Source organism: Enhydra lutris, unplaced genomic scaffold (assembly GCF_002288905.1).
Source record: "Enhydra lutris kenyoni isolate GAN:26980312 unplaced genomic scaffold, ASM228890v2 scaffoldscaffold1, whole genome shotgun sequence".
NCBI lineage: Eukaryota > Metazoa > Chordata > Mammalia > Carnivora > Mustelidae > Enhydra > Enhydra lutris.
Genome location: NW_019154085.1, coordinates 171,240 through 243,328, shown reverse-complemented (window position 1 = coordinate 243,328; position 72,089 = coordinate 171,240). Strand labels below are relative to the sequence as shown.

At 39.8% G+C, this 72,089-nt stretch overlaps 1 protein-coding gene across 1 annotated transcript; it reads left to right on the top strand.

The window, feature by feature from the left end:
- The first annotated feature begins 14,718 nt into the window (after nucleotides 1–14,718).
- Nucleotides 14,719–47,246, top strand: LOC111144632 (zinc finger SWIM-type containing 2). The gene is made up of 9 exons (XM_022499031.1): nucleotides 14,719–14,883; nucleotides 16,630–16,706; nucleotides 18,865–18,905; nucleotides 24,291–24,501; nucleotides 31,569–31,820; nucleotides 34,497–34,581; nucleotides 35,263–35,375; nucleotides 45,012–45,165; nucleotides 46,114–47,246. The coding sequence occupies exons 1-9, from the start codon at nucleotides 14,719–14,721 to the stop codon at nucleotides 46,906–46,908; spliced, it is 1,893 nt and encodes a 630-aa protein (XP_022354739.1). The 3' UTR covers nucleotides 46,909–47,246.
- Nucleotides 47,247–72,089: the final 24,843 nt, after the last annotated feature.

Sequence of the window (72,089 nt, the reverse complement as noted above, 5' to 3'; positions counted from 1 at the left end):
TGTATTGCATTGTATATGTATTGTATTGCATTGCATTGCATTGTATTTAGATCTTTCATCTAGGGCTGGGCAGATTCCCTAGAGAAGATTCATTCTTTTTTCCTTCTTCAAAAGTAAATGCTTGACAACCAGTGATCTAGTTGTGGATAGAGTAAAGCACTGGGACTCAGTCTCTAATATGCATATGTTCACTTAATACCTGTTTTCAGTATGATGTAAACATCCTTGATTATCCACAAGTTTCCCCAGTGTAGAGCCCTCTGTGTCACCTCCTCTGGAGACTAAATTTCTGCTGGTTTACCTGGATGGAGGCAGTTATCTGAGTGTTCAAAAAGAGGAAGTGGAACTGGGGATATAACTCCCTTCTTGGCAGGTTCAATCAATTTTTTTTTTTTTAAATTTTTAGAGTAACATCCCATTGCACCTTCCAACTCCAGAAATAGTTGAGCCCATAAATCCCCAGTCTCTTTTGAAATTCTTCAAGGTAAACTGGACTAATTCTTACCTTTTACTACCCAAGCTCAGTATACAGCTTTTACCAGTTTGCTACAATGTCTGCCACTCATTGGTCATTTCATTTTCCAAAATTATGTTGTTGTCTCTAGTTTCATCTTTTGTATTTGTGAATTCATGCCTTTTAAAATGTTCCCTTACAATATAGCCCAGTGGAGTTTGGGAAGGTAATTCTATTTGTATCTTTAATTCACCAAGCAGCAAACTCGTATCTCTATACAGTTAAGACATTTTCTTTACCACTTAGGTCCCTAAGAAGAAAAGCCCAAATATAATACAGATATGGGTTTATAAGTGTTTTAATGCAACAGAACCAAAAATGATATCTAAAGTCCAACCATCCACCTCCATCACCAAATTATCATGGAGATGTTATAAGTTTATATTTGATTCCTCAAGTTTGTGCCTCATACTAAATTTTAAAAAATGCACAAAAGACTGCTGTGTAAAAAAACACCATACTTTATTAAAGTAAGAAACATACTATCAATTGAATGAAATATTCAAATTGTATGAATTGCAATTCTATGATCAAAGTGCAGAAGGCAAAAATAACAATAATGAAGTTATTTTAAAAGACTTAAACTAATTATTAATAGGATGATGCTATGTTAGTTTGATGTCTCTTAGTATGTCAGTTTGCCAATTAAACCATTATCAAAATTCTTAATTATAAATAATTCAATATAAAAGAAATTTCATAGCAACTAAGGCTATGAAAGGGCGGGGGGAGGACATTGCATTAGGACAAGTCCAGACTGATATATCCTGCTATTAAGTATGTATCTCTATTAAAAGTCCAACAGGCATCACAGTCTTAACACATTTAAACCTAGACTCAAAATATTCTTGCCCAACCTAGTCTTTCCTCTGTGTTACCTATCCCAGCAGGTTGAGACTTGTTTTTGGGTCTTCCCATTATCATCCAAATCCCGCTGATTTCTAAGACATTTTGATTCCATAAGTGAGACCCATCATTTTTTTTTTTTAATCTCCTCAAACATAAAGTTAATGCAGAACCTCCTTTTAGTTACTCATCTGGTCACAAAAAAAAAAAAAAAAGAAAAGAAAAGAAAAAGAAAAAAAAAAGGCAGAGACTCACTGAGGCTAATTCAAGCAAAAGGATTTATTGTAGTGAGTTTTATAAAGTAAAGTGAGGCACGTCAAAATTTTCAAGAGTTTAGAGTGCTCTGCCTATGGGAGCTAGGAGAAAAGATTTTATAGAGAAGACACAGCAAAGCAAGGAAATTATTTGATTGGCTATAGCTTAAATAATTACCTTATTTGGGAAAGCTTTGTTAGCAGTGGTTGGTTTGTCTAGAGTTTTCTTTTTTCTCAGATTTGAGTGCATTGACTCTGCCTTAGGTTTTGATTTGGTTAATGGCCTCCTTGTTCAACTACTTTGACATGGGTGAGTGGGGGATGACAATAATTTGGAAGGAGGGACTGTAATAGGGATGGTCTTCTGTGAGGTTAGGGCTGTAAAGTAGTTTAGATGTAGTAGCTCCCAAGACTGTGACATCAGGAGTCCACAGAGCTTTCCTCTAGCACTGTGCCATTAGTGTGACTCCGCAGCATCTTACAGATCTGCTTATTCCAATCATCTCCAGAAGCTTCCCTTTGAGTATTAGCTCAGTTTCAAGAGAGGAAAGCCTAGATCGTCTTCATGAGTCAGGCCACTAAGTCAGACTTGTCTATGCACCCTTGTTGAATGCACTGTCCACTTCTGTCCAGAGAGCTCTAACCAGGGTACAGTGATGCATGCTGCCCTCCATTCACTGGATACTCTAAACAGGAGAATCACTGGGGGCCAGACATGGATGTGCAGATGTGCAGTAAACCCTTCCCTTTTTTTTTTTTTTTTTTGCCTTACTTACTTATGCCAATATTGCCTAAAGATATCTAAAACTATACAGTGAAGTTCAGGAAACTACTCTTGGGGCATCAAAAGAGGGGACAGTATTCTCAGACTGTTTGCTGCAGGGTACCATCTCACACTGAGGTTTTCCACATGGGTTAGGTCAAAGTCCCTTTTTTTCTCCTGACTATGAAAACACACACACACACCACATTTTCATTCATTCTGCTTAGAAATGTAGTATTTTTATATTTATAATATTCTTATAGCTTTACTCTAAGAATGTTAAGTATTTTCATTTGTTACAAAGGCAATTTCCAATAATATATTCAAATTATACACCAGTTGAATTCAGTTCCTGTTACACCGTTAAGAATAGTGCCGAAATGACATCACAAAAAGTACCGTCTGGAGGGTAAAGAAAAGATACAGACTGAACGTATTTTCCAAGTCAAGAATGAAACAAGACAAAAAAGACACTCTTAAAATAGTAATTTGTTTTTTTTTTTACATAGACCCTAATGTCAAATATTTAATCTGGTAATATTACAGCCCATGAGGTTCCCAAAAATATTCTCCCATGAATTGTTTACTTATATTTATACATCAAATATTCAAAGTTATGTATATGTTTAGAGAGCTCTCAAAATGTTTTCATGTTGGTTTTCTTTTAGAATGACAACTAAGGTAATATTTCCATTCTCATATTTATAGGAAAGATTCATGAATGCCACTGAAAATTGTATAATAAATCTTAAGTTAGACATGGCTTCTACAAGCAAGTGAACAGTGAGAAGAAACTAGTTCAAATAAGCTTTAAGACAACATTCATCTGATAATTATAGACTCTAAGAAAGCAAAAATGTCCCTTAGAGATTCTTTAGGATAATCTTTCACTTCTGCAAGAAAACCTTCCGCAGTATTCCCAGAATATGCCAATTCAGTATGCCTTTAATTGTTTTCTGTGATGGGAATCTTCAAACATAATAAAAGACCCACTTCATTTTTGGACAGCTGGAATTGTCCAGTGTTCCTTCTTATAAGGAGCCAGTCTGCCTCTCTAATGCATCAAGCCCTCCAGACGGACACAGATCAAGGTGACACCTGTCCACATGTGTGCCTTTCAGAAGTACTCCTTCTTAGTGTTCTGAGAACCTGTCCTTAGATTCACTGCCAGACGCAGTTAGCAACTAAAACAAAGGCATCTGACACTTTTTGACTCCTTTATAACTAAAGATTAAATAAATGCAAAACAGTAAAAGAAAATCTGGAACACTGATCTGCACTCTTTGCAGAGAACTGTACCAGAGGAACCAAGGAGATACACCATGTAGACTTTGCAGAGAACTGTACCAGAGGAACCGAGGAGATACACCATGTAGACTTTGCAGAGAACTGTACCAGAGGAACCGAGGAGATACACCATGTAGACTTTGCAGAGAACTGTACCAGAGGAACCGAGGAGATACACCATGTAGACATACTGCTAACCAAAGAACTAGTCTATAAAAATCAATGTCTCTAACTCTAACTTTGTGAGCTATAGCAACAGTAGGGAGAACAAAATGATTTCAAGACCAGCTGTTTCAGGAGACCAGAAACAAAGACAGCTCACAAAATGAATTCCTAATGGCATTTAAATGGAGTTTCTTCCTTTAATATCAAGGTTCTTTGATGCCATGGGGAACAAACTTAGAAAGAAGCTTGGGCCATACTGCGTTAAGCTTCTACAAATTGTTTCAGGAAACACAAGGGGAAAAAAAAAAAAAACTCACAGAGAGAAGTGCCCAGTGGTACTGACCACAGTCTTAGCTGCTTCCTTAGCAATTCCCAGATCAATGCACAACAGGCCGTCCCACTGGCCCAAAATGTTAACAGGAGGACCCTAGCAAATCCAAGTAGATATTGAAGCAAAACAAGACTCCATCTGTGTCCTCTGCTCTAGGCCAATGCTAAGACTATAAGAAATTACCTCTATCAAGGATGAACAAAAAGAAGTCAACTTAGAAAAGATTCTGTAAGAACAATAAAAAAGGCACACCTTTCAAGAGGTAGGCAGAAAACATGCATTTAAAAAAGGTATAGGGGCATCTGGGAGGCTCAGTGGGTTAAAGCCTCTGCCTTCAGCTCAGTCATGATCTCAGGGTCCTGGGATCGAGCCCCGCATGGGGTTCTCTGCGCAGCGGGGAGCCTGCTTCCCATCCCACCACCCCCTGCCTCTCTGCCTACTTGTGATCTCTCTCTCTCTGTCAAATAAGTAAAATCTTTTAAAAAAATAAATAAAATAAAAAAAGAAAGTATAAATAGCAGTATCTGTTTTAATGCTTGGTAAAATTCACTAAAACATGCTCTCATGGTTTTATTAAAAAAAAGAAATAAAAAGAAAGGGTGATGTCTGCAATCAAAGGAGACGTGGCAGAGACAAAATTTTATGAAAAATTGGCAGAAATAACAAAATAACTAGAATTCTAAAGCATTGTGAAATAAACATCCAATGACATAATTTTTAAGTCCAGTAGGATGACGAGGGAAAATATGAAAAGCTCTCACAAACCAAGATGGTAACACAGGTTGTTCCTGACTTCACTCACCCTCATAAGAAATAAAGCTCACAACTCTTCAAAAACAAGACACCACTGAGAGAATCTGGAACACAGGGGTGAAGCTGAAGCTCCCCTGCACCGCGGAGACCAACATACATTACTTGAGAGGGATCAGAAAAGCAGCGACAGGTGGATCACTGCTCCTCCCTCTGGCCAGTACAGCACCACAGGAGCAGGCTCCACTTAAGCCTCCGTTCCCTTGCTGGGAAGAGTGAACCCAGGAACCCTAGCGTCCTGTACTGTATTGGGAGCTGCTTCTCTGATGTCACACCTGGGGATTACAGGCGATCTGCTCAACAATGGGAATCGGCCTGTGACAGAGGAGGGGGAGGGGCTTGCAACAACCAGTCTGCAACCTTGGCTCACTGAGTTCATATCTGCATTGCCCAAGTACTGATCCCAACCAGAGGCATCGCTCATCTACAGAACCAAGCTTGGGCACCCTAATCTGTCAGATTCAGAGGCAGTTTTGCAAACTCTAGAGCCCAGGCAAGAAGCAGAATCACAGCCCGACCCGAAGTGGAGAGTGTCTTCCAGCCCTACCCACCCAGAAAGGCTGGTGACAACTCCTGGAAGCAGTGCAGCCCAGCAGTGCTTGAGCCAAGATGCAGGTAGGCAGGCAGACGGGCAGACAGACTGACAGGCAGAGTTGATCACCCAGTACTGGGTGTGGAGCATTTCCATATTATGCGTAGGCAGGGGCTGATTAATGGCCAAGGCTGAGGGTGGTTCTTCCCTACCACCCCACCAGAAGAGGCTGTCTGAGAAATTAAGTAGCCTGGAGCAGCTCCTCCCCCTCCCATCCAAGCAAGGGAACTGAGACAGCGCTCCACCTGCCCTGGAAACTGTCTTTCGGCCCCATCTGACTGGAAAGGCCAGAGAAAACTCCTGGAGCTGAAAGGCATGTAGGCAGAGCCAGTAGTCTGCAAAACAAAGAGGATGGCTCTGTTCAATCACAGAATTTGTGGTGCAGGTTAGCTTGAGTTAAAATGACAAAGAGCCTTAGTAGCTATAGAACTGCTTCTCCCTTGGGGTGCCTGGATGGCTCAGTGGGTTAAAGCCTCTGCCTTCAGCTCAGGTCATGATCCCAGGGTCCCAGGATTGAGCCCCACATCGGGCTCTCCGCTCAGCGGGGAGCCTGCTTCCTCCTCTTTCTCTCTCTGCCTGCCTCTCTGCCTACTTGTGATCTCTCTGTCAAATAAATAAATAAAATCTTAAAAAAAAAAAAAGAACTGCTTCTCTCACTGTACCTGGGCATGAAATCTAATTAATAGCCCCACTCATTACTGAACACAGCCTTCAGCCTGTCTGACCACAGAACCCAGCACACAGGAAGCTTGAACAATGTACAGCTCCTGGGCTCCCCTATGTGCAGAGCAGAACTAGTGGCCTCACCTGACCAGGGAATTTAGTGCATACTCTGGCCTAATTCGGACCCACAAACAATGATCTATCTAGGCCTTGGGTCCTGTCCTACTGCCCTGCCAGGCAGAGAGGACAACTCATAGCCCGATCTACCACTGAATATAGTCCTCAGTCCGGGTCATCTAGTAACCCTGACCAGAGAATCCAGGCAGCCAGAGCCCATTCTTCAGCCGCACTTAGGAAGGCAAACAAGCCAGCAGTCCTTTCCAACTGTGGAACCAGTGGCGCGCCCAACCCATCCATGTTCTCCGAACTCAAACAGTTGTCTCGCCCCAAAACATCCATAATAGCAGGCCCTACCTCCTCAAGGAGGTTATCAATAAACATACCTGGAAACCCAGACTGAACCAACTGGTGAAGAACTATCTCTGTCAAAACCTATAAAGTTTGGGAGAAGAGCCTGATTACTCAAATACAGACACTAACATGATGAATCAAGGATCACAAATAAATCAAGTAAATGTGGCACCACCAAAGGAAACTAATAAAGCTCTAACAACTGACCTTAAAAAATGGAAATCTATGAATTGTCAGAAGAAAAATTTAGAATAAGGCTCCTAAAGAAGTTCAGTGTATATATAAAAATAAACAGACAACTGAATGAATTTAGGAAAACAGTGCATGAACAAAAAGAGAAATGCAAGGAAGTAAAAAGCAAACAAACAAAAAAAAACCCAAATCCTACAGTTGAAAAACAGTTAAAAAAAAATGGAACAGAAGAATTCAATAGAGAATTTAAAAAGTAGATTCGACATAAAGAAGAAAGAATCAACTATCTGGAGGACAGGACATTGGAAATTACATAGAGAAGCAAAAAAGGATTAAAAAGAGTGAAGAAACCCTGTGGAAATTATGGGACACAATGAAAGGAAATAATATTTGCATTATTGGAATTCCAGGATAAGTGGGAAAGGGACAGAAATGATATATTTAAATCATTAATGGCTGAAAACTTTTTGAACCTAGAGAGAGAAATGGACATCCACAGCCCTGAGGCCCAAAAGACCTCAAATAGGTTGAATCAGATAGGGCTCACTTTGGACACATTGTAATCACATTGCCAAAATTCAAAGAAAGAATTTTAAGAGCAGCAAGAGGAAAGAGAAAAGCTCTGTACAAGAAAAACCCTCATAAGACTAGTGGATTTCTCAACAGAAAATTTTCAGGGCAGGAGAGAATAGAACATATTCAAAATACTGGAAGAAAATAATTGTCAACCAAAAATTCTAACTCTAGGAAAGCTGTCCTTCAGAAATGAGAGATAAATACTTGCTTGAACAAATACTGAGAGAGTTCATTACCACCAGACTCTGCCTTATAAGAAATGTTGGAAGATAGTTCTTCGAGTGATAAGTAAAAGAATTCTATTTAACATCATAAAAACTCAAAAAGGTAGCATAAATCTATAATCTATTAGCAAATATATAAGCATAGTTAGATTCTGCAATATGGTAATTCTGATGCATAATTCATTACAATTCTAGTTTAACAATACTAAACAAAACCATAACTACAAAAATCTGTTATTAGTAATACAATAAAAACATATAAATTGTAACAGCAATAACCTAAAATGTGAGGGGGAGGAGAAGTAAAAATACAAAATTCATAAATTCTATTGAAGTTAAGTTACCAGTTTAAAAATAGGCAGCTGTAAGTTTAAGATATGCTCTGTAGGTCTTATTAAAGAAAAAAGAAAAAATCCTGTAGTTATTACACAAAAGAACACTATAAGGAAATCAAAGTATACTAATAACAAAAGAAACCAAAACACACACAAAAAGACAGGAGGATAAGAAACAGAGAAAAACAGATCTACAAAACAACCAGAAAAGGGCACCTGGGTGGCTCAGTGGGTTGGGCCACTGCCTTCAACTCGGGTCATGATCTCAGGGTCCTGGGATGGAGCCCCGCATCGTGCTCTCTGCTCAGCAGAGAGCCCACTTCCCTCTCTCTCTCTCTGCCTGCCTCTCTGCCTGCTTGTGATTTTTCTCTCTCTCAAATAAATAAAATCTTAAAAAAAAATACAACAACCAGAAAACAATTAACAAAATGGCAATAGTAAGTTCTTACCTATCAATAATTAAAGACAAATCAGATTTTCCAAATAAAAGATATAGAATTGCTGAATGGATAAAAAGAAAATCCAACAATATGCTGTCTTTATGAAACTCATTTTAGGGGCAGATGGCTCATTCAGTTTAGCATCTGATTCTTCTCAGCTCAGGTCTTGATGTCAGGGTCATGAGCTCAAGCCCTGTGTTTACTAAAAAAAATAAAAATAAAAATAAAAGAGAAACTCACATTAGCCTTATAAAGATGTATAAACTGAGAGTGAAAGATGGAAAAACGCACTTCAGGCAAATAGTAATTAAAGAAAAGTCAGGGGTAACTATGTTTATATCAGATAAAATGGACTTCAGTCAATTACAGAAAAGTCTTTATATAATGATAAGTGGGTGAATACATCAAAGAGGTGTAACTACTGTAAATATTCATGCCCAACATCAGAACACCTAAATGAATAAGTCAAAATTGACAGAGCTAAAAGGAGAAATAGCTAATAATACAATAATAGTTGGGAACTTTAATACCCCAGTCTCAACAACGGACAGCTCATCCAGAGAACCAGTTAGGAAACAGCAGATTTGAACAACACTGTAGACCAAAGGATCTAACCGATATATACAGAACACACCATCAACAACAGCGTAACACGTATTCTTCTCAAGCTCACATTCCTAGGATGTCAGGCCTGTTTTCTAGGGTATTAAGCCATGTTTCTAGAATATGTTAGGCCACAAAACAAGTCTCAGAAAATTCAAGAAGATTGAAATCATACCGAGTATCTTCTCTGAACACAAAAGCATGAAACTAAAAATCAGTGAGAAGAGGATAACTGGAAAGCTCATGAGCACATAGAAATGGAAAATTCATGAAATGATCCTGGTGGAAGTGTTAATTACAAAGATTTGTTTTAAATGTTACTAATACATAAAGAATTAAAAATTAGACTGGCCTCAGAGTTACATCTTCTATATCATGGATCACCTGTAAAATATATAGCAATATTTTTAGGGTTAGAGGAGAAAGATTTTTATCCAAGTATTTTATAGTGAGCCAAATTGTGATACACCTGTGAAAGCTGTTTTAGGACAATTTAGGTTATTCAAGATTACATAAGGTATATAACTCACGTTCTCTTCCTGCAAAAAGTATTCAAGAAATTATTCAAACCAATCAAGGAATGAATCAACTGAATAAAGAAAACAGAGAAGTTATATCATAAAAGGAGAGGTGTTGACCAATAGGAATAATTTAAACATAAAATTAAACAAGAAAGAATAATAAACATAAAATGACTCTGATTTTTCTGGTTCTAGTCCCAGATTCAGTAATCATGTATGGGAGGTAAGTTTTTTGAGTCCTACTTAGTGAAATATAAATGCAAATTTAAAAAGTTGATGCTTATCTAATTTTTGTCTCTTCGTACCTATTTTTTTTATTCTGTAAATGAGTTTTCTCATTCTCTTTAATGTTCTGAAATTTATTAACCACACAGCTAAGTATGGCAAGAATTATAATTCACTCATCATACTTAACATTTGATAAGCTCTCTCCACTTGAAGGTAAAGTCCATCAGTGGTGGGAATTTTTTTTTTATTTGACAATCATTTTCAAAACCAAAAATCTCTTTCTGATTCCCTGACTTTTCCTTTTGGCTGGCCAAACTATTTTAACCTCCCTCTCTTAGCCATTTTGTTACCGGTCCAGTTTTTTTAAAACCACCTTTCCATATTTCCCAAATTTGTTTTCTTTTGGCCTCTAGATTGTAACACATTGCTAGCATCTGCCCAGACCTGAAAGGCAGAAGTGGGGCTCTTGAGACCATGAAGCCCAACTAGCAATTACAGGTGTGAAGTTCTTTGGTTTTCGGCAACAATAGTGGAGGTATCGATGTCTGGTTCTCAGCTTCTTGAGTTATTTCCCTTGCAAAAAATCTCATAGTATGAATGAATAATTTTCCTGAGAGCCTCACTTTAGTATATGATCAAAGTTTGATTTCTGTGACCTTAATAAACATTCTGCAAGCTAACTTATATCCTATAATAAATTACTTTATACTTAGAACCGGCCAGAGTGATTCTCTTGACCAACCCAAGGCTGGCAGACAACGAGTAAACGGTTTCATGCTCATAACTTCACTTACTCCCCCGAGACAGCGGCCAGCACTTCCCATCCATATTTGTTCTTCTAGCAGTTTGGTGGAATTTGCCGATGGCCCCATATCCATTTGCCAGTGGCTCCATATATTCATTTTCTATTGATACTTTAAAAATTACCACAAATGGTGACTTAAAACAACACCCATTATTAGGTCACAGTTCAGTAGGTCAGAAGTTGAGGCAGGCCCAGCTGTGTTTTCTGGTGGGAGTAGTACAGGACTGAAGTCAAAGTGTCAGCCAGGAGACACTTTTATCTGAAAGTTCTAAGGAAGACTCTGGTGTCATTTTTATTCAGGTTCCTTACTGTTGTAGGTCTAAGTCCCCCATTTCCTCCTGGCTCTCAGCCAGAGGCTACTTTTTTCTTCCAGAGATCCCCAGCCTTCCTTTCAGGTGGCCTCCTCCATCTTCAGTGCCAGTGAGAAAACAATGCTTCGTTACAGATCTCTCTTTCTGCCAACAGCCAGAGAAAACTGTGCTTTTAAAGGAGTTGTATGTTTAGATCACAGTGACCCAAATTATCTCCCATTGATTTAACTCAGAGTCAACTGACAGCAACCTTAATTATATCTTTATCTCTTTTACCATATAACATGACATATTCACAGGAGAGGGAATTATGCAAGGGCAAAGGCCATTGGGGTCATTCCTAGTAGTTTACCTACCTCAGTCCTCTCTAGTTGTTTTCAGTATCAGAGGTTGCAACCTTTTTACTTCTTTTTTATTATTTTCATAGGCTTTTCAGGTGGAAGAGAACTGACATTAGCTACTCAGTGTGATATCTTAAACTAAAAGTCCCAATCACACTCACAGTAGGTTGCAAATTTTATTTATATTACACTTGGATGTGAAAAAACTGAAGTATGTTTTCTCTGTAAATGGTCCAAACCCCTTTGCTAGCTACTACTCCCTTCGATAACAGGAAAGAAAAAAAAATAGGAAACTGTAAGTTTAGTCTGATTTGTTAGTATTTTTTAGATGAATGGCATCTATTGCTAAAGAAAAATTGCACTGCACAGGGTTAAACAGTCAAGGAAGACTTTATTCAAGATGATTGCAGTTGGGAAGAGAGAGATTGACTTCGACCACACTGAAACAAAAGGAGGGTTTTGAAGCCTACAGCCAACTAGTGGAAAAGTACTGGAGGACTTTAGGAAGGAGGTAGGTCAAAGTGATTGGGTCATTGGTGACTGCTTACTGGTGATCACCAAAGTTAGATTCCACACTGCCACAAAGACTGGGAGATAGGGGCCCTTTCGTTCTTGATGATTGCTTTTCAAACAGTTGGTTTCCAGGTCCTTCAGAAATACACTACTGTCTGTAAAACAAGAGTCTGGGAGAGGATTTACATCTCAAAGGCACAGGAAAAAAGGTATAATTTAAAGTTTTCTAGAATAAACTCTCTAAGAAGAGGGAGGTCAGGGACCTATAGTCAGGAAGAAACCTATCTAAAGTTTAGTCAAGCTGAGGAGAATGTTTAGTCTGCCTTAGCCACCAGTAAAGATAAAATGCTTAGCATTTCAGATTTCCACCCATCCCCTCTTTCTCTCCAGAAAGGTGTATGAGCGTATGAGGAAAGTGCAGCTTACATAACCATATGTCTGATGACAAAAGATGATGATCTTGAACCTGCACAATGTCCCCTGGATTCTTGCTGGTCACTTCTGCAGTGATCAGTCTGAACTACTCCCTCTTGGTAATCACTGAGTTGTGACTCGCTCTATTTGACTTTTTTTTTTTTTTAAAGAAGTGTCATGTGGAAGCCCCCCACTGGAGTCCTCAGTTCTCCTGCTTCTATTGTCTTGAAATTGTTGAGTTCTGCACCACCTTAGTCAGACACCAGTGTTTTGCCTTCGTGCCCATTCTTTCTGTGTCCACTGCATGTCTTTAATTCTGGAGAACCAGGATGTCTCAAGCATTGGTTTACCTGTGTCTGCAACTGGCACCTCTGCAGTTGCTCACTTTGCGTCAGGGGTACTGAAACCAAAAGCTGAAGTTTCCCAGCAACCCGCACCTCTCTGACACGCTCCCAAAAGGAAACATCCTGACGTCACACACTTTCCCTAGGTGTTCTCAGTCTTCCCAAACCCATCTCGGCGTTAAAATCCGTCCCTCCACATACTCCCGCCCTCACCCCTGCATGAATAGGCCCATGTTGAGATTAGCAGCTGACTTCTTGCACTGACTTCTGTTCGTCTTCTTCCCACCCCCAGGGCCGTTCTCGTCCAGAATCCCAGGGTCTAACACTCTAGGCCCAACGTTTTCTATCTTAACCTATATTGTTAAGATTGATTGATGGATAACATTTATTAATTCCTGTCTTCTTTGGCTAAATTGTGTTGCCAAAAGGACTAAAACTTAATTCACAAAACTCAAAGCTTATCAATGACTCACTTCGGCTACTAAGCACTTCCGTCATCTCTGGGACCATGTGCTGCAAAACGGGACTCGGAAGGGAGCCCAGCAGACTTGAGGGAGAAATTCAATTCCTCCATTTAGTATTTGCAAATGTTACTCACGTCACACAGTCTTAAGAGATGAAGCAGACATATGGGAGAGTCACCTGGCTATAAACAGGTTTTAAAGTCTTCACTGACAGGTGTGGACACAAACGTCTTCCATCTAGACCGAAGTTCCAACAATCCGAGCTCTTTTAACTTCCCGGAAAGTGTGAATATTCCTGCTTTTATCACCCCCGAAAATGGAGTTCATGAGCCTACATTTCGTTTCCGCGAAGACTCTTGTGACTCAAACACGGGACCTTCTTTAAATGGTGTTTCTCCCCCGCACACGAAGCGAGCGTCATCTAATGACAATAAGCAAAACAGGACGTTTTAAACAGTTACTTGATGTTGTTCACAAGCTCCTCGTCGAGGTCATTCTTAAATCCCCGCGTCACGTCATCGCCACGTCATCGCCACGTCATCTCGCCATCTCGTCATCGGATTCCGCGAGACGCGCATTTTGCGTGTGTGGCACCGGGGCAGGGAGGGTGCGCGGAGCGAACCGCCCTCCGAACCCGGCGCGTCCCGTCGAGCCGAGCGCGGGCCGGTTCTGCAGGCGCGGGAGCGCACGGACCGAGCGGGGTCCGTCTCCGCGGTCCTGCGGCTTCGGGGACTTTCCCCGGCGCAGCGCCTTCCACTTCGGCTCCGAGTCCGCAGCCGTCCGGGCCGGGAACGTCGTCCTGAAACGCCCAAGGGCGGACCGGGACGCAGGACCGAGCGTGTGTCCGTGTGTCCGTCCGTGTCACACGCGCCGGCGGACCCTCGTCGCCCCCGCCCCGCTCTCGCCGCAACCCCGTCGCGGCTCCCACCGGCGACCCGCGCACCGGGCCCGCCCGCCCGTCCTCGCGCTGCGGGGCCACGGCCTGTCCGCGTCCCGGTCCCGGCGTCCCCGAGCCGGCGCAGCGACAGTCGCACCGGCGGAGCCCGGCGGCGCGTCTCCGAGGGTCCCGTCCGCGCGGCGGGTGCGGACTCGGGGGACCGCGTCAGCGGACCCCGCGGGCCACCCGGCCCCCACCCCTACCCGGGACTCAGCTCGGGAGACGCGCCCCTGCACGCGGCCGACGGGTCCGACGCGGGGCTCCGGGTGCCGTCGGGGGCGTCCTCCGGCCTCCCCCGGGGCGCGCGCGGCCTCCGCGCACCCGGAGCCCCTGGGAAGCGCCGGGACGACGCGGGGCCCCGACACCTGCCCGCGGGCTCCCGGGTGGACACCACCGGCCCCCCGGATCCCAGCAGCGCGCGGAGCCCGGACGGCGGCGCCCGCGGGAAGTCGGCGGCCCGGCCCGCGCGGAGTGCGGAAGGGCCGCGAGGCAGGGACGCGGCGCCAGTGGCTTCCGGGCCTTTGTCCTGCCTGTCGGGCGGGGGGGCCGGTGCTCCGCGGCGGGTGGGACGGGGGAGGGGCCGGCGGGTGGGACCGGAGCGGGGCCGGCGCCGGCGGGGGCGGGGCCGGCGGGGGCGGGGCCGGCCCGAGCTTGGCGCAAGGCGCGCCGGGACACCAGGGACCGCCGCCGTCACCGAGGCAACCGGCGCTCGCGGTTGCTATGGAGACCGCGGGCGCCGCGGAGAGGGGCCGCCTTCGGCCGCAGCAGGGCGGGATGCCGCGCCGAGGCCCCGGAGCCCCCGGAAGGCGGAGACACGTGAACGAGCGCCTGCGCGGGCGGCAGGAGCAGGCGCTGAGCAGCCGCATGTACCTGCTGCGGGAGACCGGCCCCACCGGCTTCCTGCTGCGGGAGGACGCGCCGGACGGCGGGGACTTCCGAGTGAGCGCGCCCCGCCTGCGCCCCGCGTCCCGCCTGCTCCTCCCGGGCCGCCCCCACGCCCCCGCACGCCCCGCACGCCCCGCACTAGCTCCGGCCGGGACGCGGCGCCCGCGGGTGAAGCTCGGTCCTGCGCGTCGGAACCCCGGCCGGGCCGGTCTCCAGCTCGAGAGCGCGGGGACGAGACGCGGGGTCCGCACGGCAGGCTGCGGTCCTGGGGGTCCCGGGGGTCCCGGCGCCGTGACTGGGAGACCCACGACCTGCCCGCACCCGTGACGCGGACCGGAATGACCCGGGCTGTCCGCACTCGGCGGCCGCTCGGCTCCGGGAAGACCCGTTCACGCGCGCTCACACGGCCGCGCCCGGAACGCTCGGTCTGCCGTGAAGACGGCGTGTCGTGTCCGCGTCCGTGACCGCATCGTGTCCGTGTCGTGTCCGCGTATGTGACCGTGTCCGTGACCGCGTCCGTGTCGTGTCCGCATCCGTGTCCGTGATCGTATCCGTGACCGTGTCCGCGTCCGTGTCGTGTCCGTGTCCGCGTCGTGTCCGCGACCGTGTCCGTGACCGTGTCGTGTCCGCGTCTGTGACCGTGTCCGTGTTGTGTCCGTGTCTGCGTCGTGTCCGTGTCTGCGTCGTGTCCGCGACCGTGTCGTGTCCGCGACCGTGTCCGTGACCGTGTCGTGTCCGCGTCTGTGACCGTGTCCGTGTTGTGACCGTGTCTGCATCGTGTCCGCGTCCGTGTCGTGTCCGCGTCCATGACCATGTCCGCGTCCGTGACCGTGTCGTGTCCGTGACCGTGTCCGTGTCGTGTCCGTTACCTTGTCCGCGTCGTGTCCATGATCGTGTGGTGTCCGCGTCCGTGTCGTGTCCGCCTCCGTGTCCTGACCGTGTCCGCATCCACGTCCGTGCCGTGTCCGCGTCCGTGTCCCCGTCCGTGTCCGCGTCCTTGTTGTGTCCGCGTCCGTGTCCGTATCCATGTCGCCGTCTGCAACCGTGTCTGTGACGGTGTCCCTGTCCTTGTCCGTGTCCCCGTCCGTGTCCGTATCCGCGACCGTGTCCTTGACCGTGTTCCCGTCCATGTCTGCATCCGTGTCCCCGTCCGTGTCTGTGCCGTGTCTGTGACCGTGTCCATGACCGTGACCGTGTCCCCGTCCGCGACCGTGTCCTTGACCGTGTCCCCGTCCATGTCCGCATCCGTGTCCCCGTCCGTGTCCGTGTCGTGTCCGCGACCGTGTCCGCGTCCCCCACTCCGGCTGCTCGCAGCGCCGCCGCCCCACCCTCAGGGCCGACTTGGGAAACGCGCGTTCCGTGTCCTGTGCTTTCCGGACCGAGTGCGAGTCACCGGCGCCTTCAGACACCATCTGTCCCCTCTGTCCCTCCTGTCCCTTCCGTCGCTTCGTCTCTGACAACCCTGTCATGCATCCGTCTCCGTCCGGGGCAGACTCGGTGAACCCGTCTTCTCCGTAAGATGTGATGCGGGTGTAGACGCACCAAACAGTAGAAACCCAGCGTGGGCCGGTCCGCGGCAGGACACAGCGGACTTTTCCAGAAGAAATTTCCCGTCGGCGGCCCGGATGTGGGTCCCCGAGTCCCGACCGGCAACGCGGACTGTTGAGACCAAGAGCGCAGAGGCCCGGGGTTGAGCGGCTCCCGGAATCCCGCTCGCGCCTGTGACCCATTAGATTAATTTTATTCTGGCTCCAAAAATTAACCGAGGGTTTCTCCTAAAGGATGCATTTTCTTTTAAAGGTGTTTTTAGGGAATCCTCACGTCTGCAACTGCGCCACGTTTCTGGAGGGCGGGGAGCTCTGCAAGCACATCTGCTGGTGAGTGACTGCGAGATGCACCTGTTCTAACCGCAGGTGCCGCAGGACGAGGGAGTTGGTCCTGGGAGGGTGTGACAGTAACATGGCTACAGTGTTGCAGTGTGTTGTGCGGTATTTTATTTCATTCTGAAAATGAAGTAAGGTTTAACTTGAGAAACACCCTACCACCTCCACAAGTTTTAAATGTTAAATGTTTTTAGTAAGAAAAAAAGTCACTTCCTAGGGTCTCATTGTGTACAAATGTGAAATCTAACTATGAAGAAGAAGAAAAACCTCCCTGATTCCCATCACTAACGATAATTATGTTCTCACTACAGAATTTCTATTTGCTGTCAGTTAAAAAGAAACCTCCAAATACAATTTATTTTTATTCTTTCTAATGATGCATTGTTTTCTTTGTAAATACAGTACAAATTATTTAATAAGAAATTAATTATAGGGGCGCCTGGGTGGCTCAGTGGGTTAAAGCCTCTGCCTTCGGCTTAGGTCAGGATCCCGGGGTCCTGGGATCGAGTCCTGCATCGGGCTCTCTGCTCGGCAGGGAGCCTGCTTCCTCCTCTCTCTCTGCCTGCCTCTCTGCGTACTTGTGATCTTTGTCTGTCAAATAAATAAATAAAAATCTTTAAAAAAAAAGGAAATTAATTATAATTTTCTTCATTATGATATACTTTTAATCTGTTATTTTTGTTTTCAATACACATATTACTATGAATCTTTGAAGATAGTAGGACTCCACTGAAGATTACTTCCAACAAATCTGAAATTTTTCCTCTAATATCAGAGGAATTGTAGGGGAATCCCAGAAATGGAAATTTTAAAAAAGCTCTTTCCATTTAGTGGTTAGAAATAGTTTGGAATTCTTTCCATTCTTTCCTTTTTTTTTTTTCATTCTTTCAACTCATTTTATTTTACTCATCTATATACAAAAAATAAATTATGCTATTATAGAAAGTTTGATATTTGAGAGTAAAACAAATAAAAAATTAAGCAAAGAGTTTGTATCTTACATTTTGAATGCTATATAAGTTAAAAAAAAACAAAACAAAACAATGCATATCTGTCATTTCCAATGCTTTTACTTACCAAGTTTTTGTTGTTTCCTTTTGATCAATTTTTATTCAGCATTGCTAACAAAATTTGCTGTAGTTAGCATGGAAGATATAAAATATGGTCCTTTCAAAACTTGTAGTTTGGTTTTATTATTAAAAATAATAAATTACATTTATTAAAATAGGTTTTTTTCATTTTTTTGTTTTTAGTGCTAGCTTCCTCAGGGCAAGGGCTCTCTGTTCTCATTTTTATGTAATGTAACTCATTTTTTAAAAATATATATACCAGGGGTGCCTGGGTGGCTCAGTGGGTTAAAGCCTCTGCCTTTGGCTCAGGTCATGATCTCAGGGTCCTGGGATCAAGCCCCACAATGGACTCTCTGCTCGGTGAGGAGCCTGCTCCCCCTCTCTCTCTGCCTGCCTCTCTGCCTGCTTGATCTCTGTCTGTCAAATAAATAAAATCTTTAAAAATAAATAAAATAAATATATATATAAACTAAAAATATACCAAACTAAATGGAAATATGATTCAAGTATTTAATATACAGAGTGTGTTTAATATATCTATGTAAGAATTTCATATGTATTTCTCACTTTTGAAAAAAGTCATATTCCATTTTAATTGGTGATATTTGAAGTATTTTTATTGTCATACATTAAAGTCGTATATGGAGGAAAACAGTCATTTGGTATGCTTCAGAAAATTATTCCATTTTCAGGAGTAAGCAACTTGTAGAGCAGCTTAAAGGAAGTACTATGAATACCTCAGTCCCTCACTGACCTGTCTCTGTGAGCAAGCACATGTCCTGAAGAAATGTGTGGACTCCCTCTGACAAATCTCTTTTATAAATGTCTTTTATTTTCATTTATCATACTTTTTTCACATATGCTGACTGTAAAACATGTATTTACTATCTTTTGCATGAGTTTTTTTTAATCTCAGTATAGTTAACATATTTAACTACTATTATAACAGAAAACTGATGAGTATTAAGTTTATTTATAAATTTTATAATGCTATTTCTGTTTTAAGATTAGAACAAAATGTTTATTTTTCAGTTGTGTCAGAAATAAATGTTTTATTTTGGTTTTCTGTCTGTGAATATTAGGGTCTTGTTGAAAAAATTCAAACTTCCAAGGACTCATGAATGTAAGTTGTGTTTTTTTCTTTTATTTTTTGAAGTTAACAATTTTGATGATTTTTTGTTTGGACATAGTCTAAATTTAACAAATTATTTTTCTAGACAGTCTGACAACTAGCTATGGCTCCGTTTGTTACATTTAAGACAGTTGAACATTTTTCTTCCTTAATTAAAAAATGTAACTTTATATGTCATTTCAAATTCAGTGGCATTTTATTTAAAAAAGGGTGAAACAATGGTCAGTTATTCTGAGGGCAATATTCCCTCGTGTGTTCTAAGCAAAGATTCACGTGATTTCTGTATTTAAAATTATTTTAATTACAGGAAAAATAAGAAATGTAATTTTTAGATCCCATCAATAGACAATTGACATGGTACATGATTTCATTAAAAAGGTCTACTGACTGAGATTTGTATGCAAATATATATATATAGATATATTTAAAAATCTATAAATATATATTTTTAAGAATAAAATAGTTTTATGTCAGTACTGAAATTGAGTTTAGAGTCTAGCATATAGTTGTATAACTTTAAGTTCTGGAGTCCTCAGAATTAAAAGAGAAGGAAAAATAATTTTGTTACAGGTCATTTCGATTTGTAGATTTTATAAAAAAAGTTGTTGTTGTTAGGGACTTGCTCCTGTAGTCATGTGGTTATTTGGCCTATCATAGACCCACCTAAGAATTGCAATAACATTTTAAAATTTATTAGTGAATGTTTATAGTGATAATAAAGTAATAATCAGTTTTCAGTTTTTTAGTTCTAAGAGTATTGGTTTTACTTAGCCAAGTTTAATTCCTCCCAACTATCATATAAGTACAATTATAATAAACATTTAAAAGTTGTACTAGATAATAAATTAATATTACTGTTTCATGTGCATTTTTCTTTTGTACTCTTCTCCCACTTTACACATTCTTTTAGAAATGTCCCCCATTTTCTATGGCTGCTGTTACCTCTCTAGTAGTGATTTCAACATCTTCTCAACAGAGCAGTATCTCCAGCTGACTTCAGGGCACCTCAGTTTTGCAAGACCCACAGGCATTTTAAATTCCAAATTTCTCCCCATTTGTGCTCCCGTCTTTATTCCCTACCTCATATGTTAGCTTTCTCTCTTTAGTCTCCAAAACTAGAAACCAGGGGTTCTCCTGATCTTTCCTCTCTTAATTTCTTCCCTCATATCTCTATCACTCTTAAATCCTGCTTACGTGACATCCTCCCTTCTTCTCAGCTGTGTTCTGTCTCTCCGTCCGCACGTTTGTCCGTCCTCTCGAGCCCAGTGTCGCATTCCTCGTAGCCCCTTTTCATTGCCCGCACTTTGCTGCTGCCTCCTTCACATTGGAGACTTAATTCTCTACTTGGTCTTCTCTCCAATCCCTTCATACACAATGATTAATTTCTGTAATATCATACATATTGTTTTCTATTTCTTCGATCTATATCCACCTGAAGTCAAATATTCACGTCCTCTCCCAGTCTTATTTCATCTCCCCGCTGTTTGACATATCATTTTCACGAGCTTCTGTGCCAGTGCTGTCCAACAGAAACGGGATGTAAACCACATGTGTAATTTTCTAGTAGCTGTACTACAAAAAATAAGAAGAAACAGGGAAAATTAATTTTAATATGTTAATTTAATCCAATGCATCAAAATATTGTCATATCAACATAAGTGTAAGAATTATGCGATTTTTTTATACTGTCCTCAAAGTCCAGTGTGTATTTTATACATACAGAGCATCTCATCTCAGATACTATGTTTTCATCCGAAATAATTTATCGGCATTTAGATTTCAAAAAGTAGTCAGTTGGAGAAAAGATTCATGTGATACCTGAATTGTTACAAACATACTTACAAACTTTTTAGTAACTATCAATTAGCAGTTTTCAACTTAAATTTAAATGAAACAGAATTAAAAATTTAGTTTTTCAGTCACATGAGCCACATTTCAAGTGCTCAGTAGCCACATGTGGCTAATGGCTGGCTACGCTATTAGACGGTGCAGCTCTACACCACTGACCTTGGCAAGGAGTTATCGTGCTGTGTATTAGCCAGGAGCCTCTGCTAGGTACTTTTTATAAATCAAAACATATGAACACTAACATTTATGGATTTTTTCATTTACAAAAATAGCGATTTCATATGGACCAGCGTAATACTTATATTGTGTTATCCTTTGTATGTCTTGAAGACAGAAACCATGTTTTGTTCTTTTTATAAATATTGGTCTACAATAGGGAATTCTTTAAATGTTTAACCCTATACATTAATTTTGAAAAATGGATACTTCCTACTAAAAGATCTTGCATATCTTTTATATTTAAAAGAAGTTTTAATCAACATTGAGAAAATCCTATTTGCACATCAACAAAATTTATAATTTAAATGAAAGCTAGAGCAAACATATATGAAAATTAAAATACCTTAAAGGAGACTATAAATATTTATTAAGATTATGTAAAGTATGTACTAATGGAGGAGATGGTTAGGAGTAATGGGGGAAGAGTGTTTTGAATATCATTCCTAGATTCTTCTAAAACATATCAGGAAACAATTATTTGTATGCTAGTCCTGCATATCAAAAACATGAGACTTTTTTTGAAGATTTACAAAGATGATTACCCAGGAATTTTATAATAAAGATACCAGTTTTTTCTATCAGGCCAAACCTGTGTTTATCACCTAATAGTTCTATTTTTTCCTTTGATAGTTTACTTTTTAACAGGGACTGAGGGACAAATAACTAAGAGTCAAAATTTATCCTTCTCTTCATTTTGTAAATGTTGGCATTAGAGAAACTTAGTTTATTCAACTCCCCTCTTCTTTTATAATGGAGATTCTAAAAGTTTCAGTGCTAACAGCAGACAGAAGCAAAGTGTAAACCAGACTTTTTGAGCTCTTCTCTTCTCCTCCCTTTTCTCTTTTTCTTTTTGTCTAGTAAATGTCATCTGTTCCTTTTTTAATTAAATATGTGCAGATAAAATAAGAACCACATTTAAGGAAATTTTTTGTAATTCTAAAACCCTTTTATGCTTTCTTACTTCCTTTTTGAGTTTGTATTTATGTCTGCCTAATACTCCATGGGAATTCTGTCTTCTGCCTTCATCACACACTGATACTTAATAAACATTTTCAATGCTATGTAATCTCTGTAATTAAAGTCATCGATGGCTAACATTATTTCACTGAATATCGTATATCAGAATTTAGTTAACATTCTTCTATTGTTAGTCATTTAATTTATTTCTAACTACTTGTTATATTCTTTGTACATGACATTTTCTCTTCTTCCAATTGTATCTTTGGCCTAAAGTCTCAGTAGTTGGATTTTAGATTAAAAGTATTAATATCTTTATGTCTGCCACCCACATGTATTACCAAATTGGTCTTGAAAATACCTTTGCTGGGATCCTGGGTGGCTCAGTAGGTTAAGCGTCTGCCTTCGGCTCGGGTCATGATCCCAGGGTCCTGGGATGAAGCCCCAGTTCACGCTCCCGCTTCTCCCTCTGCCTGCCCTTCCCACGGCTTTTGCTCTCTCTCTTTCTTTGACAAATAAAGAAGTAAATCTTTAAAAAATCAATAAATAAAATACTTTTGTTGATTGCAATTTCAGTAATTTATCAATTTTCTGCTAGTTTTGCTTTGGGATTCATGTTTAGGTCATATTATTACTTAACCATATAATGAAAGACATGAACAAAATACTTAAGTCCCCAAAGAAAATAATTTAAAAATACAAAGAAATACTTTGAAATGTTAATAATATTTCTATAGTTTTAGAAAAAAAGACTATCATACAAAACATGCAACAATGCCAGATATAAGGTTCATTATAATCTATTTATTCCTAGTAAACTTAAATAAGAGAACAGTTTCATTCTCCCATACATCTAACATATCCTTAGAAGATCTAAAATGCCTTCATATAACTTTTGTAAATATAAAAAGAAATAACATAAGGGAAACAACATTTCATTTATTTGTCACTGCTTATTCAGTAACAATATTTATTCTGTGTTTGTGCCTCCTTTGTATTTCACTTCACTTTTCTTTGATGTTAATGAAACTGAACATCTCCCATTGCCTTCTGATAAGGTTAGCTCTCTCGCTCTTCTTTGTGAAAGAATACTCTTTCATGGTCTCATACGTTAATTTTTCCAAATTATCTCAGAAGAGCTTGTTTCTTCCTTGCCTTTTCCAGTTTGTATTATGCCTCATAGGACAGTTTATGACCAGCTCCTCTTATGAGTTTTTATGTTTCAGTAATTCTGCTGCCCTACAAAGTATTTATTCCCAAAAGCACAATTTTTGGTCTTCGTTTTCCTCCCCATTTTTTTAGAGTGCAGGTGTCACTCTGTCTCTGTGACAAATAGCCTTCGTCCTCCAAAGTAATGGGTAATTAGAGTACGTTACCCTGTTAATTCCACCTCCACCCCACCTCATACACGGAGCAGAGATTTCTGTATTGAAATGTGCCTGTGATGTTTTCAGTATTTTTAGTGTTTAATTGGGAGACTTCCCAGAGAAATGAACCTTTTCATTATCTTGCAAATATTTTAAAAATTTATTTGTGTAAAATGAATAGATGTATAAAATGAATAGAATTCAGGGGCATGGATAACAGATGGCATTTGAATTATGACATGTTAAGGAGAGAGAAAAGGAAGAGCGCCTGAGATAGGCCAGAGAATAAAGAATCTAGGATCAAAGCCGTATGTATTAGAAAATAATTTCTTATAAAGACAGCAGGATAGAGAAAATTCATAATTTAAAGAATGCACATCCCAAGGTTATAAGCTGCATAGCTCATAATAGATTGTCCTGAGGAATACTCACCAAATCTGTGACAGACGGGATTACCAAGACACTCTCGTACAAACAAAACCAAGACAGGAGAGTAGACACAATTAATTGAGTCTTGCTCTCCTGTTATCCATTCATTCATTATACGTAACAAATATTAATTTTACTAAGTACTCAAATATCCCTGCTTCCCATTTATGTTTTTATGCCCATTTCTTCTGATTATATGTTCATAAAATATTCTTACGGACACGTTGAACAGATCAAATGTAGGACATGATTATAACACCGATCCAAGGATGAGCCCTATCATATAATTGATGCAAAACCTTTATAAAGTGCAGTATTTGCACTGACTCTTCTCAGTTACAAGAAAAAAAGACAACTTCCATTCTTTTTATAAGTGACTCTTTTGTGACCTTTTGTTTCTGAAAAAATACAAAAAGTGGTAAATGCAGGTATAATAATTCAATCAAAACTATCTTTCTGATATTTGAAAGAAAATTCTAATTTTTAGCATAAATTATTACTTTTCTGTGTCTCCAATTTTGCCATTGAATTTTAATACTTTGGAATTTTTCACTAGCTGCTTTGCAGTTAGGTCTCGTGGAAGGAGAAATCAGTGACTTGCTTCGAGGGATACATCGAGTTCAAACTCCTCAACAAGAAACTGTTGATGAAACTGTGCGTCCCGAAGAAGACGGCCACATGAAACAGAAGGAAATTGATTCAGATGATATCTGCCCAATTTGTCAAGAAGGGCTTTTAGAGAAAAAGCTTCCTGTCACGTTTTGCAGGTGACATGTCTTTTTTCCCTCTTTTCTGTTGAAGTAAGACTGAAACATAGCATCGTGTTGGTTTCAGGTGTACAGTGTAATGACCCACAGTCTGTGCATGGCTTAGCACTCCTCAAGATCAGGGGATTCTTAATCCCTTCGTCTGTTTCGCCCATGCCCCGACTCACCTCCCCCCGACAACCGCCCATGTCCTCTCTGTATTTAAGAGTCTGGTATTTTGGGCCCCTGGATGACTCAGTGGCTTTTGCGTCTGCCTTCAGCTCAGGTCATGATCCCAGGGTCCTGAGATCAAGTCCCATTTTGGGGGTGGGGAGGGATGCTCAGCAGGGAGTCTGTTTCTCCCTCCCCACTCATTCTCTCTCCCTCTCTCTCTCTCAAAAATAAATAAATTAACTAATTAATATCTTTTTAGGAAAAAAGAGTCTGGTATTTTGCTTGTCTTCTTTTTTCTTTGTTCATTTGTTTTATTTCTTAAATTCCACATATGCATGAAATCATACGGTATTTGTCTTTCTCTGACTGACTGACTTCACTTAGGAACCTGCCCTCTAGTTTAATCCATGTTGTTGCAAATGGCAAGTCTCACTCCTTCCTGTGTCGAGTCACATTCCATTCTGTGTGTGTGTGTGTTTGCCGCAGCTTCGTTATCCACTGTCTACTGACGGACGCTGGAGTCGCTTTAGTAACTTGGGTATTGTAAATATGCTGCAGTAAGCGTAGAGGTATGTTATTTCTCGAATCCATGTTTTTGTTTTCCTTCAGTAAATTACCTTCAGTGGAATTACAAAGTCAAGGTAATTCTATATTTAATTTTTTGAAGAACCTCCATACTGCTTTCCAGGACAGGACGGCTACACAAATTTGCATTTCCAGTGTGTACGAAGGTTCCTCTTTCTCCACACCCTCACCAGCACCTGTTATTTCCTGCGTGTGTGTGTGTGTTTCGGACACTCAGACAGGTGTCAACTGGCGTCTCATTGTGGTTTCGATGTGCATTTCCCTGATGGTTTGTGATCTTGACCATCTCTTCGTGTGTCTGTCAACCGTCTCTATCACTGCTTTGGAAAAATGTCTATCCAGATCCTCTGCCCACTTCTAATCAGATTATTTGTGGGGGGTTGGTGTTGACTTGTGTAAGTTTTTTGTATATTTTGGATATTAACCCTTATCTGATATACCACTTGCAAACATCTTCCCCCATTCAGTAGGTTGCCTTTTGGTTTTGTTGATGGTTTCCTTTGCTGTGCAAAAAGCATTTGATTTTTATGTAGTCCCAATAGTTTAATTTTGCATTTGCTTCCCTTGCCTGAGGAGACATGTCTAGAAAAATGATTTTATAATGTCAAAGAAATTACTGTATGTTTTCTTTGGGGATTTTTATGGTTTCAGATTTCACATTTAGGTCTTTAACCCACGGGTCCAGTTTTATTCTTTTGCCTATAGCTGTCTGGATTTCCCAGCACCGTTTATTGAAAAAACTGGGTTTTTCCTCATTGTATATTCTTGCCTCCTTTGTTTTAGATTAATTAACCATATAAGTGTGGGTTTATTTTTGGGCTCTCTCTTCTGTTCTATTGATCTGTATGTCTGTTTTTGTGCCAGTATTATACCGTTTTGAGTACTTTAGCTTTGTTCATATCTTCACATTTGGAATTTTAATACCTCCAGCCTTTTTTTACCTTCTCAAGTTTGCTTTCGCAATTTGAGGTCTTTTGTGGTTCCATACAAATTTTAGGATTATTTGTTCCAGTTCTGTGAAAAATGTTGTTTGTATTCTGATAGAAATTACATTGACTCTGTAGACTGCTTTGAGAAGTGTGAACATTTTAATAGTATTAATTCTTTTGATCCTAGAATGTGGACTACCTTTCCATTTGTTGTGTCATCTTTCATTTCTTTATTCAGTGTTTTATAGTTTCCAAAGTACAGATCTTTCACTCCTTGGTTAAATTTATTCCTGAGTATTTTGTTCTTTTTATGCAATTATAAGTGGGATTGTTTTCTTAATGTCACTTCCTGCGACTTCATCATTCCTACAGAGAAATGCAACTGATTTCTATACATTGATTTTGTATCCTGTGACCTTACTGAATTTTATTCATTCTAGTATTTTTTGGTGGAGTGTGAAAGGTTCTCTCTGTATAATATTATGTCATCTGCAAATGCTAAATGTTTTACCTCTTTACGAATTTGATGTCATATATTTATTTTTAGGCAGATTGCTGTGGCTGGGGCTCTCAATGCTGTGCTGCATCAAAGTAGTGACCGTGGATATCCCTGTCTTGTTCTCGATCGTAGAGGAAGAGCTCTTAGTTTTTCACTATTGAGTGTGATTTCAGTGTGGTTTTTTCATATATGGCCTTTATTATGTTGAGAAATGTTACCTCCAAACCTATTTTTTTGAGTTTTTATCATGAATGTGTGTCGTACTTTGTCAAATCTTTTTCTGCATCTATTGAGATGATTATTTTGTCCTAACTCTTGTTAATGTGATATATCATGTTGATTGATGTATGAACATCAAACCACACTTGTATCCCTGGAATAAACCCCACTTGGTTGTGATGAATCATTTTTTTAACGTATTGTTTGATTTTGTTTGCTAATATTTTGGTGAGAATTTTTGCATCTATATTCATCATAGAGATTGGCCTGTACTTCTCTCTTTTTATAGTATCTTTACCTAGTGTCAGGGTGATGCTGGCCTTGTAAAATGAATTTGGAAGCTTTCTTTTCTCTTCTGTTTTTTGGAATAGTTTGAGAAGAATAGATATTTCCTCCTCTTTAAATGTTTGGTAGAATTCAACCTGTGAAGCCATCTGGTCCTAGACTTTTCTTGGGAGTTTTTTGATTACTGATTGAATTTCCTTGCTAGTAATTGATCTGTTCAAATTTTCTATTTCTTACTGGAAGTAAATTCAGTTTTGGAAGGTGTTATGTTTCTAGGAATGTTTCCATTCCTTCAACATTGCCCAATTTGTTGGCATACAATTTTTCATAACATTCTTTTATAATTCTTTGTATTTCTGTGCCATTGGTTGTTTTTTTTTTTTTTTCCTTCTTCATATCTGATTTTATTTATTTGAGTCCTCTCTCTTTTTCTTGATGAGTCTGGTGAAAAGTTTATCAATTTTATTGATCTTTTCAAAGAACCAGCTCCTCGTTTCATTGATCTATTGTTTGAGGAGGGCTTTGTTGTTGTTGTTTTGATTTTTTTTTTTTTTGTCTCCATTTCTTTCTACTTTAATCTTTATTACTTCCTTTCTTCTGCTGGCTTTGGGATTTGTTCTTTTTCTAGCTCCTTTAACTATAAAGTTTGTTTGAGATCTTTCTTGCTTTTTGAGGTGTGTCTGTATTGTTATAAATTTCCCTCTTTGATCAGCTTTTGCTTTATTTGAAAGATTTTGGACCATTGTGTTTTCATTTTCATTTGTCTCCATGCATTTTTTATTTCCTCTTTTATATTTTGGTTAACCCACTCAATGTTTAGTAGCATGTTATTTAACCTCCATTTATTTGTGTTCTGTCCAGATTTTTTCTTCTGTTTCATTTCTAATTTCATATTGTTACGGTCAGAAAACATGCATGATATGATTTCAGTATTTTTTAATTTATTGAGACTTGTTTGTGGCCTAACATGCAACCTATTCTGGACATTGTTCCATGTGCACTTGAAAAGACTGTATATTCTATTGTTTTTGGATAGAATATTCTGAATATCTATTAGGTCCGTCTGGCCCAATGTGTCACTGAAATCCACTATTTCCTTGTTGATTTTCCATCTGGCTGACTAATTCATTGATGTAAGCGGGTTATTAATGGCCCTTACTATTACTGTATCACTGTCAGCTTTTTCCCTGAAGTCTGTTCATAGTTCCTTTATTTACTGCTTCCATGTTGAGAGCAAAAATATTTACAGTTGTTTTATCCTTTTGTTGGGTTGTTCCCTTTATCATTACGTAATGTCCTTTTTCTCTTGTTACAGTCTTTGTTTTAAAGTCTATTTTGTAATGTAACTATTGCTACCCTGGCTTTCTTTTCACTTTCATTTGCATGGTAAGTGGTTTTCCATCTCTTCATTTTCAGTCTGCATATATCTTTAGGTCTGAAGTGAGTCTCTTGAACTTACCATGTAGATGAGTCTTTTTTTTAATCCATTTACTCACCATCTTTTGATTGGAACATTTATTTCATTTACATTTAAAGTAATTTTTGATATGTATATACTTATTGCCATTTTGCTGCTTGTTTTATGGTTGTCTTCATAGTTCTCTGTTCCTTTCTTCTTCTCTTGCTCTCTTCCATTGTGGTTTGGTGGCTTCCTTTTGTGTTATGCTTGGATTCTTTTCTCTTCATTTTTTCTATATCATGTGTAGTTTCTTTTTAATGCATGGTTGCCATTAGGTTCACGTATAGCATCTTATGCATATAAAAGTCTAAATAAATGTATATCTAAGTTGGTCGCTGAAGTTTGAACTCATCTGAAAGCACTAGGCTTTTAGTCATGCCGTATTAGTGGTCACACTGGATGCTTGTCCTCATCCTGTCTGTTGGGGCTGCAGGACACTGAACTGCAGGGCACTCTCCTGTGTTGTCTCCTGAGAGGCTTTCATTGGTATATGGAGCCAGACACCAGAACACATGCCTACTTCCAGTCCCCGTTGTGACTGTCATCACACTGATCTGTATGCAGCCTGCTCTCCCTGCCTTGTCCCCTGAGAGGCTTTCATGGGTGGATGAGGCCGGAAGTCAGACAACATGCCTACCCTCAGTCTGTGTGCCAGTGCTGCAACTGCACTGATGGGCAGGGCCGTCTCTGAGCTGCCAGCTATAAGGTTTGGCTACAGGGACTGTGTGCACTGGTGTGTGTAAGTATTCTCCCCTCCTCTCCTCCCTAGGGCAGGAATCACTTTGGAGTGGTGCTGGTCCCTGCCCAGACTGCTTGCAGAGTGTGTTATTCCAACAGCTACTTTTTTGGGGTACTTGTTAATGGGGCAAGTTGGCGTGGCCCCACAGAGTAATATGGAGGCGGAAGCATTGTGACAGCAAAATAGGTGGGGAGAGTTTGCGCTGGCTCCAAAAAGCATCCAGCTGTCTAGCCTATGGGATGGGGGAGGATAGAAATGACACCCATTAGCTCTTTAGTTCTTGGAGAAGTTTCCTAATGATTCTTGTCCCTCTGGGGCACGCTCTGAAATTAGTAAATAAATCTCCATGATACCCCAGGTGCTTTTCAACTACTGCTTTTATGCTGTGTCCCAGCTTGGTTATATGTTATGATGGCTCTTTAAGGGTGGAGACTCAGTTTCCTTTTGCCCTCTGGCTCTCCTGGAGTGAAGCCCCAGTGATTGTAAAAACTGGTGCTGTTAAGCCTACTGGTTTCAAAGCCAAATGTTATGGGGACTTGTCTTCTCAATGCAGACTGCCTGGGCCTTGGATACCCTTGTGAGGTCTGACGCTTCCACTTCTCCATGCTTGTGGTATCCCTCCCATTGGTGGTTGGTCTCCCCATGGGTTTAGTTCCTGACTGTATCTCTGCTCCTCTTCCACTTTCTGATGTTGCTCTCACTCCGTGATTAACGTGAACAGTCTGTTCTGCCCGTCTTCGGGTTGTTTCCGAGTTAATGGCACTGATGTGTTTATGTTAGTGTGGATGTCAGCACTGTGTCCGAACAAGGTGAGCTTCGGGTTCTCCTACTCTGCATCTTCCCAGCTTTCTGCGTGCTTTTCCTTTGGGTATTTAGATCTTAGGAAAAAAATTGTAAGTTAAGATGTTTGTAATTGATTGTTACGAGACATGTTGATAGAGAAACAACAAAAAGCTTTATCTTTTGCTTAATTGATATTTAGTCGGCCTTTTGCTTCCTAACATATCTGTTGTAAGAGGTCCTGTTCTTATTCTAAGTATTTCTAGGCTACATTATAAAGGGTGAGAATAAAGACTAAACTCTGCTTTATTCCTCTTTCCATTTTAAGTTATTAAAGTAGGATAATTTTCAAATTTTTATTTTATACACATGAATAGATACCATGGCTTAGACCATTTACAAAGAATTTTCTGAGAGTAGAGATAGTACTTTAATATTATAAAAATTCTTTTCAGTGTGTCAAAATTTTATCTTTAAACCTAAGTAATTGAAATGTTTACCTATACACAAACACTTATTAAGAGTGTCGTGTTCATACTATTCTCTGAGGCCCTGCAAAACTGGACTTGAATATTTGGGCAACCATTTCTTATTAAATTTTTCATTTTCTTACTCCTGATTATTGGCCAAAATTTTCATCCAGGTAGTTTTTCATTTGGGTGCTTCTATTTTATATTTTTAAATTATTAACTATTTCTCAAAGTATTATTTCTCTCGATAGATATTTGCCAGGTACAACCACATATTGTGTGATTTCTAGAAAAATGAGGTGGTACCCCTGCTCTCAATGAGGCTTTTTATTTAAAAAACGATAATTACTGTTACAATTTTCCTTTTGTTAAGATTACATTTATTCTCACTTTTAAAATGAGTAATATTGGGGCCCCTGGCTGGCTCAGTCAATGCAGCGTGCAACTCTTGATCTCAGGGCTGTGGTTTCAAGCCCCACACTGGGTGTAGAGATTAGTGGGTTGGGCCTCTGCCTTCGGCTCGGGTCGTGATCCCGGGGTCCTGGGATCGAGCCCCGCGTCGGGATCTCTGCTCAGCGGGGAGCCTGCTTCCCCCCGCCCCCGCCTGCCTCTCTGCCTCCTTGTGATCTCTGTCTGTCAGATAAATAAATAAAATCTTTAAAAAAATAAAATAAAATAAAATCTTTAAAAAAATGAAAAATATTTTAATGATGCAAAATTGTTTAAACCACCATTTCATTGGAATGAGAGAAAATTTGTTAGGAATTCTAATGTATTAATTAAAGATAATAGATTAGGTAGGTAAGATAGTGTTGATGTGCATAATCAAGCTATATCTGGAAAATCAGTTCAGAATCTGTTTTTATGGGAAATAAAGGTGGTAGTGCAGAATGTTATATTTATGTATATAACTTTGATGTATGCAAATGTCAAATTTTATTTCAAACAGGTTTGGCTGTGGCAATAGCATTCATATAAAATGCATGAAGATCCTAGCTAATTATCAGGATATGACTTCAGACACTTCTGTGTTGAAATGTCCTCTGTGTAGGAAAGAGTTTGCACCATTAAAACTGATTTTAGAAGAATTCAAAAACTCTAGCAAACTTGTGACTGCAGCGGAAAAAGAGCGACTGGACAAACACCTTGGAATTCCCTGTAATAACTGTAGACAGTTTCCAGTGGAAGGGAAATGTTATAGGTAAGTGTCAGCAGTAAGATTATAAACGTGTATTCTAACTTTTTCTTTTTTAACTTCAGCAAACTTGGAGCATTGGGGCACTGATCACTTAGACCGCCTCCTTCCTTCTGCAGACAGTGTGTTTGCCTTAAGTGATGGCTGCTTATGTAGGATTTCCAGGCTGGTGGTTTATGTCAGCCCAGGACCTCGAAAATTCTGTTTTATTTTCTTCACTTACACAAAAATCCTGGCTTTGTTCTCCAGTCTTAGAGAGTCTAAGGTAGCACCCTGTCTCGGAAGATCCGGACATAGACCTAAATGAGTTTCCCAATTCAGAGCCCTCAGCTTCTAGGCCTCTCACCTTCTCTTTCCTTGAACCATCAGTGAGGTCATTACCAAACACTCCTAGGACTGAGCTAGGGGCACTGACTAGATTGACAGAATAGTTACTCAAGTATCCCAAACTTGAAATTGCAATGAGTATAAGTTGTTTTTTTCTTTAATCCTCTACCTCAACAACAATAAGATAAATATTAGAGAAAACAATTTTTATTACTTTGTAAGTAATCCCCAAACTTTCCCACAATTGCCACACTAAAACATCAATTAACTGCTATGCTTGGGAAATTTGTGTTTTAATTAAAATTTCAACTTAACTGTAAAGAAAATATATTCTTTTTTTCAGTCTTCCTAGAAATACATTATGATGAGCCCAATTAATATATTTTCAGAACCCTCTTATAAAACCATAAAACTTTTTTTGTCACTCCTATCAAAAAATGATAACTTTTCTGTTTTGAAGTGTTCTTTGTTTCCTCTATGTGTCACGTAGAATAAAATCAACTGGATGATTATAAGTAAAAGTCTTTACTGGAAAATGACTGGCCTGAGAAGTCTCCAAAGGAGCCTTCTAAATTGAGGAAGAGGGTAGAACTTTTGTAGAGGCTTGGTGAGTGTTCAGCTAGTGTCAGGACCGTTGGTTAAATAGAATCTAGAAGGAGGAAGGACTCGATCTTCGGTTTTCACAGCTGTTGTTTTCAGGAGGCGTGGATCCAAACAGGCGCTAACGTGAGAGAGGACTGGGAGGAACAGCGGTGGGGGACGAGGGCAGGAAGCGGCACGTTGTAAAATTCTCAGTCTTCGTTATCGCCTGTTCTTCAGATGATTTGTATGTGGCTCTAGTGGACTATTTTGAATCTTTCTTGCATGTATTTCGTTACTGATCGCACGCTCCATCATTATTCCGAGCTTTCGACTGCGCTTTCTGGCTTTGTGCGTGATTCTTCTTGCTCCGTCTTGCACAGGAGGAAAAGGTTATCTATACCTTTCTAGCTTCTTTTAGTTAGTTATTAATTTAACTGGCATAAGATAGATTAATAGAAGAAAAACATTTTAAATCTGTTCATGTGGGAGCCTCACATTGGCATGAAAGTTTCAGAGACAAGCAGTTGAGGCCTATAAGCCTGAGCTAAGAAGAGGGAGTAAGGGTCCGGGGCTTCAAAGGGAAAGGGGACAACCCGTGAGAAGACAAGAACAGCAAGCGTGTGCCACGCCACGCAGAAACAACAGGACACAGAGGAATCTGAGGAAACAGGCCCTGTGGAGCTCCGTCCAGCTCACCAGACACAGCCCATACTCTTGTAGCTATCTCGGGTGAGAGCTGCTTTCTGGACCAGGCCTCTGTCTAAATTTGTTTAGGCAGTTGAGCGCATGGCTGGGGTTGGGGGCATAAAAACTTTTCCTGAGTCCTTCAGGCCTTGATCGACTTCAGCTCTCAGCAATCCGCATGCTCTGGTAGCACAAGCATTGCTCCAAACACGGGCATTCTGCACTGTTGTGCTTCCTGCTCACTGCCCCGCACGCTCTCTGAGAGTAAATTATGTGAGGGAAGAGAGGGAATAGAATTCCCGTTTTCAAGAAGTATTCTAAGTACAATTCTTTATGAAACATTTGAAAACACTGGATAATCAAATGATAGAATATCTAATAGGCTATAAATCCTGTAGGAATTTAGAGAGAGAAAGAAATGAAAGCTAAGGTAGTGGGAACAAATCAAACGGATGCGCATAGACAAATAATGCCTCTCAGATATGTCTGCGTCCTCATGCTCAGAACATGTATCTTAAGTTACATGTCGTAGAGAAATTCAAGTTGCAGATGTAATTAAGAGTGCTGAATGCCTGCCCTTGACATAATATTCTTGATGGTCCAGACCCAGTGTCATCACTAAGGTTGTTAAGAGTGGAAGGGGAGGCAAAAAGAGAGTCAGAGGGAAATACGACTATGGAAGAAAGGCCCAGAGAGACAAAGCGTTGCCTGCACTGAAGACGGAGTAAGAGGCCACAAGCTAAGCCCAGGAAGGTAGAGAGACTCTAGAAAATGGAAAGGCAAGGAGACACCTCCCTTGTGGAACCTCCGGAAACAAATACAATCCTGCCAACCCCTGGATTTTAGTCCCTTGAGACCCATGTCAGACTTCTAGCCTACAAAACTATGAAATAATAAACTTGTGTTGTTTAAGCTGCTAAATTTGTTTTAATTTGTTACAGTAGCAGTGGGAAGCTAATATGGATGAGATAATTTGGGCTTTTGTCCTATTTGCCTAGTTCTGAGGGAATTTTGGCAGGAATTGTTCACCAAAACCATCAAAATAATTGGATTTTTTTTTCTTGTATGTCTTGTTCTTTGTATTTTTAGGTGTACCAAATGTACAGAATATCACTTATGCCAGGAATGTTTTGATAGTTGCTGCCATCTTCCTCACCCATTTACATTTCGTGAGGTGCTATATCCATCTTGAATTTTCTATTGTATTTCTATTTGTCCTGTTGTAAATCTAAATAAAATAAATCTAAGAATAATAAGAATAGATAATACTTTTTAACAGAGCTGATTTTTTAAAATAAAAACCTAAGACCAAATTTTTATGAGAACTTTTTTTCATAGGAACGTACAAGGGAAGCAGTTATCATGTTGATAGTTTATAAAACTAACACAATAACAAACATCTGATGATAGTATGCATAAATATCTTAAGTACAGGAATTACAGCCACTGAACTTGAATATTAATTTTTTTAAAAAATCTCAGTGTTTCACATTGATATAACTTATTGACAACCACTTAGAGTTTAAAATTTCTTACATCAAAAGTAATAAAATGTTATTACAATCATTTGAACTGTGCACTTAGAAGTGTCTCCTGTTTCTTAGTACTAATGCTACCTTCTACCTATCACACAAGATAAAAATCCACAATTATCATTATTAATATTTTGCCTTAAAAATGGTAGCTGTGCAATAGTATGTTAGACTCACTAATAATTTGTAAATTCTTAATGTTAAAAAAGGTGTATTTTTAAATGAGTCTTCGTTATTTACATTATGTTGATACACAACTAATTTTAATCCACAAAATTAAAATTTCCATGATTTGCAAAGTAACCTATTTTTACCTATTACAGAAGAGAAATCAAAGATGGAAATCACTAGAAAAAGGACCAGATGAAATTGTAAAATATGTAGACACTAGAGATGAGATAGAAGAAAAGATGCCACATTTTCAAGAAAAACAAGGGTGAGATTTTTCAGTGAAACTTACATTTCTTTTTATGACTTGGGACATTTAAATTATTTTTCAGTTTGAGTAAGTTTTATTCATTCCTTTGTTCAGGAAATACGAATCATATGTTAACAGTATTATACAAGCAAAGAGGAAGGTTCTAGAGTCAGACTGCCTGAGTCCAGTCCTTGTACAACTAACCGCAGGCTGGCTGTGCGACTTTTGGGCTGGTTACTTCCCTTTCCTCTGCCACATGTATTCCGTCTTTAAATGTTAATAATCATAAAATCAGCCCCATAAGAATTTTGAGTTAATATGCAAAGCAAATATTAATACTTATTAATAAATAATATTAAATGAGTTAATACACAGAGCAAATATTCAAATAATATTGTCTAGTATTATGAATCCCACCAGAGATTCTACTAGCTATTAGGCATATAGTAGTTCCCTCAGTAAATAAATGATTGTTTAAATAAATGTAAAATTAAAACTGACAATAAGTAAAAAAAAAAAAATGCAGGGGGATTTGATATCTGCTTTGAGGTGATTGACCCCTGGGGGAAGAGAGTCTTTTCTTCCTCACCCCCCACTTTCACCTCATGGAGGAGGATTTCTTAACTCTGACTGGGCTGTTTATCAGTGGATGGACCTCTAGATTTCCTGTCATATTCTTCATTAAAGAGAATTACGTATGCTGGGTATTACTGACCTATTAGCTACATCATAAAACTATACAAAAGAGGTCATTTTGAAAGGATGAGATAAAATTAATTTTTAAAAAATAATTTCAGTGAATTATCCGAATAACAATTGTGCTTGTTCTCATTAACACAAACACACACACACGTTTCTGTCGAACCCAATGCATGTTTACTCACATCTTATGGGCACTCCACACACTGGAAGACCACAGTCTTGAAGAGCATAAAATACCTCACAGGTGTAGAATAAGCCTATGTAAATGTTCTTCATCTCCATTCCCTCTGGCTCTGTCTAGTTATCACACATTAGAGTGACAAATTGTGTAACTAAAGGTCTTGAGTATATTATGGGTAGAAGCAAAAGAACATTAGGGTAGAAAAGCACTCTAGGTAGAGAAAGTGGAAGAAACAAAAGGAGATAATTTCAAGATAAAGTATGGTTATCACCTTAAATAATGAAAATACACTTTTTTTTTTTTTTAGTTGACAATTAGAGGATCTTGGTAAAAGCAATTGCTGTAGTTTGATGGAAGTGTATCCGTAGAGTGATAAGATATGTAAACTTTTCTGAGAAATGTAGGCATGGCTTTTTTTGTTGCACTTGTCTTAATTATACTTCACAGATACTGCATTTTTTACAAACTAGAGTTTTGTGATAAGCAAGTATATCGGTGCCGTTTTTCCAACAGCATTTGCTCACTTCATGTCTCTGCATCATATTTTGGTAATTCTTGCAATATTTCAGACTTTTCAGATTGTTATTATGTTTGTTACGGTGATCTGTGATCTTTAACATTACTATTGCGATGTTGTTTTCATGCCTGCTCATACAACATCCATTCTGCAACCCATGAATTAATGAATACTTTTGACTTTCAAATCTTATTATTTAAGAAATAAATCCTTAAAATTTTAATTCCAGGAGTTAAACACAGTTTAACTGTTAAATACAGTGTTTTGTTAGTGTCAGGTTACAATATAGTGATTCAACAATTATATACATTACTTGGTGCTCATCATGGTACGTATCCTCTTAATCCCCACCACCTACTTCCCCCCGGTAACTACAGTTTTGTTCCCTAGAGTTAAGAGTTTTTTAGTTTGTCTTTTTTCCTTTGTTCTTTGCTTTTCCTTGTTTTGTTTCTTAGATTCCACGAATGAGTGAAATCATATTTATTTTTCTCTGACTTATTTCACTTAACATTATAATCTCTACATCCCATGTTGTTGCAAAAGATGAATATTTCATTCTTTCTTATGGGTGAGTACTATTCCACTGTGTGTGTGTGTGTGTGTGTGTGTGCTTTTTCTTTGTCCGTTAATCTATCAATGGACATTTGGGTTGTTTCCATACTTTGGCTACTGTAAACAATGCTGCAGTAAACAGGGGCACATATATCCTCTCAAATTAATGTTTTCATATTCATTGGGTCTATATCCAGTAGTGTGATTACTGGATCACAGGGTATTTCTATTTTTAATTTTTCGAGGAACCTCCATACTGTCTTCCAACAGTGGGACTGCACCAATTTGCATCCCCACAAACGGTACAAGACGGTTCCTTTTTCTCCACATCCTTTGCAACATTTATTGTTTCTTGTTTTTTTCATTCTAGCCATTTGGACAGGTGTGAGGTGATATCCCATTCTGAGTTTGATCTGCATCTCCCTGATGAGTGACGTTGAGCATCTTCTCATGTATCCACTGGCCGTCTGTAAGTCTTCTTTGGAGAAATGTCTGTTCATGTCTTCTTCTGCCCATTTTTAATTTTTTCTATTTTTTTTTTTAAGATTTTATTTATATAGAGAATAGGGGGAGGGATGGAAGGAGAGGGAGAGAATCCCAAGCAGATTCTGCACTGAGCATGGAGCCTGATGCAGGGCTGGATCTCACAACCCTGAGATCATCACTTGAGCAGAAAGCCAAGAGCTGGGGGCTTAACCGACTGAGCCACACAGTGCCCCCTGCCCATTTTTTTTAGTTAGATTATTTGATTTGTGTTGAGCTTTATAAGTTCTTTACATATTTTGGATACTATTAATCAGATTTGTCATTCGCAAGTATCTTCTTCCATTCAGTATGTTGTCTTTAGTTTTGTTGATTGTTTATTTTGCCGTGCAGAAGATTTTTATTTTGATGTAATCCTAATAGTTTTTTATTTTGTTTCTTTTGCCTCAAAGAAACATGCCTAGAGGGGCCCCTGCATCGGACTCTTGATTTTGGCTCAGGTCGTGATCTCAGGATCATGAAACTGAGCCCCACATTGGGCTCCTTGCTCAGCATGGAGTCCACTGCAGATTCTCTCTTCTGTCCCCTTTCTGTTCCTTCTGTCCCCCACCCCCCACATATACTCTCTCTCTCTCTCCAAAATAAGTATTTTAGAAAAAGAGAGAGAGAGAGAGAAGACATATCTAGAAAGATGTTGTTGAAGCCAATGTCTGAGAAATTACTGCCTGTGCTCTCTCCTAGGATTTTTATGGTTTCAGGTCTCACATTTAGGCCTTTAATCTACTTCGAGTTGACTTTAGCGTATGGTAGAAGAGTTTGGTCCAGTTTCATTCTGTCCATGCGGTTACCAGACACCATTTATCAAAGAGACCTTTTCCCAGTGCATGTTCTTGCCTTCTTCTTGAAGATTCTTTGGCCATATAATTGTGGGTTTATTTCCAGATTTTCTATTCTGCTCCATTGTCTATTTTTCTGCCAGTGCCATGCTGTTTTGATTACTACGTCTTTGTAATACAACTTGAAATCCAGAATTGTGATAGCTTTAGCTTCTTTTTCAAAACTGCTTTGGCTATTCAGTGTCTTTTTTTGTTCCATTCAAATTTTAGGATTGTTCTAATTCTGTTTATATCCCTATAAAAATCTAGAAAAATGCATTAAGTCTGTAGATTGCTTTGGGTAGTATGGACATTTTAACCATATTTGTTCTTCCATGAACATGGAATGTATTTCCATTTGTTGTGTAATCTTCAATTTCTTTCTTCAATGTTTTACAGTTTTCACCTCCTGATTTTTTTTTTTTTTTTCCTGATTAAGTTTATTCCTAGGTATTTGTTCCTTTTGGTGCACTTTTAAATAGAATTTTTCTTAAATTTTCTTTCTGTTGCTTCATTATTAGTGTATAGAAATGCAAGAGATTGCTACATGATTTTGTATCCTGTGAACTTACTGAATTCTTTATTGGTTCTAGTAGTTTTTGGTGTTTTCTATATATTATATCTTGTCATCTGCAAATAGCGGAAGTTTTACTTCTTCCTTACCTATTTGGATGGCTTTTATTTGTTTTTCTTCTCTGACTGCTATAGCTATTACTTTGTTGAATAAAAGTGGTGAGAGTGAACATCTTTTTTTATTATTATTCATTTGAGAGAGAGAAAGAGAGCATGAGAGGGGGAGAAGCAAATGGAGAGGGAGAAGCAGACATCCCTGCTGAACAGGGAGCCCAAGATGACTCGGTCCCAGGACCCAGAGATCATGATCTGAGCTGAAGACGGATGCTTAACCATCTGAACAACTCAGGCATCCCAAGAGTGAACATCCTTGTCTTGTCCTGGGGAAAATCTCACAGCTTTTCACTATTCAGTTTGATGTTAGGTGTGAGTTTTTCATATATGACCTTTATTATGTTGAGATATGTTTCTTCTAAACCGACTTTGAGAGTTTTTATTATAAATGAATGTTGTACTTTGTCAAATGCTTTTTCTGTATATTGAAATGATCATATGATTTTAATCCTTCATTTTGTTGATGTGATGTATGAGTTGATTGGTTTGCATATATAAAACAATTTTTGCATCCCAAGAATAAATCCCACCTGAGCATGGTGAATAATCTTTGTAATGTATTGTTGCATGTCGTTTGCTAATATTTTGTTGAGGATTTTTGCATCTATGTTTATCAGGGATATTGGCCTGTAGTGTTTTTTTTATAGTGATACTGTCTGGTTTTGGTATTATGGTAATCCTGGACTTGCAGAATGAATTTGGGGGAGCTTTCCTTCCTCTTCTATTTTTTGGAATAGTTTGAGGAGAGTAGATATTACCTCTTCATTAAATGTTTGGTTAAACTCACCTGTGCCATCACACTGTCCTAGACTTTGGTTTTTGGAGAGTTTTTGTTTGTTTGTTTGTTTTGTTTTGTTTATTACTATTCAATTTCATTGCTAGAGATTGGTTTGTTCAAATTTTCTATTTCTTCCTAATTTAGTTATGGGATGTTACATTTCTACTAATTTATCCACTTCTTAGGTTGTCTAATTTGTTGGCATACAACTATTCATAATAATCTCTTCTAATTTTTTGTATTTCTGTGGTATTGGTTTTTATTTCTCCTCTGTCATTTCTGATTTAGAGTCCTCTTTCTTTTAATGAGTCTGGCTAGGTTTATTAATTTTGTTGATCTTTTCAAAGAACCCACTGCTGGTTCATTGATCTGTTCTGCTGTTTCCTTAACTTCTATTTTGCTTATGTTCTGATATTTATTATTTACTTCCTTCTACAAGTTTGCGTTCTGGTCTTCTTTCTCTAGCTTATTTAAATGTAATGTTAAGTTGTTTATTTGAGATGTTTCTTATTTCTTGAGGTAGGTCTATATTGCTATAACCTTCCCTCTTGGAACAGCTTTTGCTGCATCTCAAAGATTTTCCACCATTCTGTTTTCCTTTTTTCTCCATGTATTTTTTTTTAATTTCCTCTTTGATTTCTTGGTAAGCCATTCCTTATTTAATAGCATGTTATTCAACCTCCATGTATTTGTGCTTTTTTCCAGATTTTTTTCCTGTGGTTGATTTCTAGTTCCATAGTGTTCTTGTCAGAAAAGATGCATGATAGAATTCAATCTTTTTTAATTTACTAAGGCCTATTTTGTGGTCCTAATATGTGATCTGTTCCGGAGAATGTTCCATATGCACTTGGAAAGAATGTGTATTCTGCTGTTTTAGGATGAAATGTTCTGATTATATCTTTTAGATCCATCTGGCCCAATGTGTTATTCAAAGCTACTGCTTCCTTTTTGATTTTCTGTTTGGATGATCTATCCTTTGATGTAAGTAAGGTGTTAAAGTCCCCTATAATACTGTGTTACTACCAATTATTTACTTTATGTTTGTCATTAGCTACTCTATCTATTTGGTTGCTCCCAAATGTTGGGTGCAAAAATATTTGTAATTGTCATATATTCTTGTTGGATTATTCCCATTATGATTATATAGTATCCTTTGTCTGTTATCACAGTCTTTGTTTTAAAGTCGATTTTGTATGATGTAAGTGTTGCTACTCTGGCTTTATTTTCACTTACATTTGCATGATAGATGTTTTTCCATCCCTTCACTTTCAGTCTGCATGTGTCTTCAGGTCTGAAATGAATCTCTTGTACACAGCATATAGTTCTTGCTTTATTATCCATTCTATCACCCCATGTCTTTCGATTGGAGCATTGTGTCCAAAGTAATTATTGAAGGTATGTATTGCCATTTTTCAACTTGTTTTATGTTTGTTTTTGTAGTTCTTCTCTGTTCCTTTGTAATCTTGCTCTCCTCTCACGGTTTGCTGGCTTTCTTTAGTCACATACTTGAATTCAATTCTCTTTGTTATTTGTGTAGCTATAACTAATTTTTGATTTGCGGTTACCATTATTAGGTTTATATATAATATTTTATGCATATAGTAGTCTATATTAAATTGGAATCACTTAAGTTTCAACCCATTCTCAATGCACTAAATTTTTCTTCTCTCCCTTCTACATTTTAGGGATATGGTGTCATAATTTACATCCCTTTTTGTGAATTTCTTGACTGATATTTACAGATATACTTAATTTTACTGCTTTTGTGCTTCCTACTTTTCTTACTCCTGCTTATGGCCTTTTCTTTCTACTCAAGGAGTCCCCTTTAACATTGCATATAGATCTAGTTTAGTGGTGATGAATTCTTTTACCTTTTGTTTATCTGGGAAACTTTTTATCTCTCCTCCTATTCTGAATGATACCTTGCTGGAGAGAGTATTCTTGGCTGCAGGTTTTTTTCTTTTACACTTTGAACATATTATGCCACTCACTTCTGGCCTGCAAAGTTTCTGTTGAAAAATCAGCTCATAACCTTATGGGGATTCCCTTATATTAACTTATTAACTTCTTTCTTTTCTCCTGCTGCTTTTAAAATTATCTCTATATCACTACTTTTTGCTATTTTAATTACTATGTGTCTTGATGTGGACCTCCTTCAGTTGATTTTGTTGGGGATTCTCTGTGCCTCCTGGATCTGGTTTTCTGTTTCCTTCACCAGATTCAGGAAGTTTTCAGCTCTTATTTCTTCAAATAAATTTTCTGCCCTCTTTTCTCTCTCTTCTTTCTCCTGTTAGGGTTGATTGCTTTCTATTACTTTGTCCTCTGGGTCACTGACCTATTCTTCTGCTTCCTCCACTCTATTTATTCTCTCTCATGTGTTTTTAATTTCAGTTATTGAATTCTTCATCTCTATTTATGCTTTCTATCTCTTTGTTGACAGTTCTCACTCAAGTTGTTCACTCTTTTCTCAAGTCCAGTGGTATCTTTATTACTTTAAATTATCAGGCATATTGCTTATCTCCATTTCATTTAGTTCTCTTGCTATGATTTTCTGTTCTTTCACTTGGGGCATATTCCTTTATCTTCTCATTTTGTCTAACTCTATGTGTCTGTTTCTAAGTGTTATGAAAGTCAGCTGTGTCTCCTATGTTAAAAGTAGTGGCCTTATGAAAAAGAAGTTATGTGGTTCCCTGTAGTGCAATGTCCCCTGGTCACCAAAATGTGGCACTTCAGGGGTATCTTCTATGTGATTATGTGTGCCCAAGTTGTGGCTGAGTTGAATTTGTTTTCAGTCCAGTCACCTGCAATGGTTTGTCTGTTATGGGCAGGGTTTGTCCCTGTGTTATTAGTGGGCTAGTATGGGGCTCTCTTGGGCTTGAGTTGAGTGAGACCAAACTTTTGCCATAATTGCATAACAATAAACTGCAAAGTATTTTCCATGTGTTACCGCCTGAGAGGCTTTTGTTGTTGGGCACAGGTTTGCCCCAGCCCACTGCTGAGGCCTAGTGAAATTGGTGTGTATGGTTATCTTCCCCTCTCACTGGGGCAGGAATCACTTTGGAGTTGTGCCATCCCCTCTCAGGGCTGCTTGTACCCTGCCAGGCTTGTGGCACCTCTTTGGACAAACTCTTGCCAAGGGCAAAGAGCTTGTTGGAGGAGGTGCATCCCCAGAGAACACAGGGGCAGAGTGCTGCTGTTAGCAGTGTAGATGGAGAGTGTTAATACTGTACGGGTTCCAACACACATCTTTGTGTTTAGCTGGGAGGTAGGGGAGGGAAATGCTGCCCACCAGCTATTTGGTTCTTAGAGTAGTGTCCCAGAGATCCCTGCCTCTCCAGCACATACTCTGAGATTAGTAAATACATCTTCCTGTATATCCCAGTTTTTGAAATTGCCGTTTCTATGCTGATCTTAATGGTACTGTTGGTTTTGCTCTCTCTTTTAGGGTGGGGACTCAGTTTCTTATCCCCTCTGCCTCTCCCAAAACCAAGCCTGCTGATTTTTAGAATTCCAGTTGATGGAACATTCAACTCTTGATGTTGGCTAAGGTCATGACCTCAGGGTCCTGAGATCAAGCCCTGTGTTGGGTTCCATGCTCAGTATGGTCTGCTTGAGATTCTCTCTCTCTTCCTTCCTCTCTCCTTCTGCTCCTCCCCCTACTCACTTTCTCTCTCTTTCTCTCTCTCTGGAAAAGGTAAATAAATATTTAAGAAAAAGACTATTGACAAATTTTGAAGGAAGACCTTCTGTGAGTAAAATGAAATCAAACAGCATCACATGTTACAGAAAAGAAGTGTTATTTGATGAGGTAGACTTCATTGTTATCTTATTTCAAGAAATTGCCACAGCCATCCCAACCTTCAACAACCAGTACCCTGATCAGTCTACAGTCATTAACATTGAGGCAAGATCAACAAAATATTACAACTCACTGAAAACTCAAATAATGTTAGCATTTTTTAACAGTAAACCATCTTTAGTTAAAGTATGTACATTGCTTTTTCAGACATAATGTTATTGCACACTTAATAGACTATAGTATAATGCAAGTATAACTTTTATTCACACTGGGAAACCAAAAATTTCATTTGACTTACTTTCTGGTGATGGTCTGGAACCAAGCCCACAATATCTCCGAGGTATTTCTGTACTTGAACTTTGTTCTGACGGACTTTTAAATAATAGGAATATGCCTAACCTTTAAACAAGTTTTGTTTTTAAATACTTGTTTCATCTATTTTGTCAGTCATTAATAGCATAAAATACCTCTAATTTACATTAATTTTAGTTTTGTTGGTTGGTACTTCTGGTACAAAAATGAAATGGTACTTTCAGAATCAAAACGTAGTCTAAGAATACTAAAGTAGTAAGCATATACCCCAAGGGAAAGTGAGTTTCCTCTTAGATTCTCATGTAGCAATTTATCACAGTAACCTGGAATATATAATGTGGCTTACCATGCACCTTACTCCCTACCAGATGGCATCATGAATTGGGCTGTATTTTTCTAAACACAAGGAGTAAGTGTTGGCCCAAACTGAAATAATTTGAGTATATGGTTCTCATTAAAATTTTGTTCTTATTTCATAGACATTAAAAAATGCAAATCAAAAAATTTTAGGTTAGTGTTTTTATTTGAAATGAATAAATTTTGTTATTTATGAAGTTGATGTTGAAATTGGGGCCATTTTGTTCAGCATTAATATATAAATATAGATTTATTTGACTTTATAATATATGAAATTTCTTATCTTTAGTTCAAGAAAATATTGGATTCATTCACATTATTTATATGGAGTTTATTTACCTGTGTCATTGATGACTTCCTGATCTATAATCACATATAAATATTCATGTCTTTCTGCTAATTCTCATTCAGCCAAGTTTACACACCAAAACAAGTGGTGAAGTCACTGCCTCTCTTACTGATTACAAAGAATAGTAAGCTGCTTGCTCCAGGCTATCAATGTCGACTTTGTCTGAAGGCATTTCATCTGGGTCAACATACAAGATTGCTACCATGTACTCATAAGGTAGACGTTGCATCATTTTGGTTTGACTTTCCTCATAAGGCCAGTGTTTACATATGAATTGACAATTTAAGTCTCTCACTTTTTAGTTGTATTATGTGCAGAGATGTTTATATTGAACAGTATGTGTAAAAGAGCTGCAGTGGAGACTATAAAGGCGGCTCTGTCCCTTGTGGATGGATTTCTACTGATTAGGACTCATTTCTGCTATATGGTATTTAGATAAGATAAAATAACTCTTTAAGTTAGATTATTTTGTCTACCTTATCTACTTTCATTACCCATATAAAGAAAAATCTTATAGAATAATGTGTTTTTGTGATTCTTTGGATGAAACAGAAATGTTTAAGTTGACATAGTTAATTATTTCAAATGAATACACTGAAATTAAAGTCTAACGTTGTTCTATCATATATATAGTTGGTAACCAGTTTTTTCTGAAATAGTTACTTTAAATAAATATTTATACCTTTAGAGTCACCTTTACTTAAAATGTCTGATAGTTTGTTTTCTTCCCAAGAATGTGATTTGTTATTTTATATTTTATACCTTACCATCATTAGATCCGTTTCCAACTCTAGTTGTTTATGACTTATTTATTATTTATTAGCTTAATTATTTAATAGATTTTGTAAATTTCATTCATAAAGCAACAGCTTTATGGCCTAATAAATTAATGGCCTAATAAATAGTGGGATTTAACGATATTACAGAAATGTTATCCATAGAAGCCTTTCCATTTTAGTGTTGAAAATGGAGATCAGTCCCATAACCCATTCCATTTTTTTCTTTAAAATAGTTCCATAAAACTTGATAAATTATAATTATCTTCCATTCTTGCTAAATAGTTTTTAATAGTAACACAATAATGAAACAAGGAAAAACTTAGGTAGTATACATTATAAACAAGATAATTATATCTCTAATTTTATCTCTCACCTTTTTTTTAAGTTTCATAGGAAATGTATTGACAGTTGGTTATTCTACAAGTGCAATTCATGCCCTCTTGATGGACAAGTTATATATAACCCTTTAATCTGGAAAGATAAAGCAGTAAATGGACACACACATCAGTCCATTTCAAATACAAACATCACTCATCTGTCAAAACAGGAAGAACCGGAACTTTTTATTCCTGGTACTGGATTAGTCCTTAAACAAAATAGACTTGGAATTTTACCTAGCATAACTCAACATAATTCTGAAAAGTTGAATACACCTGAAAGTCCAGCAGATACCTATCAGGATATAGCAATAGATGATCTATTCTCTATCAAGTTAGATGATTCAAACTCAAGAAAATTAATCTATGAATATAAAATTAGCCAACATTTCCCCAGGTATCTTCAAGATTTACCAACTGGACCCTTTGGAAAAATGTCATCTCAAACATTTCTTCCTTCTATTGCTCACAAAAATATTATATGTCCCACTGGAATGGAAACCCCACATACCAATGAAAAATACCACACTTGTCAAAGCCAGAAGATGGCAAAAGACTGTAAACATATTAACCACAATCCAAAGAAGACTTCTGGTGCTAGAATAAGAGAAGACAAGAAGAGATCAGATACTTTACTTCCAGAAGATTTAAATCTTATTGCCAATTGGGGTACAACTAAAATTAGTTTGTCTAAAAGATATAATAATTGTATGGGGAAAATTAGACAAAAATGTAGTAATCCATCAAGAAGGCCTGAATCTCATCCTTTAAATATAAAAAGTCCGAGCTATCTTTCATATTAGAAGGAGTTCAGTTATGAAGATGTATTTTTATTAACATCAGAAAATATTTGGATATTGAACATAAAAATGTTTTATTTGTACAACATAAACACTATACTCTTGACGGATGCATATAGAATTGACATCATTTTGCCTGCTTGTCTATGAATGACTAACTACTCTTAAAAGAAATGACCCCATTCTTTATAAGACTTAAAACATTTGATAAATATGGTCAGAATGTTATTATGAATAACTTTTAGAAATTTTATTTCATACTGATTAAAATAATTATTTTTACTTAAATTAAGGAAATAGATTTTCCTTGCTTTAAGCCACTGTTTTTAAACATTCCATTTGATAACATGTAACATGGAAGGATTCTTTCCAGGACCTTGAATATTTTTTGCATTAATATTTACCACAAACCTATGGGAAAATCCAGATGGTGGTTATCTTGTTCACTTTATTTCTTTAAAGTTATTTCTTATACCTGAAATGAAAAGTAAATATACTTACAATGCTATAAGTTATGCCACATTTAGAATGATTTCACTGATGTCAAGAAACTTAAGTACTATCAAATTCTACTATTTCTACTATTTTTGAAGACTGTATAAAATTACTTAATCCTCCCATTAAAGTATAAGATATTTCAGGGAAAGAACTTTGTTGTCTTATTCACTGCTGTACACTTAACATATAGTGCTTGACAAACATGGGTGTTCTGTAATATTTGTTGAACTACTGAATTATGAAGACATGTGGCCACATAGGAGGCAAACAAAACAAACAAACAAATGTGGTATCAGAAAACCAAAGAAAGAAAATGTAGTCAATTTTTAGCAATTGATCAGGTAAGATCAAAACTGAAGAATGCAATTTTGCTTTAGCAATAAGGAAAATATTAGTGGCCTTAGCTAGGAGAGTTTAGTGGAGTGGTGGGAGCCAAGTCTAGGTTGGATTGGGTTGAAGAGAAAATGGCAGGTGAGAACATGGAAACAGAAATATATACAACTCAGGACAAGAGATTATGAATGAAAAAAGAGACAAAAGTAACTGGAAGATGTAAGTTTAGGGTTTTGTTTTTAAGCTGAGACTTGAACATATTTAAATGCCATTAAAAATATAGCTGGTGTATGTGATAACTGATATTAGACAGCTACAGCTGGTATGTGTGATAACTTAATAACAGAAGGATCTAGAGCGTAAGTGTCAGGATAGCCTATCGTAGGATGCAGGAACTTATCCACTGTAACAGAAGGGGGTTTATGTATTACAGATTTAGATGCAAGCGGTGGTTAAATTGTAGACTCAATCAGCAGAGAGTAGGTAAAGAAGAAAGATGTTTGAGGTCATTGGAAAAGGATTAAAGAAACTATTTTCTTGAGGGAAATGGAAAGTGAACTGGAGAAGCATAATAGCATTTCAGGCAACTTTAAGTTCCTTTTAAGTTTGCTAGCTATGAACCTCTATAATGGCACCAATCTGACTCATTTGGGTGATGTTTAGCTGCACAACATGATCAATGTGTCACTGTAGAAAAGGTTGAGCTCTGAATTCATGATGGATACAATTTTGATCCTAGTTATAATGGAAGGAAAAGGAGCAAGCAAGTTTGGGGCCACAACAAGGGAGAGATCGAAGAAGAAAGAGACTCAAAATCTGAACAAATTAGAAGAGATTATAGGAAAAGGCTGACTCTAAGGCAAGATAAATGATAAATGGATTGAAAGACTAAGATTGGTCAAACAGGAGTACTAGGCAGGCATGCTGCAAAAAAATAGGAAGTTTGGGTCAGAGAAAGTAATGACTGAAGAAGAAATTTCAAAGGGCAAGTTTCAGTGAGGTTCCAGGTACAGCTAAAGGTTGGTGGATGTGGCAAAGAGAAGCCTTCAAGAATGAAAATGTGACGGAAAATGAGAACCAATGGCAATAACTGGGTCAGCCTCATAGACATTACTAACCTTCTTCATAAGAGGAGTTAAGGAAGAAAGTCTGTAAATATATTGCCAGAAATCCTTAGCTGAAGGTGTCTGGAAGATCTACAGAGGAGGGGTAGAAAAGGAGAGGAATCAAGAATGGTAAATCCCAAAGGGAACTGACATTTTTATAAGAAAGTCTGGAGCTATGATCTGCAAATGACAAGGAGTACAGAGAAATGATCCTGATGCAAGGACAGTATGAGAAAATAAATATGCTTTTAAGATAGGGCTGCAGGGAAGGAAGTCCCTAGAAGGAATACAGGTTAAGGCAAGAGGGGAGGAAGGGTGGGAGGGACAGAAACATTTTATGAAAAGATACCAGGTTTATGGAGCTCATGGTAGTGGAATCAGAAGTCCAGAGAAAAAAATGCAAGGGTTTGGAATGGGAAGGGGAGTGAGCTGTTAGGAAAGAAAGGAAACACAAAGTATAGTGACAAAGGTGAGAATAAAGATGGGACTTCACTTGAGAAGTGACCAATAAATGGAAATTTGAGGCATAGCGAACAGGTTGTTTCAAAGACTGTATTTTAGTTGCTGCTTGGTCGTAGCCCAGGTGGAGAGACTCACAGGATGTGACCTTCAGCACAGGATGCTCCGTACGCGAATTTCTCAGTGGGAAATGTGTTGAGGCCCAATCATGTTGCCGGTGTCATGGCAACAAAGACATATAGTGAGGCAGCAGATGTCTAAATCGACAGAAGGCTGTTGGGCAGTGGGGCTGTGCACTGGTGGGAAAAGTAACCCAGAACCCAGGGCCATGTCAGGGTGGGAGGACATGGTGGGAGACTTGGGTACAAGGAGGCTGGTGGTTTGCTCAAACCCTTTTCTGTGTCTCTTAATCTCCACTAGCCCTGCAATAGAATAATGAAGTGGAGGAGCTGAGTGGATTTTTGGAGATCCTGGGGTTGGTTGGTTGGTTGGTTGGTTGGTTTGTCAGAGAGAGAGAGAGAGAAATCACGTGCGTGGAAACGGGGAGCGGCAGGCAGAGAAAGTAGCAGGCTCCCTGCTGAGCAAGGAGCCCGATGTGGGGCTCCATCCCAGGACCCTGGGATCATGAGCTGAACAGAAGGTAGGCATTTAACTGACTGAGCCACTCAGATGTCCCCGTGGCTTTTTTTTAATTGTGGAAAATAAAGTTTAAGTGTTTTTAATGTCTCACCCAAGGTAAGAAGCCACCCAGTGTGGCTGGTGAGAAGGTGAGAAGAAAACTCACATTTTCTTGCTCCCACTCTGACATTAGAACACAGTGGTGTTGTTTCTCAGCTCCTTTTCTCTGAATCTCTCTCAGCTTTTAATTGAGGGAATATTATATTATTCCATTTTAAACAAATATTTTTCTGATTCTGGCTAGAGAAAGTTTTCTGGAGCTTGTAAAGGCAGAATATCATTCTTAACAGTGAAGTATAGTTATAGAATTAGTATTGTACTGAGCAGATACCTTCATGAATATTATCATGATTAATTACTACATATAGAATGTGTTTCTTGTACATATGGTAATAAATATTTTATTCAAAGGAGCCATTATAATGAAATATTCAGAGGTACACATTTGCAGGAACATTTCCAAAAGCAATTAGGCGATTAAAACTGATGGAGCTGTTTTCTAAGTAATGTCTACTGTGAAATACGTTCTACTTTTAATATATTCTTTGAAGAGGCTGACCAATTTTCTTTAAGTTAAAATGTCATGATGGTCGTATGAGTGAATGATCTCCTTGGAGCAGAGGGAGAATTTTTCAAGTTTGAGTAGGAAACATTGATTTGTGTAAGACAATTTGGCATATCATAGAAGTTTAAATCACTGGAGAGGCTCTAGTGTTTGAAAGTTGGATTCCAGCTTGTGAATAATTTGTACTGTTTTATGGCCATCTGTTCCATACTGAAACACATTTGTCAGATGTATACTTGTTCAAATATTTGAAATCCCATGAGAAAGGACTAGAAGATATAACACTAAATATCAAATTGTGTTTTAGATGCAACTTTAATCTAGTGGTAATATGCGGATATATTATTCTTACAGTACAAAGGAATAAGGTAGAAATATTTTAAGTAGTTGCTTTTATTTAAAAAATGTCAACAATGGACCAGAAGTATGTTTCAGTGATATTTCAATAATAGATGGATAAGACCATTAAGGTATAGTGACAAAAATTTCTTTTTCAAAAAATGCCATCAGGGGCACCTGCCTGCCTCAGTCAGTAGAGTGTACAACTCTTGATCTTGGGGTCGTGAGTTCAAACCCCACACTGGGTGTAGAGATTACTTAAAAAAATGATATAAGCTAAAAATTTAGAAGAAATATGTACAAGCTAGAAATAATAAAATAGATCCCTTTTATACTTTACAAAACCACTAAAATATGCTAAAGTTAATTTTCACAGAAGTTTTACACACCCATGTCACTGATTATTTAAAATAAAAATAGCAATTTCTTCCTTATTAGTTTTTCATTATTGTGAATAATTAATGATTTCAAAATACTAAAATTCTAGTGTTCACTTCAGCAGCAGATATATTAAATGCTAAAATTCTAGATATTCATTACAGAGGAAAAAATAGAATAAGAATCTAATGGTCAAGGTTTTTAATTGCAAAATTTAAAAAATAAGTTATTTTGAAGAAAAATCAAAACTATTAAAATACTTTGATCCTGGTTATTTCAATAAATTTCATAGTACTAATATATATTTTAAATAACATCATAAGGGGCACCTGGGTAGCATAGTTGGTTGAGCACCAACTCCTGGTTTTGGCTCAGGTTGTGATCTCAGGGTCATGGGATCAAGCCACAGGTGGGGCTCTAAGCTCATCATGGAGTCTGCTTGAGACTCCCTCTCCCTCTCCTTCTACCCCTCCCCCTCTGCATGCTAGCTCTCTTTCTCTCTCAAATAAATAAGTCTAAAAATAAAATAATGAAACAGTGTTAAATGTGGCATAGATTTTGAAATTAAAATACAGTACCAGCATTGATTTACATTATTTTGCTTATAGAAATTTTCCTTCAGAGATATAATTTTTAAAAGTCCAGTTCCTAATTTTACTATAGGCTAGGAAATTGTGTAAAAAAATATGATAATAATACTCAAATATAATATTTTTAACCTTCATTGATTATTTGACAATAGGAAGCTTTAAAATATGTTACTTTATATTGTTACCAAGGTAAAATTCACCCAAATTCTTTCTGAATAATTAGTATTTTATATGATGTTTAAGTATTTTAAAATTAAATCTGAAATGTCTATTCAGGTCCTCTGCCCACTTTTTAATCAATTATTTGGTTGTTGGTTGCTTGAGGTTTTCTTGACTCTGCTGCTTCCCGACATTCCTGCCAGCCTTTCTGGTCGGTAAGGGTAGGCTCTTTCCTCAGCAGTATATGGAGTTATTACTAAGCTCCCCTTTGTGTGCTGGGGCAGACCAGGCTACGAGACCAGCAAAACTCTTCAGCAGAGGACCTGAATCAGGGAGAACTGTATTCAACTGTTCTCTGCTCAGACTATGCTACTGACTTGGTTCTACCAATGGGCAAGCTGCTGGTTATAAGTACTCTTCGGGTGCTGTAGTTAAGAGTTCAGTCTACCAAGATCTGAGTGCTGGTTACTGCAAGCCCTTTTCCCTTCTACATTACAAATTAGGAATATTCCTAATTTTCAAGCCCTATAGATTCTTCTACAGTCCTTCTTGGGGAAACCAGAATCAGGCTTCCAAGAAGCAAACAGCAATGTTGAAGGAGCTGGTTGTCCACCCTGGGCTCTCTTTTCTTAGGGAAGACCTCTCAGGGTGTTGCTGCACCAGCGTAGGGAAAAGGCAATGTGGTCAGCATGTGCCACTGCCTTTACCCTTCTAATGCAGGCTGTGTCAGCCATTACGGTGCGGGAAGGTGCTTCATCTTCACCCTTGTGTTCTAGGATTCCCTTGGTGGTGCTTTGTCCATGAAGTTATTGGTGGTTCTTCTTGTGAGGATGGATGAAGTTAGGAGGAGCCTATTTTGCCATCTTTGGTGGTACCACTTTCCTGTTGAAGATTTTTGTATCTATGTCCATTAGGAATACTGGCTTGAATTTTCCTTCTTGTAAGATCTTTGTCTGGTGCTTGTATCTGGGTAATGCGGGCTTGGTAAAATGAGTTTGGGTGTATTTCTTCTTCCATTTTTTGAAAGAGTCTGAGATGATTTTTTTTCTTATTTTTAAAATGTTTGGTAAATTTCACCAGTGAAACTGTCTGGTCCTGGACTTTAATGTTTGTTAAGAGGTTTTCAATTACTGATTCAATCTCCTTACTGGAAATCAGTCTGTTCAAATTTTCTATTTTTTTCATGGTTCAGTCTTATTAGGTTATATGCTTCTAATGTCTGTTTCTTTTCGGTTGCCCAGTTAGTTGGCAGATACTTGTTCATAGTAGTCTCTTATGATCTATTGTATTTCTGTTATCAGTTACACATTCTCCTCTTTCATTACTAATTTTATTCATTTCAGTCCTCTCTTTTTTTGTAAGATTTTTATTTATTTGTTTGAGAGAGAGAGAGAACAAGCATTAGAGAGAGAAGCAGACTCTCTGCTGCGTAGGAAGCGCAACAAGGGTCTCGATCCTAGAACCCGGAGATCATGACCTGAGCCAAAGGCAGACACTTAACTGACTGAACCACCCAGGTGCCCTCAGTCCTTTCATTTTTATCCTGGTAAAAAGTAGCTAAAATTTTTTCTATTTTGTTTATCTTTTGAAAAACCCAGCTCTTAATTCCATTTATTGTTTCTGTTGCTTTCTCAGTCTATTTTATTTATTTCTACTCTGAAATTGTTGTTTCCTTCCTTCTACTAACATTGGGCTTAGTTTGATCTTCTTTTCTAGTTCTTTGAGGTGTGAAGTTGTTTGAGATGTTTGTTGTTTCTTTTTTTTTTTTTTTTTAAGATTTTATTTATTTATTCGACAGACAGAGATCACAAGTAGGCAGAGAGGCAGGCAGAGAGAGAGGAAGGAAAGCAGGCTCCCTGCTGAGCAGAGAGCCCGATGCAGGGCTTGATCCCAGGACCCTGAGATCATGACCTGAGCCGAAGGCAGAGGCTTTAACCCACTGAGCCACCCAGACGCCCCTGTTTATTGTTTCTTAATGTAGGCGTTTATCACTATGAACTTTGCTCTTAGAACTGCTTTTGCTGAATCCCGTAAGTATTGGTATATTGCATTTTCATTTTCATTTCTCTCAAGATGAAGTTTTTTTAAATTTCTCTTTTGATTCTCCTCTGGCCCATTGCTTATCCAGTAGCACATTGTTTAATTTCCACATTTTTGTTAATTTTCATTTTTTTTTTCATGTAAATGATTTCTAGTTTCCTACAACTATTGTCAGAAAAATGGTTGCTGTGATTTCAGTCTTCTTAAATAATAAGATGTTTTTGGCCTAACATGCTCTATCCTGGAGAATGTTGTATGTGTGTTTGAGAGGAATGTATGTCCTGCTCCGGTGGAGTAGAATGTTCTGTAAATGTCTATTAAGTCTATTTGGTCTAAAGTCCATTTAAGTCCAATGTTTTCTTATTGATTTTTTGTTTGTTTGAACAAACTGTCCACTGATGAAGGTGTGAGATCGACATTCCGTGCTATAGTTGTACTGCTCTTTGTTCCCCCACAATGTCCTAATACATTCCTTGTATATTCAGGTTCTTCCTGTGTTGGGTGCTTAGATTTCTTTCTCTTTACATTTTGTCTACTATAGGTTTCTGCTTTGTGATTGTCAGGAGGCTGACATAAAACACTGTGTATTTATAACAGTCTACCTTAAGCTGATAAAAACAACTTTAAAGGCATACTGAAGCTCTACACTTTTACATACTGTCTTTGATGTCACATTTTACATCTTTTTACCTTGTTTCACCATTAACAAATTATTGAGCTATAGTTATTTTTAATGCTTTTACATTTTAACCTTTATACCTGAGTTATAAGTGATTTACCCATCATTATCATATCATAACACTATTCTGAATTTAACTGTATATTTTCCTCTACCAGTGAGATTTATTTTGTCGTATGTTTCCTGTTACTAATTTTCTTCCTCCAGCTTGAAAACTCCCTTAAATATTTCTTCTAAGTCTAGCCTCGTAATGATGAACTCCTTCAGCTTTTGCTTCTGGAAAACTCTTTTTCTCTCCTTCAATTCTGAATGACAACGTTTCCAAGCAGAATATTCTTGGTTGGCAGTTTTTTCGCTTCGGCACTTTGAATATGTCATGCTACTTCTTTTCGTCCTGCAAAGTTCTGCATAAAAATCTGCTGAAAGTCTTATGGAAGTTGCCTGTACCTAAGTTTTTTTTTTTTTTTTTTTTTTTTTTTTTTTACCTTTTTTATCTCTCTCTTTCTGATCTTGATATTCTTTCCTTATCTTAATGTTTGAAAATTTGAATATAACGTGTGTTGTATGGGTCTCTAGATTTATCTTGTTGGATTCTATGGGCTTTCTGAATCTGGGTATCTGTTTCATCCCCAGGTTAGGAGTGATTTCAGCCATTATTCCTTTAAGTACATTTTCTGCTCCTTTCTCTTATTTCTTCCTTGTTTTAGATCCCTACAATGCAAATCTTGTTCCTCTTGATGTTGTCCCGTAAGTCCCTTAAAAGCTATTTTCCCTTTTTTTATTCTTTTTCCTTGTTGCTGCTCTGAATGAATTCTAGTGCCCTGTATTCAAGTTCATTGAGCCTTTTCTCTGCCCTATCTAGCTTTATGTTGAATCCCTCTACTTAATTTTTTGGTTCAATTATTGTATACTTAATAAGTTGGTGCTATCCTATATTTTCTGTTTCTTGAAATTCTTTGTTCATACGTTGTTCTCCTGAGCTCCATAAGCGTCTCTTTCTGACAGTTATTTGAACTCTATCTAATAAATCACCATCTCCATTTCATTAAGGTTTCTTTCTATAGTTTTTACTTCTTCTTCTGTTTGGAATATATTCCTCTGTTTTTACATTTCCCTTGAGTCTCTGTGTTGGTTTCTGCACAATAGAGAATAGAGTCCACTCTCCCAGTTTGGAGGAGCAATCCTGTGCGTAAAATGAATCTAACCGTTTAACTGTGCCTGAGCTCTTGGTTGTCTCTCAATTTTCTGTGACTGTTCAGGTTGTCTTCTTTGTTCTTAGCGGCTCACAGTAGTTAACAATGTCCCAAAGGAGAGGATCGTAGTCAGCACCTGGATGAAACCTGTTTGACAGCAGGACCCTTGGGAAGCAGCTGGGAAAGTATATAGTTGGGCACCTTCCATGGAGAAACTGGGAGATGAGCTTTTTTACCTGCACCCTCTGTGTCTGACCCTGGGCTACAGCCATGGTGGGGTGGGGTGGTAGGAAGTGCAGGGAATGTTCCTGCACCCATTAAGAACTGCTTCTTTGTTTGCTACTATTCAGTGGGACTTGTGAATGCAACCCCCGGGGGGAACAATCGGTTAAGAACTATTTTTTTGTTTGCTACAATCATGTATGAATCCTCATGAATTGAAGTCCTCCTTGCTATCAAAGCCAGATGATCTAGGCATCTGTCTCTTGGCTGGCAGCCCCAACAGCTGAGTAATAGACATACATACAAGTTCCTCAGCTGGAAAAAATTGGTTACTCGAAGTAGACTAGAGGAGGAGTCAGTGGAAATATGCACAGGCTTCCCTGGTCTTGAGAGAGGACCACATAGTCATCCTCTATACCAATGTTAGATTAGAAGTCTGATCCTCAGCAGTAGCTTTTAAGGTATACAAATAAGATTCTCTTGGGGAAAGATAAAGGTGGGAATTTTTTGCCCACTGTCTCTGTGCTGAGCCCTGTGGGTATAGCCACGGTGAGTTTTTACAAGCCCCTTAAGAACTATTTCTATGGGGCACCTGGGTGGCTCAGTGGGTTAAGCTGCTGCCTTCGGCTCAGGTCATGATCTCAGGGTCCTGGGATCGAGCCCCGCATCGGGCTCTCTGCTCAGCGGGGAGCCTGCTTCCTCCTCTCTCTCTGCCTGCTTGTGATCTCTGTCTGTCAAATAAATAAATAAAATCTTAAAAAAAAAAAAAGAACTATTTCTATGCTACAGTCTTGTTTGTTCTTCTGGATGGAAACTTCATTGGTTTCCAGAGTTAGTTATTTTGGGGCCTGTCCCTCAGAAGTCTTAAAACTCAGGGCACCAGATGTAGGGTCCAAACATTTTGCTCCTCAGGGAGAAGCAGGGAGTTGAGAGTTCCCTCCTGATTGTTTGGCTTTATGCTAGGAGTGAATTTATGACAAAAGTGTGTCTCAGCATTTCCTACCCAGTTCAGTGTAGATGATGTGGGTATTTTCTTGTTTGTCTGATAGCTAGGATTCAGTCAAGTAGTCTCTGGATTCCTTTTGTGCTCCATGTGTAGCTGTAGATTCATTTCTGTGCTTAGGAAGAGGCTAATTCACAAGCCTCCTATATTGCCATCTTGGATCAAAACTGCAAGAAGTTCTTGTATCCTTTTTTTGAAGACTTTATTTCAGTTTTACAGTAAAATCAAGAGAAAGGTACAGAGATTTATCATATACCTCCTTCCCCCATGCAAGCATAGCCTCTCCTATCATGAACATCATTCACCAGAATGATAACTAGTTTACCAAGGATGAACCTTTATTGACATAACATAATCATCCAAGTTCACAAATCACCAAAACCCATAAAGAGTGAACTTTAGTGTTCATTCTTGGTATTGCATACTTGTTTGGACAAATGTAATAATATATATCCATCACTGTAACATCATACAGAATATTTTCACTGTCTTAAAAATCTTCTGTGCTCTGCATGTTTATCCCCACACCACAACTGACCTTTTTACTGCCTCCATAGTTTTGCCTTTTCTAGAATATAATATTGTTGGAACCATACAGTATTTAGCCTCTTCAGACTGACACATCACTTAGTAATACACACTTAAGTTTGCACCAGGTCTTTTCATGGCTTGATAGGTCTTATCTTTTTAGCTCTGAATAATCCATTGTCCATTTTATCCACTCACCCACAGAAGCCATGTAGGACATCTTGGTTGCTTCCCAAACTTCCTCTTTATACAAGAAGGTATTTCCAAGGATTATTTTAATTATAAAATGGGTTATTTGTGGTTACTTTGTTCCTTTTAATTTTATAAAATTTTTGTTGTGGTTAGACCCCCTACTATAAATTCTGAAAGTTTAAAGAGTTTCTCTTCTACAAATATAATTTCATTGAGAGCTATTCTTTTTCTTTTGAAAAGGTACCTCAAATAAGAAAACTTTCCAAAAATAATTTTTATTCAGTATATCACACTGAGGTTCTATGTTTTTGACAAAATGCAAGAGACTCTGTGTGTGTGTGTGTGTGTGTGTGTGTGTGTATGTGTACAAGGTATGTATATTTTGAAAACTTTACTTTGAGCTTTCATTAAAGAGGTAAATGGAAAACATTAAAGAGGTAAATGAATAACTACATAAATCAAATTTGATATAATTGTTCAGAAAACATTAACTACTTGCCATATTACTGAATTTCTGTTCTAAAGGACAGAGAAGTTCCTTATCTTCCAGAAGCTTAAGATCTACCAGGGAAGGGAGATAGGTAGACAACCTATGCAATTTTAAATATGAAAATGAACAAAAACTAAGGACAAGATGATATTATAGGAAGTATGTAGGGATTAAGGTTCAGAAGCCAGCTTAGATGGGGTAAGACAAGGTCTAACAAATTCAGCAAATACTTTTAAGATTTACTTATTTCAGACAGAGAGCATGTGTCTGTGGGGTGCGTGTGCGTGTGTGTGCAGAGCAGTGGGGAAGAGGGAGAGAGAGAGAATCCTCAAGCAGACTCCCTATTGAGTGCAGAGCCTGAGGCAGGGCTCAATCTCAGGACACTGAGATCATGATCTAAGCTGAAATCAAGAATCAGCCACTTAACTGACTGAGCTCCCCAGGCATCCCTCAGGAGAGACCTTGATAACAATAATCAAAAACAGGGGCATTCCAAAGAGGGAAGGACAAATGCAATATTCCAAGGCCAGAAACATCTTAGATGTTTCAAGGAATTGAAAGAAAGAAAGAAGAAAGAAAGAAAGAAAGAAAGAAAGAAAGAAAGAAAGAAAGAAAGAAAGAAAACACACACCAGTGAATTTAAAATACACTGTTCCCACGTGGGGAACAGTAGTAGAAAGAAATGCTTCTATATGGGCCAAGGAAAGAATGGACCAGGAGATCCCTAGAGAAAGGTAGAGCCTTTTGCAGATAGCTAATGGGTTCCCATAACATGTAGCTCAGATCCTAAAACATTTTATTTGGCAGGGATGAGTATTAGAGTTGTGCTTCTCAAACTGCATTGCTTACACCTAGGAGATCTTATTAAAATGTGAATGTGAAATGATAGTTGCCATCATTTTTGTTTACTTACATATCATTCAAAGGCTCTAACGGACATATTTGAGCCATGGTTCAGTTGTGCACTGTTCAGTGTGGTAGCTACTAACCACATGTAGCCATTAAGGTACACTTGCGGTGTGGCTAGTCAAAATGATACAAGCCATAAATGTAAACGCACCCGGGATTTTAATACTTAGTATGAAAAAAAAAAGGTAAAGTACCTCACTAATGTTTTAATATTGATAATTTGTTTAAATGGTGATTTTGGATATACAGTTAAATAAAAATATTATTAAAAAGTAAATAAAATGTGAATGTGAGTTAAATGTGTTTGGGAGAGGCTCCTGGGTGGCTCAGTGGGTTAAGCCTCTACCTTCACCTCAGGTCATGATCTCAGGTCCTGGGATCGACCCGCATCGGGCTCTCTGCTCAGCGGGGAGCCTGCTTCCCCTTCCCCCTCTGCCTGCCTCTCTGCCGACTTGTGAAGGCTCTCTGTCAAATAAATAAATCTTTTAAAAAAATTTAAAAAATAATAAATATGTTTGGGAGCAGCACTGAAGAGTCTACATCTATAGCAAGTTCACAGATGATGCTGATGTTGCTGGTCCACAGACCACATTTACATTAGAAAAGCATTAGGTACTAAATTTACAAATCTTGATCATCATCAAAATCACTTGTCTTCTGGCAAATATATTTTTTTGTGGACTCATCCACTTGGAGTTTCTGAAAATAGAACCTGAGAATGTTAAAACAAAACTCCTTAGGTGGCACAGCTACCAAGCTTGAAGAGGACTGACAAGATGCTACGGGCCATGGAAATAAAATAGGGCAAGTGGGAAGGTGTTATCTATAAATACAAACATATACATATAAGTTAGTTATACTCTCTTGTTTTGAAAGATGTTTTACTGTTGTGGACTTCAGAAAACATTGTCTAGCTGGAATCGACCAAAGTTACTTTAAAATGGGATAACAGGATGATCCCTGGATTACAAGACCAAGAGAGAAAGTTCAAACTACTGAGAGAAAGAGAGAATAAAACGGAAACTAAGGACTTTGATTCCTGTCAGATTTCAGCTTCTAAATGGCTTTGTGGCCCATGGTAAGCCACTGAAAATCTCTAACCCACACTTTATCATAAATAAAATAAGATCTCTGAAGTTTCTTCAGTGTTTAAACTTGAGGCCTCTCTGGTACAGAAACAATTCTTATTCCTGCCTGGTGGGAATTACAGTGCCGTCTCCCCTAGTGCTCTTTTCCCTCTTGCGTTAGGACAGAGCAGCTATCCTTTTGTGACCAAATTAACCTGCGCTTACTCCTTGGTGAGTTAATATCAGGGAGTAAGAATTCCTGTCCCTTCAAAGATCCTTCTTGCTGGATTAAGAATCAAATTGACATGAGGCAGATTAACAGGGGAAAATCAGATTTAATACTGTACATATGGGGAATCTGCACAGACGTGGAAATTCCAAAGTCAGGCAAAATGAAGTATAAAAGTCATCCTGAACGAAGAAGGCGGCGGGAGTCTGGGACTTCGGAGGAAAGGAATGCACTTCACAGGATGATAGAAGCAGGTATTTGGTAATTAGATGTCTGCCCTGCCATACAGATGGATCCCTCAGATAAAGTTTATCTCTGTTAATAGCCCTTATTCTGGGAAAGAACACCAACTTAGCTGCTTCTGTGTGGTTAAGGGAAAGACGGGAGCTTCTCTTGAGCCCACAAGGGCTCAAATGCCTCCAGCTCAAAATAATCCACACACCAAAAGGGCATATTAAGGGTGGAGGGAACCTGTCCTGAACCCCTTCATTACAGATGGAGACCAGGTGGAGGTGTCCAACAAAGGACATTTTATTTTCAGCAAATAAGGAGATCACAGGGAATAACTTCCAAAGCCATGACTCCTCTTGTGGGAGGTGAGTGGTTTTCTTCAGGGTTGGGATGACTACTCAGAAAAGGGAGTTTTGTCATCGTATATTTAGGTGGGCATAAGGTTGCAAAGGCATACTTAGAAAACACGCTTAGAAATACATACTTAGAAAACATGCCTATACATGTATTCTATGTGTTAGGGTCCATGATCAAAGGAGTGAGACTGATTCAAAGCAAACGTCAAGCAAAGTTTTATTTTGCACCAAGCATCGAGAATCAAACCCACTGGTTGGGGCCATCTCTTACAGAGAGGGCGACCCCTCCTTGCCTCCCAGACTAACTTTTATAGAGCAAAGGCCATGTGGTTGAGCCTGGCCACACACAGGTGGCCGATGAGATTGTAACACAGAGAAAGCTGCACAGTCATGCTAGGTCACACGCGGGCGGCCAGTTGAACTACAATTCACCCCATAGTAGCTATTTGCACTGGCCTATCACCTTGGTCAGAATTGGCGCCCAAAAGACGGGGCCCACACTCCTTGGTAGTTAGGGAGACAGTATGCGTGCCCACTGATTGGGTGTCTCCACCTGACCCGACTCATCCCTGCATTCGCGCTGTTAGCTCCACCTGACCTGACCCGCCCTTGTATTTGGGCTCTGTTATCAGGGACTGGTTGACCACATTTTACTGGTTTCCCAGACTTGCTTTTAAGTAAGTTCCCGGGCGGGGGGGGGGGGGGGGGGACACACACCAGTGAATTTAAAATACACTGTTCCCACGTGGGGAACAGTAGTAGAAAGAAATGCTTCTATATGGGCCAAGGAAAGAATGGACCAGGAGATCCCTAGAGAAAGGTAGAGCCTTTTGCAGATAGCTAATGGGTTCCCATAACATGTAGCTCAGATCCTAAAACATTTTATTTGGCAGGGATGAGTATTAGAGTTGTGCTTCTCAAACTGCATTGCTTACACCTAGGAGATCTTATTAAAATGTGAATGTGAAATGATAGTTGCCATCATTTTTGTTTACTTACATATCATTCAAAGGCTCTAACGGACATATTTGAGCCATGGTTCAGTTGTGCACTGTTCAGTGTGGTAGCTACTAACCACATGTAGCCATTAAGGTACACTTGCGGTGTGGCTAGTCAAAATGATACAAGCCATAAATGTAAACGCACCCGGGATTTTAATACTTAGTATGAAAAAAAAAAGGTAAAGTACCTCACTAATGTTTTAATATTGATAATTTGTTTAAATGGTGATTTTGGATATACAGTTAAATAAAAATATTATTAAAAAGTAAATAAAATGTGAATGTGAGTTAAATGTGTTTGGGAGAGGCTCCTGGGTGGCTCAGTGGGTTAAGCCTCTACCTTCACCTCAGGTCATGATCTCAGGTCCTGGGATCGACCCGCATCGGGCTCTCTGCTCAGCGGGGAGCCTGCTTCCCCTTCCCCCTCTGCCTGCCTCTCTGCCGACTTGTGAAGGCTCTCTGTCAAATAAATAAATCTTTTAAAAAAATTTAAAAAATAATAAATATGTTTGGGAGCAGCACTGAAGAGTCTACATCTATAGCAAGTTCACAGATGATGCTGATGTTGCTGGTCCACAGACCACATTTACATTAGAAAAGCATTAGGTACTAAATTTACAAATCTTGATCATCATCAAAATCACTTGTCTTCTGGCAAATATATTTTTTTGTGGACTCATCCACTTGGAGTTTCTGAAAATAGAACCTGAGAATGTTAAAACAAAACTCCTTAGGTGGCACAGCTACCAAGCTTGAAGAGGACTGACAAGATGCTACGGGCCATGGAAATAAAATAGGGCAAGTGGGAAGGTGTTATCTATAAATACAAACATATACATATAAGTTAGTTATACTCTCTTGTTTTGAAAGATGTTTTACTGTTGTGGACTTCAGAAAACATTGTCTAGCTGGAATCGACCAAAGTTACTTTAAAATGGGATAACAGGATGATCCCTGGATTACAAGACCAAGAGAGAAAGTTCAAACTACTGAGAGAAAGAGAGAATAAAACGGAAACTAAGGACTTTGATTCCTGTCAGATTTCAGCTTCTAAATGGCTTTGTGGCCCATGGTAAGCCACTGAAAATCTCTAACCCACACTTTATCATAAATAAAATAAGATCTCTGAAGTTTCTTCAGTGTTTAAACTTGAGGCCTCTCTGGTACAGAAACAATTCTTATTCCTGCCTGGTGGGAATTACAGTGCCGTCTCCCCTAGTGCTCTTTTCCCTCTTGCGTTAGGACAGAGCAGCTATCCTTTTGTGACCAAATTAACCTGCGCTTACTCCTTGGTGAGTTAATATCAGGGAGTAAGAATTCCTGTCCCTTCAAAGATCCTTCTTGCTGGATTAAGAATCAAATTGACATGAGGCAGATTAACAGGGGAAAATCAGATTTAATACTGTACATATGGGGAATCTGCACAGACGTGGAAATTCCAAAGTCAGGCAAAATGAAGTATAAAAGTCATCCTGAACGAAGAAGGCGGCGGGAGTCTGGGACTTCGGAGGAAAGGAATGCACTTCACAGGATGATAGAAGCAGGTATTTGGTAATTAGATGTCTGCCCTGCCATACAGATGGATCCCTCAGATAAAGTTTATCTCTGTTAATAGCCCTTATTCTGGGAAAGAACACCAACTTAGCTGCTTCTGTGTGGTTAAGGGAAAGACGGGAGCTTCTCTTGAGCCCACAAGGGCTCAAATGCCTCCAGCTCAAAATAATCCACACACCAAAAGGGCATATTAAGGGTGGAGGGAACCTGTCCTGAACCCCTTCATTACAGATGGAGACCAGGTGGAGGTGTCCAACAAAGGACATTTTATTTTCAGCAAATAAGGAGATCACAGGGAATAACTTCCAAAGCCATGACTCCTCTTGTGGGAGGTGAGTGGTTTTCTTCAGGGTTGGGATGACTACTCAGAAAAGGGAGTTTTGTCATCGTATATTTAGGTGGGCATAAGGTTGCAAAGGCATACTTAGAAAACACGCTTAGAAATACATACTTAGAAAACATGCCTATACATGTATTCTATGTGTTAGGGTCCATGATCAAAGGAGTGAGACTGATTCAAAGCAAACGTCAAGCAAAGTTTTATTTTGCACCAAGCATCGAGAATCAAACCCACTGGTTGGGGCCATCTCTTACAGAGAGGGCGACCCCTCCTTGCCTCCCAGACTAACTTTTATAGAGCAAAGGCCATGTGGTTGAGCCTGGCCACACACAGGTGGCCGATGAGATTGTAACACAGAGAAAGCTGCACAGTCATGCTAGGTCACACGCGGGCGGCCAGTTGAACTACAATTCACCCCATAGTAGCTATTTGCACTGGCCTATCACCTTGGTCAGAATTGGCGCCCAAAAGACGGGGCCCACACTCCTTGGTAGTTAGGGAGACAGTATGCGTGCCCACTGATTGGGTGTCTCCACCTGACCCGACTCATCCCTGCATTCGCGCTGTTAGCTCCACCTGACCTGACCCGCCCTTGTATTTGGGCTCTGTTATCAGGGACTGGTTGACCACATTTTACTGGTTTCCCAGACTTGCTTTTAAGTAAGTTCCCGGGCGGGGGGGGGGGGGGGGGGGGGCAGGGTCAGTTTAAGTTTTACTGCATAAACAACAAAATCACTGTTTAACCGAGATGGAATCGCTCTAAGTAGGCCCTCACACTATGTTACGTTAATGAAACGTGTGCTCCTCCTTGGGTGGAGAGTTTAACATTATAATGAGCATCAGATGCTCTGTGGGTCCATCTGCGCAGATGTGAGCCACTGGTCAAGCTCAAATTGGTCTGAAACACCAGTAGGAGCTCCTCCTGTTGATTGCCTCTTAGAGATAAGGTTAATGTTTCTGTGAAGACAAAGGGGAGCCAGTTGGGGTCTTTACCAGCAAGAGCTGGTAAAAGTTATAACCCCACTAACCCTCTGGGGCACATATTCACCCTTGTGGAAAAGAGTGTGTGTCCTACTATGGACACCCTCAAACTTCATCAGTGATCCTCTGTTCCCCACCCAAGTATCTGGAAGGAATACCAGTAACGTCCTCTCTTCAGAAGGTGAGGTTTTGGTAGGGGGGCGCCTGGGTGGCTCAGCTGGTTAAGCAACTGCCTTTGGCTCAGGTCATGATCCTGGAGTTTCAGGATCGAGTCCTGCATCGGGCTCCCAGCTCCACAGGGAGTCTGCTCCTCCCTCTGACCTCCCCTCTCATGCTCACTCTCTCTCTCTCTCTCTCAAATAAAATCTTAAACAAAACAAAATAAAAAAGAAGGTGAGGGGATAGCTCCCTTCATAACACCCCTTCTCCAGAAAGGGTGCTTCGGTGCTTCCAGTCTTCCTCTCACATTAACCAGACAGGGGCGGGGCATGAGAAATTAGCACCGATTTTGCAAAAGGGCTGGGCTCGATAACCCTCTGAAGAGAGGGTTGACCCGATAACTGAGGAGTCTCTGTACTTAAGACACATGTTTTTGTTCTTCTATGGACTTGAGTCTTTAGGCTAATAGGAAAGCTCCTGTATTTTGGTACATTCTCTTAAAAGTTTAGAATATATTCAAAATATGAGTAAAGAGATCAAGAAAAAATTTCTAAAAGCATTTTTTTCTGAAGAAAATTGTATAATTAAATACTTCAAAATTTATAACTTATACCTCAAATTTAAAAAAAAAAAATTAGAAAAAATACTGGGGTGGGGATGTCAAAACAACCCCGGTTCCTCTGATTTATGAGTCATGGCTAACAGGCCCATCAAAACCCTCGTTTTCATACCTTTTCAACAGTTATTGTTAAATCATTCTGGAGAGCTGAGACTTCATATGAACTCTGAGAGACAAACTCTGCATGAGAGCAGCTGAGCTGTGTCACCCCATTCTATTAAATCCCATAAGTAATGTTCATTGATTTATAATTTGTAATTTGTAGGAGCTGCTTTTAGGCAAACAGGTTTGAGTCATGGAGTGCAGAAGGGGCAAGAGTGACCCCCTGGCTGAATTCAGGCAGACCCACCGGGAAATCCAGCTCAAATATCCATAGACCCTAACGAACGAATGGGCTACTTAAAATTAGGCGCAGTTCCCAAAAAATGAAAGATTCCATATGTAGCCATATTTCCTCATCTTCTCCCTTTTAAAAAGCCCCCACACACTGCCTTGTTGCAGAGAGCCTGTCCTCTGCCGTCCTGCTGTCCGCTCCTATGCAGGTGCATTCAATAAACCTTTAGAGCCGCTGTTCTGCCTCAGGTGAATTCTCTCACTGCCGATGCCACCAGCTTCCACCCGATGGTCACTCCACCTTTGGGGCCCCCATCAGATCAAGAGACACCTCATTTGAGCAAGTTTCCTGGCCTGCACTGGAGACTTTGTGGCCCCCACACTTGGGGAAACCTCAAAGGAGGAGCCTATTCTGTCAGCAATTCTCCCCAGAATTTACAGAATTTCTCGGGACTTTCCTCCAGTGGACCGACTTTAGTACTGCCTGGAGAGTAAAGAATGAGGTTACTCCTTAGTAAGGCTCTGAAGCCTGGAGGGGGAAACAGATGGACTGGCTGGAGAGGGTGAGGCATTTCCTCTTCTGCCTTTCCAAGGGACCCATCTCTCCCTCCCTCTCCTCTGCCTGCCCTGAGGCACTCTAACCCCAGTGCTCCGCAGACAACTGAAGGCCTCTGGCCAGGGCGGCTCTCTGGGGTGGTCTGAAGGTCTAACAGTGAATGGGTCAGACTGTCCGGGCCTGTGAGGGCAAAGGACCCTTCCCTCTGCTTTCTCATTCCATCCCCCCAGGTCTACTCCCAGAGTCAGTCACAATTGGCAGCTCGCCCAAGGGAATTCACACACATTAGGGACTCATTCGGGACCCTTTCCTGACCCTGGCTGACTCTCAGCAGCTTAGCTTCTTTCAACCCTGTCCCTTTTTCTTTGTTCCTGCCCATCCAGCGACCATCTTGATCTGCGGACAGAAGGGTTCCTCCACATCTGAGTGGTGAATCCTCCCCCTCATGTCTGGCCAAACCACTGTCCCATTCACCTGTTGCTAGGAGACACCCCAACAGGAAGCGCCAGGCTATTTGCGGGGCCCCTCTTAGTGGGACACCCGGAAAGAGTCCATTGGTTCTGTGCAGGACTTCTCTTGGTGATGGTGATGGGACGGCACCAGAAGAATCCATCGCCTGGTACAGGTCCAGTCCTCTTTCAGTCAGCCAGATGCCCTGACTATATTGGAACCAGGAGTCAGAACTCCATTCCCTTTGGCAAAGCCTCCTTGAGAATCAGCAGCTTGTCTTTCTGCCCCCTCTCTTCCTTCAGACTCCCCCTTGGGCTGTGTTCTTAAAAGCCAGAATAAACTTGACTGCCATAGCCCAGTGTTTCGTGGCCTCAGTATAAAACCCCAGATCTGGGTATACCCCTTCCACAGAACTCCCTCTTCTAAAGCTATTTTCCAACTTGACCTCCTTTGCTAGAACTCCTCCAAATGGCTGGACATCCCATTCTGTCTTGCTTAGTTTCATGAGCCTAAATCAGGGCCCTGACCTAAGAGCCTCTCGCAGAACCTGTTCAGCTGAGTACCAGCTGCCTCTGGACACCGCACGGTCTCTGACCTTCCTCCTCCCAGCAGGTGTGGGGGCTTCTCCCTCATTAATTTCCTGGCTTAATGACTATGACCTTTGGAGCCAACTATGGGTGGTCTACCTCTGTACGGAGACTTTAAGGAATACTCCCAAGCAGCTGCTGAAACTCCCTTTGTTTCGGGGAATTTCCCTGTCTTCCCTGGCCCTGGATGGACTGCATATTTCCACTTTGGTGGAGAAAACCATAGTTCTGCTCCTCTGACCGAGCTGAGGAGGTCTAGAACCCGGAATCCTCTTCCTCTACCTTCTGGCAGGCTTCTGCCTCCTCCCCGCTCCTCCTGTTTCTGCACTGCTTGGGGACAGCTTGTATGACCAGTTCCCACACCATTCTCGGGGCCTCAGGAACCACAGCTGCTGCTCCTCCTCTCGCTGTCCAGGAGCGAGGAGTACCCACCCCCTCAGCCTTAACAGAGCCCACTTCAGACTTCCCCACTGGTGCCCCAAGTAAAAATTGACAATAGTAACAAATTGATTGACTTTTAAGTGGACCTGGGTGGAACATCATTTGGTATTTAAACTAATTGAAAGTTATTCTACTGTTGGGGTCCATTATCAAAGGAACGAGACTGAGACAAAGTGAAAGTTATGTGAAGCTTTATTCTATGCCAAGCATTAGAAGTCAGACTGACCGGCCAGGGCCGCCTCCGAAGAGAGTGATCCCTCCTGATCTCACAGGTTGGTTTTATAGGGCATAACCGCAGACCCAAGGTATGTGGCTTCTATTGTTAAGGCGTTTACTCCCGGAATCGATACCCAGAACCATACCAGGAACTACTGGGGCATATATTCCCGGAATGAAGTCCGTGGATGTAAACAACAATATGGCTACCTAGGCAATATGGAGTTGCTCTGGCAAAGCAGGCCCTAATAGTTAAACAGGTTTTAACATTAAATTGGCCCTAACATTCCCCTCTTTTCTTTGGAGATTAGTCAATTCTTTGACTCTTCAGCCAGTTCTTGAGGGTGAAAACAGGCTGACTTGAGGTGTCGTTAACCTTGAGTGTTGTTCCATTTGCTGATTTTTTGATTTTCTATTGGCTGTTTTAGGCTGATGAGGTGTCCCCTGGCTGCTGCTGAGTAGGAACAGGGTTAAAAGTGACCAAGTTATGAAACCCTTTTGAGTCTTAGTTTTAGTCCACAGTTAGTGGGGTCCACCGGCAGTGGCTCCCATTTCTGGGGGGTGTCCTTGTTTTCGGCTCGTTTGATGTGACACACGTGAATCCAAGCCCTGATGCCTTCTACTTTTACTGCTGTCGTGGTGGTCAGGATGACCATGAACGGTCCCTTCCAGGGGGGCTCCGAGTTTTCCACTCAGTGACGGCGTATCCAAACCAAGTCTCCTGGTTGGTAAGGATGCAGTTCTACCTCCGTCTCTGTCTCAGTGTAGGCAGTTTGGATCCCTGCATGGGCTCTTTTTAAGACAGACTGTAGCACCTGCAGTGACTAGAGACAGACTGATCAGTCATTTCTGCTAGGGCAACCTCTTGTAGCCATGGGCAGAGTGGAGGGGGTTGCCCGAACATTATTTCAAATGGGGGTAACCTTGTTTAAGTAGGGTGTACATCACGCCCTAAGGAGGGCAAAGGGAAGGAGAGCCACCCATCCATCGCCAGTCTCCAGAATTAACTTTGTCAATGTCTCTTTAAGAGTCCGGTTCATTTTTTATTTGTCCAGAGTTCTGGGGCCGGTAGGCACAGTGTAGTTTCCAATTAGTGCCCATGGCCTTGGCCAATGCCTGTGAGACTGAACTCACAAATGCAGGGCCATTGTCTGACACTATCGCAAGAGGCAACCCAAACCTAGGAATTAGTTCTTCTAGTAGCTTTTTGGCTACCATTCCTGCTGTTTCATGTTTGGCGGAAAAAGCCTCTAGCCAACCTGAAAAGGAATCCACAAAAACTAACATATACTTGTGTCCATACTTTCCCTGTTTCATCTCTGTAAAATCTTTCCAATAAATTCCTGGTTCTCTTCCTCTTTCTCTTTTTCCTCTTCCCATCCTAGTTCCTCCCGCATTTACCGTCTGACATTGAGCATATCTATCAACCACATCCTGAGCCATACGCCTTAATTTAGAAACCTGGAACTGTTAACCCATGAGCTCCTTAAGCTTGTGTGTCTCTAAATAAGTGCCCTGATATATTTGGCTTACTAATTTTTTTCCTAGTTTTTGAGGAAGAATTAACTTTTCCTGCCCTAGTCTTAGCCCAGTCCCCTTCATAGTCTAATTTAGTCCATTTTTGTAAATATTTTAAACCTTCCTCTAAATAATCTGGTTTCCCTGGTTTCTTGAGCCGTTTCCCTGGGTGCTTGCTTTGCTGTTCCATCTGCTAATTGGTTTCCTTTTGAAACCAGACCAGTCCCCTTTTGGTGCCCCGGGCCATGCATAACGGCCACCTCTTTCGGGTCCCAAATAGCCTGGAGGAGAGCCAATATTTCTTTTCTGTTTTTAATTTCTATTCCTTCTGCTGTTAATAGGCCCCTTTCTTTATAAATAGCCCCATGTATATGGAGAGTAGCAAAGGTGTACATGCTGTACCTGCTGTCCCTATAGATGTTGGCGGTCTTACCCTTGGCCATCTGCAGTGCCTTGATGAGTGCAATCAGCTCCGGCTTTTGCACCGAGGTTCCATGTGGCAGGGCCACCTTCCAGAGCTCCTGTTCAGGAGAAACCACCGCAGCCCTGCATAACTCTTTCCATCTTTTCCATCTTTTCCAGTAGCCATGTAGCTACTCCCATCTGTGAACAGAGTCGTCTCCGCATCCGGGAGGGAAGTGTCTCTGAGGTCAGGCCTTATTTCTGTGATCTGGGTTGGGACCTCCCCGCAGTCGTGTGGGTGGTCAGTTAGCTTTTCTGGCAGCAACGTGGCTGGATTTAGCACCTCCGGGGGCCTGAAAATCACTTTCGGTTCATTGAGGAGGAGGGCTTGATACCCTGTCACTCGGGCTTTTGTCATCCACCTGTCTGGTGGGGTCTGGAGGAGGCCCTCGATAGAATGGGTGGTGGTCAAGATGAGGGTTTTTTTTTGTTTTTGTTTTTGTTTTTTTAATTTTATTTTTTATAAACATATAATATATTTTTATCCCCAGGGGTACAGGTCTGTGAATCGCCAGGTTTACACACTTCACAGCACTCACCATAGCACATACCCTCCCCAATGTCCATAACCCCACCCCCCTCTCCCAACCCCCCTCCACCCATCAACCCTCAGTTTGTTTTGTGAGATTAAGAGTCACTTATGGTTTGTCTCCCTCCCAATCCCATCTTGTTTCATTTACTCTTCTCCTACCCCCTTAACCCCCCATGTTGCATCTCCTCTCCCTCATATCAGGGAGATCATGTGATAGTTGTCTTTCTCCGATTGACTTATTTCGCTAAGCATGATACCCTCTAGTTCCATCCACGTTGTCGCAAATGGCAAGATTTCATTTCTTTTGATGGCTGCATAGTATTCCATTGTGTATATATACCACATCTTCTTTATCCATTCGTCTGTTGATGGACATCTAGGTTCTTTCCATAGTTTGGCTATTGTGGACATTGCTGCTATAAACATTGTGGTGGACGTGCCCCTTCGGATCACTACGTTTGTATCTTTAGGGTAAATACCCAGCAGTGCAATTGCTGGGTCGTAGGATAGCTCTATTTTCAACATTTTGAGGAACCTCCATGCTGTTTTCCAGAGTGGTTGCAACAGCTTGCATTCCCACCAACAGTGTAGGAGGGTTCCCCTTTCTCCGCATCCTTGCCAGCATCTGTCATTTCCTGACTTGTTAATTTTAGCCATTCTGACTGGTGTGAGGTGATATCTCATTGTGGTTTTGATTTGTATTTCCCTGATGCCGAGTGATGTGGAGCACTTTTTCATGTGTCTGTTGGCCATCTGGATGTCTTCTTTGCAGAAATGTCTGTTCATGTCTTCTGCTCATTTCTTGATTGGATTATTTGTTCTTTGGGTGTTGAGTTTGCTAAGTTCTTTATAGATTTTGGACACTAGCCCTTTATCTGATATGTCGTTTGCAAATATCTCCTCCCATTCTGTCAGTTGTCTTTTGGTTTTGTTAACTGTTTCCTTTGCTGTGCAAAAGCTTTTGATCTTGATAAAATCCCAATAATTCATTTTTGCCCTTGCTTCCCTTGCCTTTGGCGATGTTCCTAGGAAGATGTTGCTGCGGCTGAGGTCAAAGAGGTTGCTGCCTGTGTTCTTCTCAAGGATTTTGATGGATTCCTTTCTCACATTGAGGTCCTTCATCCATTTTGAGTCTATTTTCATGTGTGGTGTAAGGAAATGATCCAATTTCATTTTTCTGCATGTGGCTGT

What these genes read in the sequence shown, in the direction of transcription:
- LOC111144632 (XM_022499031.1), top strand. Translation starts at nt 14,719, where the DNA reads ATGCCGCGCCGAGGCCCCGGAGCCCCCGGAAGGCGGAGACACGTGAAC. An exon ending in CGGACGGCGGGGACTTCCGA is followed by an intron (nt 14,884 to 16,629) that starts GTGAGCGCGCCC and finishes TTTCTTTTAAAG; the next exon opens with GTGTTTTTAGGGAATCCTCA. An exon ending in TGCTACCATGTACTCATAAG is followed by an intron (nt 45,166 to 46,113) that starts GTAGACGTTGCA and finishes CTTTTTTTTAAG; the next exon opens with TTTCATAGGAAATGTATTGA.